The sequence below is a fragment of the Acomys russatus genome, chromosome 3 (assembly GCF_903995435.1).
Source record: "Acomys russatus chromosome 3, mAcoRus1.1, whole genome shotgun sequence".
Classification (NCBI taxonomy): Eukaryota; Metazoa; Chordata; class Mammalia; order Rodentia; family Muridae; genus Acomys; species Acomys russatus.
Genome location: NC_067139.1, coordinates 36434113 through 36505389, shown reverse-complemented (window position 1 = coordinate 36505389; position 71277 = coordinate 36434113). Strand labels below are relative to the sequence as shown.

The 71277-nt window shown below is 47.9% G+C and overlaps 1 protein-coding gene across 4 annotated transcripts; it reads right to left on the bottom strand.

Moving 5' to 3' along the window:
• Positions 1–18461: 18461 nt before the first annotated feature.
• Positions 18462–54438, bottom strand: Hrh2 (histamine receptor H2). 4 transcript variants are annotated; one of them, XR_007833440.1, is made up of 3 exons: positions 37366–38894; positions 29060–29204; positions 18794–18937 (listed from the first exon to the last, which is right to left on the bottom strand). XR_007833440.1 is itself a non-coding variant. In XM_051171476.1 (2 exons), the coding sequence occupies exons 1-2, from the start codon at positions 38433–38435 to the stop codon at positions 18745–18747; spliced, it is 1263 nt and encodes a 420-aa protein (XP_051027433.1). In that variant the 5' UTR covers positions 38436–38894; the 3' UTR covers positions 18462–18744. The 4 variants fall into 4 exon arrangements, 2 of the variants coding, with proteins under 2 accessions (XP_051027433.1, XP_051027444.1); XM_051171476.1 differs by lacking the exon at positions 29060–29204 and having other exon boundaries at positions 18462–18937; XR_007833442.1 differs by lacking the exons at positions 29060–29204; positions 37366–38894 and adding an exon at positions 54279–54438 and having other exon boundaries at positions 18792–18937.
• Between the last annotated feature and the right edge of the window lie 16839 nt (positions 54439–71277).

The following is a 71277-nucleotide window of genomic DNA, read 5'->3' as shown; positions in this document are numbered from 1 at the left end:
TTAGAAGTTCAAAGAAGATGTGTTCTGATGTCAGAAAAAAAAAATATCATCATCATCATCATCATCAGCAGCAGCAGCAGCAGCAGCAGCAGCAGAACAGATGAACTCATCCAACAAGACATCAAGACATTAAAAAAAAAAACAAAAACCTCACATTTAAAGTGGGTCTTCCCAGTTCAATAATTTCAATGGACCCAGTCAAGCACCCCTCACAAGTGAGGGGCAGTTGGAGGCCAGAGTGAAGAGCAGGGTCCTTTTTAGCTGGGTCTGAGGATGGTCATGGAAGACACTTTGTTCTATCAAAAGCAAAGCAGAGACGAGGTACCCCCAGTGACATACCAGAATAAGAACAAGCTCAGAGCCAGGTGCGGTGGTGCACGCCTGTAATCCCAGCACTTGGGGAGGAAGAGGCAGGTGAATCTCTATGAGTTTGAGACCAGCCTGGTCTACAAAATAAGTCCAGGACAGCCAGGGCTACACAGAGAAACCCTGACTCCAAAAATGAAAACCCAAAAACCAAACCAAACCAGAAAGAACCACCTCAGAGAGACTGTTGTTGTTACAGATACCCAGGAGGCACAGTCTTAAGGATAAAGGGATAATTTTGATTCTTGGTTTTCAGGCTGAAGTCAGCTAGAGCCATTGCGTCAGGGCAGGTGTCAGGGAAGAGAATCCTGGTAGTTATCATGGCAGTGAAATGAATAGGGGTGGGGTGGGGGATGCTGCCACAAGGAGGGGGGCCTTCCCAGTGTGAGTTCTAATGACACACTTCCTCCAGGAGGCCCCACCTCCCAATGATGCTACCATATTATAAATACACAAAGGGTTAATCTATTGATTAATTCAGCATCTTCCTGATTCAGTCATCTCTGGGGACCAACTCATAGATATTTGGGGAGGCCAACCTGAGATCCCAACCATATGCTTCTTGACTTCTTCTGTAGAACAGAGATCTATTCACCCAAAGTTGGGCACAAATGACAGACGAAAGCAATGATTCTACCCAAGTCCAACCTGTAGATCGATGAATCTCTTGGAGTATTGGAGTTACTTATGGAGGCATTGATGAGGGGTTACACACGAGAGCATGGGTAGTTCAAAGCCTGGAAAGCCCACATGGGCATGGGTAAGAACTCATTCAGGCTGATTTTTAAAAAACTTTCTGCCTAACTTGCAGGCAGCCACCAGCAAAGAACCGCCACCTTCCTAGCACTGTTTATTGCCTGCATCACCTTCTAGAGAAGTCTATGAACCTTTTAGCTTCCTGAACTTTCAAAGCCCTGCAAGTGACCTCAAATAATATTATTTATTATTTTATACCTGTATGTAATTTATTTCAATTATATTCACCTCTCATCTGTCCAGTTCCTCCTGGATCCCCCACATATCCTTCCTCTCAACTTTCTGTCATTTTTATTTTTATTTTTTTCTGTAACACACTGAGTCCAATTAGTGTCCATATAGCCATGGGTGTGGGACCATCCACTAGAGAAATCTACCAGGATTCACTCTCCTAGTAACAAGTGGCTCTTCTTCTAGCTACCATGAACTGTTGATAGCTACCCAAAGAGCTCTTGTGCCTCTCCACCATCGATTCTGAAATGTTAACAGGCTTGATCTTCTGTTGGCAAACCTAACTGCCTTTTTTCCCCCTCTGTGTACCCTTGGCTGTCCTGGACTTGCTTTGTAGACCAGGTTGGCCTCGAACTCTCAGCGATCCGTCTGCCTCTGACTCCCAAGTGCTGGCATTAAAGGCGTGCATCACCATGCCCGGCCCTAACTGCTCTTAAGTTTGTGAGTGCAGTGGCCTTGCCATGTTCAGAAGAGTGAGGGGGTAAAGAGGAATAGTAGGGGTGACTAAGTGGACAGAAAAATGGGAGGAGAGAGAAGAGGCCGAAGTGTGGAGAGGAATAACTAACACTGAAGATGTTTGGGGAAGCCATATGAGAGCATACTATCTTACACACACACACACACACACACACACACACACACACACACACACGTGCACACACACACGCACGCGCACACACACACACACACACACACACACACACACACACACACACACACACACACACACACACCCCTTACATGGAGAATAACACTCCTTTGTGCAGCTTCAGGTTGCCAAGTGAAAAGTCCAGTGTCAGGCATGGCATACCTCCCTCTGTTTTTCAGCTGAGGGAGGAGGTCCCAGACATTCCCCAAACAAGACAGCCTGTTGTCATTTTCTCTAGGTTGCCCATCAGAAATTGATGGTTCGATCCAATGCTGAAGACACCACATGAAGACTTGGAGAAATCAGGCTGGAAACAATGCGGAAGTGTCCTCCATGAGAGTAGCTTTCATAGTACTGCATGTGCTGTGCAGACTGCTGAAAGAGAAAAGGCAGTGGCCATACCCAGATGTGAACTCTTCAAGTTCCAATAATGACAGCCCTGGCAACATATGCTCTTGGGTGCAGTAATGGCATGGATGTTATGAGGTTAACCAGTTGTTTTCTGGTTCCACTTATAGCCCTCTCCATAGGATGAAACTCATGCCTGGTACTGTAAATCTGGTCAAGAACTCCAATTAGGGACCTGACTGGTGAACCTATTACTATGACTTTGTTAGATGGACACAGTATCAAACTGCCTTCTAAATACGAATCTCTGCCCTCATATATAAGGGCAGTTCCTCATCAAAGAACCTTCTCTGTTCAGCAGGTTGTGGTTAATATAGAGACTTGCAAAAAGTCAAAGGGCAGAGAACAACTGTCTATGAAGATCCAAAGGACACAGGTCTTGGCTTCTCTGTTAGGAGGAAAGACACACCTCCAAGGAGAACCTGTCCTCCCCTCCAGAATTTTCATTTTCAATAGACCATCAACATTTCATTGGTTCAGTATGGGATTTCAGCGGAGAGGGGACAATTAACACAGGGCCTATTAAAAGTTCACCAGATGGTGAGCAGAACTGGGCAGGCTGGAAACTATGGCTGTCCTTAGAGACCCATGCCTGGTGATGGCCTTGCATCACAAAGAGCCATATTGCTACCCAATCCTCTACCTTCTGCATAGAGGAGCCTCAGCTGCAGAGATTCTGAGCTCAGATGCTCAGGAGACCCAGAGGGCCAAGCAAGCACTTGATATTTGCATTTGATTTGGGCAGGAGGACTTCATAAGGCAGGAAACTGTGAGTGAGAGAGAGAGCCCACCAATTGCGCAGCCCTGACTGAAAACTGATTGCCAGGGCAGTAAACAGACAGAACAGTAGTACAATCCGCATTCTCAGCATTACCTGAACAGTTTCCTTTCCCCTAACAACAAGCTAGCTTCGTTGGTTTTAAGAATGCTGGCCTGGAGGAAGAAGGATGGATGGGCTGAATCTTGAGAAATCCAGGGTTCAATTCCTTCCACAGGGGAGGGGTTGGGGGTTGGGGTGGTGGTATGGTGGGGGTGGACAGAGGTGGTGGAGGTGGTGGAGGTGGTGGGGGTTGCGGGGATGAGGTGGTGTGATGGTGGGGCTGGATGGAGGCGATGGGGGTGGATGGAGGGGTTGGGGTGAACGGAGGGGTGGGAGTGGGTGGAGATGGAGGGGGTGGTGGAGGTGGATGGAGGTGTTGAGGGTGGTGGAGGTTGATGGAGGGGGTGGTGGGGGTGGTGAAGGTTGACAGAGGTGGTGGGGGTAGTGGGGGTGGTGGAGGTGGTGAGGATGGTGGGGGTAGTTGAGGTTGATAGAGGTGGTAGGGGTGGTGGGGGTGGTGGAGGTGCATAGAGGTGGGAGCTGGGGCTGGGGGATGGAGGTGGTGGGAGTGAGGTTGCGTTCACATTCTATTGAAATTCAGGTGAACATTGAGAGAATCTTGAGAGCAGTTGCTTCGGCTTCGCAGTTTCTTCTAATCTCCATCTCACCACTTCCTCCTGCTACTCACAGGACTTTCACCTTCCCCTCCAGATTTTCATTTTATTTTTTTCAAGAAGGAACACAAAAAATTGAGAGTTAAAAAAAAAAAGACCACAAGATTGCAAAATCAAACTCAATCAATGTGCTTATATTCAAACGTGCTCTGCGGACACCAATATTTTACCAGCTTGTAATGTGCAACTGAATTCAAAACAGAGAAAAAACCATTTTAGATGGGCTAGGAAACATTATCTCAAGCCAGCAAGTCCCTGAAGAAATGGTCCTTGACAAATGTCCAGCCCCAGCATTTGTTAGGCCTGGAAACATACTATGTTTGATAACTGTGAAACTGTTAATGGCTTTAAATGATGTTTACTAGCGAAGCTTTACCAGGTAGGCCCTGAATGCTTTTCCTATTTTATTCTTTCGTTGATCTTGGTAACACTGACTACTCCTGTTTTCCAGGTTAGGAAATTGTGGTGCATATGACTAGGTAACAGGGCTCCAGGGTTCTCCTAGAATCTAGGTTGGAGTCAGAACACTTATCTCATGGTTTTGTGGTATAGAGAGGAGTGTGATTCCCTTGGGCCATGGCTCCAATCCTGGGACTTGCATATTTTATCTTTGATTAACATGAAAATCGATTCTGTAAACCGTGATGCGAGGAGCCTGATGAAATCTGGGCCAGGGGGAGGAGGGGCCTCCTCGGCTCCTACCCAGTGGTTCTGAGGGTGATTTGGGGATGGTTCTGGTCAACAAGAAATTGGCTGCATTTTCTTCTACTACATCTTCTTCCCATGGCTGACCAAATTAGCAGCTCTAAATGATCAAAATTAAAATTAGGATTAAAAAAAAAAAAAAAAAAAAAAGGATTTTAAAGAAGGCATGGCCTTGTGGATGAGGAAACATAAAAATTTCCCCAGGGCCTCTTCCTTGCCCCTTGGAGTGACTACAGGTACTGACTTGTGAAGGAATTTCTCAGCCAAAACCCAACTAAGATGAGGACCTTTAACTTCTAAGCATGTCCTTCTGTCAGGTCCTCAGTGCCTCTTGCCACTTGGACAGTAGAGTGGGGATATGGGGTGGGTGTCTATCAGATGCCGTGGCCCTCAGGCACAGGAAACGGCCCACAGGGGGATGTCACAAATTGTGATGACATAGGGATTTAGGGGGAGGGCAGAGATTGAGTTCATTTATATCCTTAAGATTTTAGGGTATCAGGATGGGGTTGGTGGCGGACCAGGGTTTGACCACATCTTAGAGAATGGCCCTAAGTATGTGACTACTTTTATGTCCGTTTTACACTCCATAAAAATGGAGCAAAGAACATGCCTCCCCCACTGCCCTGAGAGATTCCTTATATCAGAAGTTGTGGCAGAATTGTGGATAAGTTTCTGTATTAAGCCCTTGTCTGGTATACATGAAGTGTTTGGTTCAGCCCTAAGCACCATAAAACGGAGAAGAGGTGACCACAGGAAGAGCTCATTAAGAATAATTTTAGTGGCTGGTGAGGTGGCTCAGCAGATGAAGGCGTCTGCCGCCAAGCCTGACAACATAAGTTCAGTTTCTGGGACCCACATGGTAGGAGGAGAAAACCGATGTCCACAGATTGCCTTCTGGCATCCACATGAACTCTGTGGAACCCGCCCCTACACATTGTATATAACCATGTTTGACAAGTTATGCTTTGCAGACATTAATATCTTGTATTTTGGAGAGTTTTATTTTATTTTTTATTTTTTATTTTTTTAAATTTTATTTATTTACTTATATGAATACCCTGTCTTCATGCACACCAGAAGAGGGCATTGGATCATATTGCAGAGGGTTGTGAGCCACCATGTGGTTGCTGGGAATTGAACTCAGATCCTCTGGAAGAGCAGTCAGTGCTCCTAACCACTGAGCCATCTCTCCAGCTCCCTTTTGGAGAGTTTTAAAGAGGCATCTCTTGGTATTTAAGATTTGTTTCATACTTTGGTAGCTCTGAATTTTCCCCCTAGGTCCCAAGTATTTTTGCAGACTTATGGTATCTAATGAATAAAGGTCCTGCCAGCAGGGGGCACACTATCCATCAGCTGTTCACAGAACCCAAGATTGCTGTTCAAGATCTAACCTGTGATTCCTACAAATGTAAAGTCCATAGGTGACACTTTTTACTTGTTCTGCGGGGGACAGTAGGGAGCAGGCTGGTTGGCAGGCACAGACTCTCTCGAAACACTAGAGATCCTGTTTCCTTTTGGTTTTGTTTTTTTTTTTTTTTTGTTTTTGTTTTTTTTTTTTTCTTTTTTTTTTTTTTTCCGAGACAGGGTTTCTCTGTGTAGCTTTGGCTGGGCTGGACTCACTTTGTAGACCAGGCTGGCCTCAAACTCACAGCATCCGCCTGCCTCTGCCTCTCAAGTGCTGGGATTAAAGGCGTGCGCCACCACCAGCTGGCCCCCTGTTTCCTAAGTTAGATACAAACTTACCATTGTGGCCCTGGACAAAAACCTTGTGTGCTCTCTTTCTCCCTGAACAGATAACTGTGCATCTTTACTGCACCAGCGGGAAACATTTGTAACTTATCAGTGTTTAACACAATAACATTTAACTCCAGAGTCTGGGTCTTTGTAAACAGTAAGAGGACAGCACCCTTGAGAATTAGATAATCCTGTTCACACCTGTCAGCCACTGTCCCATATGACACTCAAAGAACATGCCGCCTCCTTTGAATAAATCTTAGCAACATGAGAGGCAGGAGGAAGGGGATTTCCTAGGTCAGTTCTGGGTCTGAATTCAAACACGTGTGTGGTCTGGGCAGGTGATGGCTTGGCACTAAGGGCATCTTTGTGCCCTTACTTACTTATTTTCCTCACCCTCTCCCCTACCCCCCAGCCCCCTCTCCTGCCCCCCAGCCTGAGACAGTGATTTTTTGTGTAGCTTTGGCTGTCCTGGAAATCACTCTGTAGACAGGGGCCTCAAACTCACAGAGATCCACCTGCCTCTGGCTTCCCGAATGTTAGGATTACAGGCCTATGGTATTTTTCTTAATAAAAACTATACAGTCGGCTCTTTGAGCTAAGCAGGTCCTATGTCTGTGTATTCCAAAATATGTTTAAAATTGTGTCCTGCTGCACATACAGGCAATTTCCCTCCTCATTATCATTACCTAAACAACATTGTGTGATAATTGTTTAATATTTATGCTTAGAGATAGAAGTCTGATAAGTACGTAGATGCACAGCCAATTGCACAAAATACTACATCATCTCTGAAAGGGGCCTGAGCATCTTCAGGGGACAACTGGCAGAGGCAGGACCAATCGCCTTGGAGTGCAGAGGACAGCTGTGCAGAGAGACAAAAATCACTCACTCATTCACTTGCATGATCACAGTGGAGCCTGTAGTCTACAAATTAAAAAAAAAAGTTTCTCCCCTTAGTGGTGGCTATTATTCAGTTCTTAAGTTTTCCTTCGGGAAGTATTCAAATCAAATAACTTAGTGGAAAGCGCAGAAGGGAGCTGTAATTTAAAGAATGCTGTATTTGTGGTTGTTGGTAAGCCTAACAGCTCTCTCTCTCTCTCTCTGTCTCTCTGTCTCTGTCTGTCTGTCTGTCTGTCTGTCTGTCTGTCTCTCTCTCTCTCTCTCTCCAAATGTCCAGAGTAAGTAAAGACACAAGAGAAGGAAAACAGATTGGGGATTTGGGGGGGGGGCGGGGAAGGAGAGGGAGATGTGATCACAAATGTTTGTGGTGGCTCTGGGGTGTGTGTGATGAAAATATTTTTGAATTGCTGATGATGACACAACTTTGTGAATATATAGCATACATCGAACTGTATACACTGAAGGCTGAATTGCATGCTATAGAAATTATATATCGACTATTAAAGTTCTGCAGTGGATGTTCTGCAGGCGAGATTTTTCTTTAAATCCCTTGGTAGGGTCCTCTCTGTTTTGAGTGCAGTGTGGGATCCACACACACTTCTCCAGCTCCGAGGGAGCACGGGTATGGAGACGGAGTTGGCGAATGCACAGCTTAGGTCCACTGTTCCAGGCTCCCTCCCTACTCTGCCTAGTGGGTTCAGCCATTACTCACGCTCTATGCTTAGCCTGTCTGCAGTGGCATGTCTTGGAGGTGACAGGCTTTAAGAATAGAGCGAGTCGGCTTCATTTCCCTTCTCACCGCATAATGTGGCTCTAAGCGGGTCACAACTCATTCTAAATAACTGCTGCTGTCCACCAGGAACTTTTGTGTTTTATACTGCAGATGACTTGATTTCTTCATTCTGGTAACTTCTGTCGTTTGTTTCTCATGTTAGCAGGGGGTTCTTTGTGGTGGATGTAACCAAAGGAAGAATTTGTATCAAACTGTGATCAGCGCTACTGTTCCTTGAGTGCCCTGCGTGCAGTGACAGGTGCAATCACTCTTCAGCTGCTTAGATCACACCAGTGGGCGTGACCAGGTGTCATTTGGGAATGTGTGTAAGATAAATTCATCCTCTTAGCCCAGTGGCTCTCAGCTCTTCCTTCCCTCCTCATCCCTCCTATGTTCTACCTGCCACCTCAGACTGTACCTCAGACAGTCCTAAATCTTATTCCATTGTCATGCAGGCAATGCACTTTCTAACTAGCCCAGGCACTGCCCGGAACAGATGGGTCCTGTGGCAGTAATGGGGCTTCTTGAAGCTAGAGAGTTGGATTGTAAATAGCATGGCTAGGCTTGAGAAAACAGCTTCTAAGTCATAGCTATTTGGTGTGCAGAGTACACTGCGCTGCAGAACACTGGGATGCCTCAGAAACAGCCTCAGCAGTGAGATCTTACTGACTCAGCTGCCCCTCACACAGAGAGATGCTTTTTCCAAAGTTCCATTATCAGCCTGATGGTAGGTGCTCACAAAGGAAACAAATAGTGAAGCCTTTACCCAGAAACCTCATCAACCAGAGATTAATTTACAAGGTAGGGGATACCACAGCCAGACGTCTTACAGCCTGTCGCCTGCTCTTCTTTGAGCTAATATATATAACGTTAACGTAGAGGACAATGACATTTTCGCACGCACATGCATCTTTGTGCCCACATCCTACTTTTCCCTGTCCCCCTTCCCTCTCTCTTGCTGGTTCCTTTCCTCCCCTTCTACTTTCTTGTGAGACAACTTCCATTACCTAGGACTGTCTATCTTCATGGTGAGATAATCTTTGTCCACCATACCATCACTTCCTCTCTTCTCCCTCCTATAACGTGGGTCGCCACTCCCATCCCCAAGTACCTACCCCATTTCACATAGTTCAGAATGTTGTGAAAAGTCTTGGGTCTGGCCATGCTGTTGTCTCACATTCTGCAGTGTTCTTGTACATGTATTTAAACATGGGATTTTCTTCTGTTAATCTGCCTACTGGAAGTTTCTTTTGTCTGTTAAAGGCCTTTCTCTTCCACAAGCACGAAGAAAAGTGTCCCCAGTGTCACTCTTTCACAAATGATAAAATAAGACGTGCGAGGCCTTGTGTCTGTCTCCTGGATTGTCTCTCTGGCTTGGTCCCTAGATAGGATAAATGCTGGTTCCCTGGAAGAAGGGCATGTGGTAAACTCAGAAGGCTCCTATCCTTACATCTCTACAAAGCATCAAGTGCCCAGAGTGGTTCTGAGTTGGTTCTTACAATCTGGTCTGAACTCTGAGGATGGTAGGGAAGAGGGCTGTTCCCAAATGCAGGATTGTGGTGCTTGCAGGATTTGGGCTGGGGAAGCAGTGTGAGGTGTGTGTCTCCATGGACTGGGAAGCAGGAAGGCCCAGTCAGTGTGAAGTGTGTGTCTCCTATGCCTGGACCTTAACACATGGGGGAGCCTGGAGGATGACAGGGGGACATCAGGCAGGCCTGTGAATGCCAGTCTAAGGAGCCTGCCCCAAATCTACAGGTATTTAGACAGGAAAGCACTTAGCACTTAAGAGGAAGTGCTATAGGCTCATGGGACTGGGCCTGGGATGGAGCAGAACGTCATGGTGGGAAGGGTGCAGGCATGGAGCTGCTCACCTAAGGTTTACTCACTTGTTGCTTTATCCTCTGGCGGAGCTAGTATTCTCATGATCAAATCACTTCTCAAAACCCCACCACCTGGTGGTGGCCAAGCATTTCTATAGGAGCCCTTAGGGGACATTTTTAGATTCAAATCATAACAAATATCACCTAAACTCTTCCATTGGATTCTTCCTCTAAGCAAGCAAGACCTCATTAGATTTTTTTTCTGAGGATTCTCTGATGGACAGCAATGTAGGAGAAACTGGTTGTTCTCAGCAGTTGAGGATCTGGAGTTCAATGCCAGCCAGACACTATAACCCACTAACTCTGAGGTGTTCTGGGAGACACAGTGAGGAGAAAATAGGGCTTGGAAACTTGTTAGTTAGGAGTCTATGGAAGCCTTGGTGTAATGGTTTGAATGGGATGTCTCCCATAGTCTTGGACATTTGAATACTTGGTGCCCACTTGGTGGCTCTGTGTGGGTAAGTGTAGGAGGTGTGGCAGGCTGGAGGAGCTATGCTTCTAGAGTGGACTTTGAAGTTTCAAAGCCTTGTACCACTCCAAGTCGGTTCTCTCTACTTTATGCTTGCAGTTGGAGATGGGAACTCTCAGCTCCCAGTTTCTAGTGTCAGCCTCAGGTCGGCATCACTTCCATGTTGTCTCCACCATTATGGACCCTGACCCTCTGAAACTGTAGGCCCAAATAAACCCTTTTCTTAGACGTTGTCTCGGTTGTGGTGTTTTATCGCTTGAGAAGAAAAGTCACTAAGACAGATGACAAAGCCTAACCCCCCGCCCCTGCCATGAGGGTTGGACGAAGGGCACTTGGTCAGGAGGCTCTGTGGCACACACTTGAACTTTGTGTAGAAAGCATTCTCAGGATGGCAGCATCCGTTTTCTCTGTGTCCCCATACCTTCTCAAGTTCACCCAGGGTCTACAGGAGGTAGGAACACCCACAGTGCAGAGAAGCAAGGAAAGAGCCTCTTTGAACACCCATCCTCATTTCCTCCTAGAAAAATTCCCAAGACAACAGGGTCAGTAATGCATCTGAAGCCGAGAACCAGGAGCAGTCTGGTCAGAAATTGCTTGAGAAAAGGCTTAGTGATGTTATATAGTTTTATTTCTGAGTTGTTGATTTCTGAGATCTAATTGCTTATCATCTATCTATTATATCTATCCATCATCTCTATCTATCTATCTATCTATCTATCTATCTATCTATCTATCCATCCATCATGTATCTACCTATCTATCTGTTGTCTGTCTATCAGCTATCTATCCATCATCTATCTATCTATCTATCTATCTATCTATCTATCTATCTCTATCTTCTATGATTCTTCTTTCACCTGTTATCTAGCTTTCTCACTAGCCTTCATATGTTCCTCCTCCCCTTCCCCTTCCCTTTCTTCCTTCTTCCTTCATCCAACTGTGCATCCTTTACTATATATATGTCTGATATTATGCAGCTAGCTCTACAAATATTAACTCATTTAGTGTGGTTAATAAAAAATGCAGGTTTACATGATTCTTCTGAGGAAAAAAAAAATCTAGACCCACCATTCCACACAGCAGCCTCACTCCCCTCCTCAGCACTTTGTGCAGTGCCTCTGGCTGGAGTGACAGTGTTGCTAATGTGCTTGTAGAGGGCAAGGCAGGGCCATAGATCAATAACAGGGATATTGATCAAAAATTGTTGATGTGATCCTTCTTCTTTGTCCTATGCTGGTGAACTTGGGTGGCACCCCCACGCCTGCCAGGGATGTGTCTGAAATGTCCTTGTGAAAGAGTGATGCCGAAGGATGGGAAATGATGGCCTATTTTGAGAATGGGAGCCAAGACAGTTTGAAAATAGGGGGATGATGAACAGAAAAGGTAGATTGGGAAGAAAACTGTGTAAAGGATGTGAAGAGTGGGTATGGGTCCCTGAGCAGGATGGAGGGACAGCATGAGATGAGCCAGGGCTGAGAGTCTGAAGAGAATTGCTGAATGCCACATTTGGGCAATTACAGTTGAAGTGGCAGGGGTGGTGGGTGTGGGGTCACGAATGGCCTATATGCAGAACACTGTTAAGTCCAGCTTTGAATTTAGACATCTCCCTTGTGGGGAATGGAGTGGGGTGTGAAGGAGACTGGAGATGACAGGAATGTGGCTGACTCGGGAGGCACAGAGAACTATGGGAAATTCCAGTCTTCTCCATTCCTAAGGCCCTTTCTTTGCAGAGTTCTGGAGTTGGAAGATTTCAGTTCATGTTGAGCTGCTGCCTCTGGCGAACTAGATATTCATCCATTGTGGTGGATGGTTGCTCATTGCACCATCTCAGTTGCACACGGATTTACTTGCTTCACCTGTGGACTGGCCATGGGCTTGCTTTCATTACAAATGTATTTGCCCAGAACTTTGAAATGAGCACCTGACTCTGGAGTTGTTCATTTGTGCCCTGCATTTGCATGAGAGCATGCTCAGATGGACCCAAAGGTCCTAGAAGAGTTTGAGAGACATGTGGAGGGAAATTGGGCCATCCCATAAAAGTCTCTTCTTGGTTAGTCAAGCCTACACACTCAGGAGCTGTCACATGCTGTGAGTTTGAGGATGTTTGCTACACAGCATCGCTGGGCACCATTAGCTGCTATAGCCTGCCATGGCTGTGTGTCTCTGATGGGGCCAGCTTTCTTAAAAGAGATCTAGGAGGAAGGCAGGACTTAGAGATCATGAGAAGCCCAGGATAAGTCCAAGAAGATCTGTGAGTACTTCTTCTCCATAAATTTTTTCTACTGTCCTGGTAATTGACTTGCTCTAACTTCTAAGGGATAAGAGAAGTTGGGGTGGAGGGATGGTTTCACTTAAACACAGGTGTGCTGGGGAGCTGTGGGGGATAGGGCCTCCCTGTTGGTGCTGGTGCAACTGGGAATGAACCACGCCTCTTTGGAGGTACCTTGACAACAGGTGACCTCCATACTCAGAATCCACTTGTATGTACAGATGCTGCTTGACTTGTGTTGGGATTATTTCCTGGTAAGTCAGCAAAGTTTAAATGCAACCAAGGGCTGCTACACTGACTCCTTCTAACCCAGTGGTACCCTCATCCAACAAGCTTGCATACTGTAGAGTGCTGGCTGCTCACCTTGGTGATCCCATGGCTGAGTAGGAGCTGCAGCCAGCTGCCACTCAGTGTCACCAGATGGGATCCCCCTGCATCTGTCTAACCTGGGGGAAGATGGCGGGTCTTTCTACACCACTCTCACATGTGTCATTCTCACATTACCACAAAGAAAGGATTCTAAGTAGAGTCATTGTAAGTCTGGGTCTGTCTGTGTCTTGTGGCAAGCGTGCACTGAAGGCCCAACAAAAACAAAACACCATCTGACTACCAGTATCCCATTGCTTAAACGTAAGAAGTGGTTCCAGTGACTCAATGTTTGTGGCTAGGAAGGCAGACCTGTAAACAAGGGGACAAGCTCCCTTGGCTAAAAATAATGAGAGAGACTTTCATGTTGCCATTACATTTGAAACTTGAAGACATAGTGTTGAATTCATTCCCTTACAGACATAGCAACTTTAATGATAATAATAATAGTAATAATAGTAATAATAATAATAATAATAATAATAATAGTAATAATAAAATCAGCCGAGTGTGGTGGCACACAGCTATAATGCCAGCACTCAGGGAGGCAGAGGCAGGTAGATCTCTGTGAGTTCGAGGCCAGCCTGGTCTACAAAGTAAGTCCAGCACAGCCAGGGCTACACAGAGAAACCCTGTCTCAAAAAACCAAAAAAGTAAATAATCAAATTTAAATTAAGCACTGTGCAGCAACCTGAGGCTATTGATTCATAAAAAAAAAAAAAAAAAAAAAAAAAAAAAAAAAAAAAAAAAAAAGAAAAGAAAAGAAAGAAAGAAAGAAAAAGAAAGAAAAAGAAAAAAGAAAAAAAAATCAGGGAAGAGAATAGGACGGGGGCTTGCCAAATGAACTCTAGTTTTCCATAGAACATTATAATGTTTTAGTTTATATGTCCTTTTTATTTTTTAGTGCTTTTCACTGAAGCAGAATAACATCATTTTGCCCTTTCCCTCCCTCTCTCCAACACCTTCCATGTCTCCCCCGACTCTCAAGTCAACAGCTTCCTTTTCTTGACTATTATTTTTGCCTACATATACAAATCTATGCAAACACATACAAGTACAACCCGCTAGTCTGCTTTTGTTGGGGGTGTATATACAGCTTCAAGGCTGATCACTTTACATTGCAAAACCAGTGGGGGTCAAGATGAGCTCATCTTTGGGAGAGGCTAATTCTCCTCCTCCCAGAAGCCATTGGTTTCCTGTCATTCTTGGTCTAGGAGGAGGACTCTATGGAAGTTGGCTAAGGGTTGGGTTTCGTGAAACTTTTTCTCCCTTCCCACACTGACATGCTCACAGGTGTTCCTGTTACTCCCATCTTGTTTATTTATTTATTTCCCTTTTTAAGAGACTAGCTCTGGAGTCACTTATGAGCTTAAGAGTAAAAGTCAAATTACAAGTCAGAAAAGACACAGGCTGTTGAGCTGTGTCCTCAGCGGTGCCGTTAACTGGGGCTGTTCATTGATTTGGGCCATATTTCTTGCTTCTGGCCCCAGTTTGTGGGAGGCTGACTGATCACCTCCTCACGGAGATGGCTGCTGGAAAAATAAGCCTGGGGGAAAAGGGCTTGAAGATGCCAATTGAAAATAATGGTTAGGGGGCTAGAGAGATGGCTCAGAGGTTAAGAGCACTGTCTGTTCTTCCAAACGTCCTAAGTTCAATTCCCAGCAACCAGATGGTGGCTCACACCCATTTACAATGAGATCTAATGCTCTCTTCTGGGGGGCAGGAGTACATGCAGGCAAAATACTGTATATGAAATAAATAAATCTTAAAAAAAAAAAGAAAGAAAAGAAAATAATGGTTAGGTTTGTCTGGGAGCCACATAACCCAGAAGGCATGTCCCTTGGGGCCGTGTTTCTCTGGGACTCAGGCCAGGCTTATGGCACACATGAGAGTTTTAGCAGAGCCCCGGGGAGTGAGCCCCAGCTTCCAAGGGCAGTAGCATGACAAGGTGTGAGAAACCCATCATGTTTCATGACCTTGAGCAGGGAGATTGGGAACAAGGTGCTGACATCAGCAATGACCTCCAAATAATGAGTTACAAGTCCCTTAAGGCTGTTAATGGGTGAAGGGAGCTCTTTTCAGCCATCTGGTAAGTGACCTGTGAGGGCTGATAAATTCTTACCAGAACACTTGCAATTCTGACGGGAGACGCGTGCCTATGGCTATCATTTCTTACTTGAGTGACCTAGAGGGAACCACTCAAGCATGTTAGGCTCCTTCCGTACCTTATCTGTATGCTGATTAGCTGTCTCATAAACATTGGTCTGGAGGACCCACTGCCAATTGGGTGAGTGAAAATGGGCTTCCTGGTACCCTTTAAGGTCTACATTGCTTCCTACCAGCTCAGCTGAGGTGAGATTCTAAACTAGAATCTTCTGGAAGAGCAGTCAGTGCTCTTAAGAGCTGAACCGTCTCTCCAGCCTCTGCATCAGGGGTTCTCACTGAACCTGAAGTTCATTTTTGACACTGCTGGCCAGTAAGCCTTCAGGATCTTCCTGTCTCTTCTCTGTGGTGCTAGAATTATAGTTATGTACTCTGGTGCTTGTATCTTTAAGATGAGTGCGAGAGACTTGAACTCGGATCATCATATAAAGAGGGTAAGTTTTCTTCTACCTCCTTAGCCCTAACAACTTTTAAAGGCAACTTTCAGTCCTGTTTTTGTTTTTTGTTTTTGTTTGTTTGCTTTTGTTTTTTGAGACAGGGTTTCTCTGTGTAATCTTGGTTGTCCTGGGCTCGCTTTGTACACCAGGCTGGTTTCGAACTTACAGAGATCCTTTCAATCCTTTATCCCTGCCTCCCCGCCCCGCCCAGAGTCTTCTCATGACTTTTCCTTCTAAATCAAGACACCATATGATTAAAGTTTGGGAGTATTTCCTTGTCAGGGAGGGAAGAGGAGAGAGAGAGAGAGAGAGAGAGAGAGAGAGAGAGAGAGAGAGAGAGAGAGAGAGAGAGAGAGAGAGAGAGACCAAGGTAGCATCTGCTTTGATAGCTTTATTGGAACATGGTAACACAGAGCATGGATTTGAAGTTCCACCTCAGCTGTTCCTCCCGCTGGCATCACGCACCCCATTTATGCTGCCATGAAAGGCCCCAGAAAGCTCACATTTGCAGGTGTCCTCTGAAGTGGCAGGCTGTTCCTGGGCACTGTGGTCTTGAGCCCTGATTGGGTGCCTCTCTGATCAGACAGGTCCATTTGCACCAGAGGTCTTGTGCTTCCAGTTAGTTGGCTGTGACTTAAAAGACTCACCTGCCATAGACCCCTGAGAAGATGTCTAAATGCTTTTCTGGGGCTTTCAGAGGGAATTTGACAGAGACTCACTGGTCATCTCTTGGGGGTCATCACACTAAATGTTGCCTTGAAGTTTATTTGCAGGCTAGCTCCTAAATTATTAGTGTGGAACATTCTTTGCACACTCGCCTGACATTTTTTCACTAAGTTTCTGCTATGTGTGAACACTCTTCCGGGGGGTGCAGCAGGCAAAGGTCAGCAGAAGGAACTCATGTGTAGGGGAAGCAGATGGTGTCCAACAAACTACAGCCCAAAACTCCCATGGTGTGTGGCAAGGGCCTGGTTTAGGATGGGTCATAAGGGACAAGGAAAAAAAAATCAAGGAAATGGCATTTTAGCTGAGACTTCATAGTTTCAACTTGTCCAGAAGACAAAAGGTCATGAAAATAGCACTCTGAGTGCCTTGGTTGCTAGAAATAGTAGATCTAAATAAACCGATAAGACAAACAAGGGTGGAATTAGGAGAAAGCAGGGGTGGGGTGGGGCAGGGCAGGGTGATGCTGTAGGGACTTGGAAGCTGACAAGGTCGGGCCAATTAAAGAATGGCCTATCCTGTTTATGACACAATAGTACATGCATTTTCATGAGAGCTGACTGGAGGAAGCAGGGAGGGGTGCTGGGGGGTGGGGGAGGGTAGAAAAGAGAGCTATGCAGATTTCCCAGTTGTTTTGCTAGAGACTACAGCAGCAGGGTCAGCTGAAACAGGGAGGATGAAGATGACAGTTGGATGGAGGATATGCGTGTGTGTTGAGGTGGGGGGGGGGGGCTAAGACTCTAGAGTCTCACCATGAGGAGCAAGGTAAAAGGAGGGGTTGAGGCTGACCTCGGCTTTTGAAGTCCAGGACGTGTCCTTTGCCTGAGGAGGAGGTCATTGGAGAAACAGGCAAGGGTGATGTTAAGAGAGTGTAGTTGTGGACTTGTTAAAGATAAGGTACCTTTGAAATATCCAGGTGGAGGTGAGCCGTGCCCTGAAGCCTTGCCTACAGCTTTAAATCAGTAAATCTCTTCTTAGGTCTTGAATGCAGATGAGGTCCCAAAGGGACACCCAGAATGAGAAGTCTCAGCACCGAGCCCCAGGAAGCGGTCACATCTAATGGTTTGCGGAGGGCGAGTCACGAGGTTAAAGAGTGGACATGGTAGGGGGCAGGGGAGGGTCTTGAAAAACAAGGAAGGAAGAATATCAAGGAGAGGTTGAGGTTAAGGAAAGGCAATGCCTTTGAGAAGCCCTAGGGGGACAAGGCCATGGACACTGTCATCTCTCTGGAGCTCTCACTAACTCCACCTCCCTGAGTCTCTTCAGTAGTTCTCTAACTATAAGAAAGGGAGCTTAGCCATCTGTACAGAGGAGTAAAGAGCTGCCCAGAGGGGCCAGGCAATGTGCCCAGGTCACGTAACCAGATGAGAGTGTCATTGGGTCAACCCACACATTTGTAACCTCTGCATCTTCCCCAGCGTCCACTTGTCCTTTCCTGGGGCTCAATAGACACCCTTTGCCAGCGTGGAGGGCCCAGACTTGCTAGAGGATGATTACTTGAGTTGAGGAACTATCTTGATGTCTCTTCTGAGTGGCAGTATAGTGTAGTTTAGAAAGCATGGGCAGAAGCCTAGATTTTTATCCATCCATTATTGATCCATGACCCATCTATAACCCATTCATTCATCCATGCATCCATCCATCTAACCATCCATCCATCATCCATCCATCTAACCATTCATCCATCCATCCATCTAACCATCCATCTAACCATCCATCCATTCATCCATCCATGCATCCATCCATCCATCATCCATCCATCTAACCATTCATCCATCCATCCATCCATCCATCATCCATCCATCTAACCATTCATCCATCCATCCATCCATCCATCATCCATTCATCCATCCATCCATCCATCCATCCATCCATCCATCCATCTTCTTACATATCCACCCTCTCAGTACCTCTACCCCAGGCACACTTTCTAGCTGAGTGGCCTGAGGTACATTACTGGCTCCCAGTTTCTATCTCTGAAAAGTCTTGACAGTGATGTTTATCCTAAGCATTTGCATATAACTATGAACGCCCATGTATGGAAAATACCTGGAACCTAATTTGGTGTCCACGAAAGGCAATTTCTCTCCTTTCCCCTTTCTCCCACTCCCTTCTCTTCTTTTATCCCACATTAGACCCCACAATCTATGCACACCTGTGTATACATTTCTGTCCTTCTGTCTCTGCTCATGACTCCCAGAGCCATCATCAATGCGATCTTTGAGCCCAAGGAATTCAGCCTAAATGAGCCTAAGCACCTGTCTGGAATCTGCTCATAGGGCGGCTGGACTGTGTGCTCTGTGAGCCCAAGGCTTAGTCTGAAGTTTGTCCTCAGTGGTTCAGGGGGCTTGGTCCACAGGGACTCCAGAAAGGCGATCCAATGATAAGACCCGTATCTTGGTGTCCTGGGCAAGAACTATACAGCCTCACAGGGCCACACCCCCATTGCTTCCTGTGATGGTATCCTTTCTGTCTCCTCAGACAGTGGCTCCCCCGATTCCTCCTCTGAGGTGCTCTTTGGGTGTTTCTGGAGGAAAGGAAGTCCCCACAGATTCTTGCAGCAGCTTAGGAAGTTATTGGAGCATGTGGTGCAGGACAGCGCCGTTTTCCTGTGGAGACACAAGCACAGGTCAGAGCTGGGGTGGTGTCATGGCTGATCGTGGTTGTCAGCTTGGCATACATGGAAAGAGAGACCCTCAGCTGAGAACCTGCCTGTTAGATCGCCTTATCTGTGGGAAAGTTTCCTTCATTGCTAACTGATGTAAGAGGATCCAGCCCACTATGGGTGGTAACATCTCTAGGAAGGAAGGTGTGGGCAAGCCAGTAACCAGCTGTCCTTTTTGTTGGTTTCTGCTGCAAACTCCACCATGACAGACTGTAACCTATAAACTAAAATGAACCCTTTTCCCCCCTTTTGGTTATGGAGGTTTTTGTTGTTGTTTGTTTTCTCACAACAACAGGAAGCAGGCTAGAGCTAGTGGTCACCGAGACAAGCCCACGGGGCCAGGGATGAGCCTTTCTGCTGTGCTCCACTAAGCCTGGGCCTCGAGAGGGTGAAGTGAGATGGCTTGTGAGATTTTATTCCCTGCCTGGAGCAATTCATGGGCAGCAGCAGGGAAGAGCCATCCACCACCCTACATGGAGGGTCATCTGGAAGCCTTGCCTTCAAATCCCGCCTCTGCTTCTGCTTAAGCTGTGTTGACACAATCAGCTTGGGTCCTCTGAATCTCCTACGGAGCTACTCACAGCTACATTCTCCAATGCTGGTAAGGACCCAAGGTTATAAAATACACCTGAATGAATGCCTCAGACAGCAAGGGGTCCAGGTAATGTATGCTATGCTTGTATTGTTTTTTCAATTCTTGGAGAGGGAGCGCAGTGGCCTGTGGATCCCTGACCCTGTAAGGCTCCGTGAACAAAAACTCAGCTGATTCTCAGCCTCCTTCTGTGTGTGGCACACTCTGGCTGAGTCACTGCGGAAACTCCCAGGTGGCCCTGGCCCTCTCTCCTAGCACACTGTACCTTCATCTGGACTCCAAGGTCACGCCTGTAGCATTTTAGAGGTGCTGGCTCCCACGTGAGCAGTATACATATTTGGCCAAGCTACCAGGGAGGTGTCTGCCCTTGGACAAACATTCTCCAGTGGGTCTGAGAAAGCACGGCTTGCTGAAATTACTCCAGAGAAGCTACTCCAAGCTGAGGCTAACTAGCTTTTGCCCTCTAAGGAGCCTAGCAATTCATTACCTGAGCAGCTTGAGAAACATTACATGTTCACAGTAAAATGTCAGAACACAGAAACAACAAAAAGACAAACAACTCAAATAACTCCCTACTCCAGCAAGTCTCCCTGGCACCACCGTCCAGTTATTAAGCATTTTTGAATAAGATACATGAATCAACCAAACAGATTCTATTTAAAGCACGTATACACGATTTAAAGAAACAATTTAAGTTAGGAAATCGAACTTCATTAGTTCCTGATTGGCTTTAGCAAATACTTCTACTTTGTTCTGCCTACATTTTTTTTTTTTTTATGTAGATGGTATCCTGCTTCATGGCTGTTCTCTGAGGATGACTTTTTATTCCTGCCATGTTACCCTGAGACAGGTCTCTTTGAACTTGATATACAACCTTTTGGATAGGCGGGCAGGCAGGCAAGCTTTGGAGATCTACTTGTCTCCACCCCTCAGTGCTGGGGTTATAAGCACATGTGACCATGCCTGGCTTTTTAACGTGGCTTCTGGGGATTTGAACTCAGGTCCTCAGGCTTGTGCATCAAGTGCTCTTACCCACTGAGCCAACCCTTCAGGCCAAGTTTTCCTTGTTAGCTACATTTATCTATTTTCTTTTCCTAGTTTATGAAAATCCTTTTACATCCCAGTTGTCAAAGTATCTTTGTTCTTCTACAAGTTTATGTGTTGTCCTTGATATTGGAATTGGCTTTTTTGTGTCATATGATGTCCAATATTACTTCCCCACTTTCCTTCCTAAACCCTCCCATTCGCATTTTTAACATGCAAATGATTTTCCCACCTTCCTGTGTGTGGTGCTGGCTGAGCCTCTCTACCAGAACTTTGTTTCTCTTCTGGTGGACACGGAAGTGATTCCAGTGTAATTATCAGGCTTAATTTCAGCAAAGCCTATGAAAATGTCCTTCTTCCTTCTTCATGTCATTTACTTGATTATTTTGACAACTTTTGCCAGAATTTTCCAAAGAATGTGAGTTTGTTGCTCTTCTTTTGATCAAGCCTTTGTCTTTTGCTTCACTAATGTCTACTCTATTGCTGTTGTTGTTTTCTCTACTGTGTATGAGTGCACTGTGTTGGCTTTTAAATGGCTAAATTGAACTTTCAGTTCTTCAATTTCAACTTTGTTTTTTATGTTCTAAGCATTTACATCTGCACTTCCCTTTGAGGTTGCTTTGAGGAACACTGTGTGTTTAGAGGCCACGTTTCCATTGTTAGGTATTCAAATATATTTCTAACAGCTTAAAGTTTTTTTTTTTTCTTCATCCCATGGTCTATTAAGGATGTGTTTGCAAGTTAGTAAAGGTTTCTTTTGTTATTTAATTGTGCCATAGTTAGAGGACTGGGCTATCAACAGGGTTCTAGTATCTAATCAACTCTTTTTGCTTGTTGGTTTGAGACAGGATCTCGATATGTAGCCCTGGCTAGCCTAGATCATGCTATGTAGCCCTGGCTGGGCTTGAACTCACAACGATCCACCTAACCTCTGCCTTTGGGAATAAAGGCATGTGCCCCAACACTCAGTCCTAGTCAGCTCTTATGTGTTTCTCCTTAGTTTGAGAAGAATGTGTTCTGTCTTCATTGGGAAGAAGCATTTATCAGTTCAGTACACTTTTTTATTGTGTTTACAAAGTATTATATTCTTATATTGATATGCATATACCTGATTTCCAAATATTGGTAATATACTATATATTTTATATTATAATGAGTTGTTATTTTTTTCTTTGTATTTCTGTCAACTTTTCATGTTTTTGAAGCTAGGTCATTCAGTACCTATAAATTAAAATGATCTTTCTGAAAAATTAATTTTTTTTTTAGATTAATTCTTTTTTTTTTAATTTAATTTTTTTTTATTAATTTATTCTTGTTACATCTCAGTGTTTATCCCATCCCTTGTATCCTCCCATTCCTCCCCCCCCCCTTTTAGATTAATTCTTAAAGGAGAGATAAACTTATTTTTTAGGATCCCAAGTGTGGGATCGGAATGGTCTTGTGAGAGAACAGGTGATGTTAATCCACTAGAAGACCAACCACCTCATGTGGGAGCTTGATTGTTGCCAGCTGAAAAGATCCCATTACCAGACTCTGGGAGGAGATATATAAATGAGCCCAGGACTGGAGGCAGGGCTTTCGGAGACTTTGGGTAGTTTTGGCTGTTCATCGCTGCACTTCGAGATGCTCCTAGAGAGAACTGCTTGAGGGAAGGCTTCGGAGCTCTGGCTCCTGCTGAGGTTCCAGGTTCTGGTTACTCCAGGTTCCAGCAGAAGAAATCTTGCTGATTATGCCAGGAGAATCACTTCTCGGAACTGATATCCTTACAGTTTTGTGTTATTTAATCCTCTTTTACCATTGTTTTGGTTAGTCAGGTTATAAGTGACATACGCTGGGTTAATGAGTTGTAATAAAATATATTGGTTAAGAAAACTGAGCCTGCCAACTCTCATCAAAATATGAAGGCCATCTTTATCTTTAATAATACCTTTTATTCAAAGTTTATTTTGTATGATATTCATAGAGCCAGCTAGATCTCTTTTTGGTAGTATTAGTGTATGGTATCTAATATGTGTTCTACCTTAGACTGTGAATATTTTTGTTTTGTATCTGTTAAATCTGTTTATTATAAAAATTTGTTTTTAACTGGCTGGGCATGGTGGCGCATGGCTTTAATCACACCACTCGGGAGGCAGAGGCAGGTGGATCCCTGTGAATTCAAGGCCAATCTGGTTTACAAAGTGAGTCCAGGACAGCCAAGGCTAGCACAGAGAGATCCTGTCGAAAAACAAAAAAAAAAAAAAAAAAGTTTAAAAAAAATCAATCTGATAATCCTTCCCCCTCCTCCCTTCTCTTTTCTTCTTTTAAAAACTTCCTTATTATTACTGCTATTATTGGATGTGTATGTGATGCATGGGGTTTGTAAATGCCATGGCATGCCTGCAGTGGCCAGAGGACAGCTCCGTGCAGTCAGTTCGCTCCTGCCACCTCTGCTTGACTTCTGAGGTTCTCACAGCAAGCTCAGTTGAGCCACCCCACACGTACCTTCTTTTGAGACAGTGTCTCACCCTGTAGCCCAGGCAGGCTTCGAAGCCATGCTCCTCTGACTCAGGTCCCCAGTGCTGGGACTGCGGGTGTGTGCTGCCATGCTTGCCTCTTCATATTTTTTAATTGGTCAATTTATTACTTTGGCCAATTAAAAAAAAGTACTGACATTTTCATTTGTTTCTCTCATCTTGCTTTACATTTGTATGTTCGTCCATATTCCCTTGCTTCCTTCTAAATTTCCCTTTTCTTCATTCCCTTACGACTGTATCATATGGATTTCTACCTTCCATTTTAAAGTTAGGCTAGCCAAAGCATTTGACACGCATATGCAGCTGTGAGAAGCCCAGTGGCCTAGGCCACTGTGACAGGATTCCCACAGTGGGCAGACTCCACCCTATGTTTGCAAAGACACTGGAAGGCTTTGTGTTCATCAGCCCCTTATAGCCCTGTAACTCATTTCTGCCTTGATCCCTAACACTTGGAGCAAAAAGATGTTAACTGGGTTCCAGGAGGGAACAGGGAAGGGTGTGTGTCATCACAGCTTGCCACTGCCACTTCTTCATTGTTCCTTCCTGGAGCCACACTGTAACTTTCCCTTGATCTCCCCACTCTTGACCATGTGGCAGGGGGGAAGCTGACTTCTTCCCCTGTGCTTTGGTTTCTTCCTTGGGTTTGTGGCAATTGGTTTCCATGTATAAGAACCAAGACCTAATTGAAACTTAATCCCTTTTTGCTGGCACCCTAGGGTGGGAGCCACTTTTCTAACGGATCTGAAAAGACAGTAGGAGAGGAGGTTGGGCTTGCTGCAGGTCAGGTGGGGAGGAGGTGAGAAGGAAGCTTGCTGACAGTGAGAAGCTGAGAGCTGACAAAGGCTCGCTCCTGATGCCCTTCAGCATTGGCTCTAGCCTCGCTCAAGCTACCCTCGACTTCACAGCTCTGTGAGCCAGTTACTGCCACCCTCCCCCTTCACTGAATTTCTGCTACTGGTACTTACCAGGGTCCAGACTAAAACTATTCCCAGATGCACGTTATTTGAACTTTTAACCCTGGGCGTTAGAACATATTCAGCTACCAGGGATCAGAACCCAGCATCTATGTGATGCTTTCTCATGAGATGCTTCCCTCAGATTCTCTCCAGACCCCAGGCTTCCCTCTGTGATAATAGTAACAGCAACATCCAGGACGTGAGCACCTGGGCCCTCTCCCGTTGTCCTCTGTTGCCTGCAGGTCCCATGGGCAGACAGAGCCACCATCTGCTCTTCTTGTGTCTGTGACCCTACACAAGTTGTTCTAACACACGACCCACTCTTCATGTCTTCTCTTTCCTTTCTTCATTTCCTCATGGTGTTGGGGCTGGAACCCAGGGCCCACACATGCTGGGTAAGAGAGCTATGTTCCCTGCCTTTCGTTCCTTCTTTGATGACAGTTTCTAATCTTGTTTCAAGGCTGTTTAACTCCCTCAAGTTTCTGTACTTATTTCTCTGAGCTGGCCACTACTGGATTGCTTCTCTGTTTCCCAGACGAAGCAGAGGATATTCTGTGGAAGAGTGGGAGGAAGGATTGAAGGAGCCAAGCGGGTCTGGGACACCAAGAGAAGACCCACAGAGTAAACTAACCTGGGCCTATGAGGGTTCACAGAGACTAAACTACCAACCAAAAAGCATGCATGGCTGGACCTAGGCACCTACATACATGTAGCAGATGTGCAGCTTGGTTATCATGTGGGTCCCCTAACAATGGGAGTAGGAGCTGTCTCTGACTTTGTTGCCTTCCACTGGATCCCTTCCCTCCAGCTGGGCTGCCTTGTCTGGTCTCAGTGGGAGAGGATGCGCTTAATCCTGCTGTGAGTTGAGGGTCCAGGGTGGGTTGGTACACATGGGGGGCCTCCCCTTTTCAGAGAAGGGGACAGGGGAATAAGGTGAGGGGAATATGAGGGTGGGGCTGGGAGGAGAGGGAGGAGAGGGCTGCAATCAGGCTGTAAAGTGATTAAATAAATAGATTAATAGAAGAAAAAGGAAATGAAAAAAAAAAAAAAAGAGTATCATAATAGCAGGTGCCAAATTTCTCTTTCCACATTTGAAAAAAAAAAAATCACAATGTGTTTATCTGTGAGTGTATGTGTTGCATTTGCCGTACTTCCAATGTGAACATCAGGGGTCAACTTGTAACAGCTGATGGGCTCCTTCCACAGTGTGGGACCCAAGGATTGAACTCAAGTTGAGCTCAGTGTGATTGACTCCGGCCGTCCTCACCCGTTTGCTGGCTTGCTGTCTACTCTGCCTCTTACAGCTAGCCCCCAAGATCCTCTTGAACAGGAATCCCAGCACACAGTGGTGGGCAAAGGGTGTGCATGTGAGTGCCCATGTGTGCTCTAATGTGCACATACATTTGTGTGTGTGGTGGTGGTGCCATTTTAGCAGATATCTGAGCAATAACTCTGTCCTTGGGTGAAAATGGGAGAATCAGTGCCTGAGTTTGAACCCTGGTACCCACATGGTGGAAGGAGAAACCCAGTTCCCATAGGTTGTCCTTTAACCTCCCATGCATACCATGGTGCACAGTGCACGGTGCACATGCAACACACGCGTGCACACTAAAGATAATGTGATTTTTTGTTTGTTTGTTTGTTTTTGAGACAGGGTTTCTCTGTGTAGCCTTGCCTGCCCTGGACTCACTTTGTAGACCAGGCTGGCCTCGAACTCACAGAGATCCTCCTGCTTCTGCCTCCCAAGTGCTGGGATTAAAGGCCTGCGCTACCACGCCCAGCGACAATGTGGTTTTTAAAACCCCACAGAAAATGGTTGGCAAGAAGCAGCACCACCCGAATCTGTAACTGGTCGCCACGCCCTTTTCCACCTTCACTATTGCAGCAGCACTAGAAAGGCAAGTGTCAAGTTTTCACAGACCACAATACTGAGGCTCCAGGTAGGTGGAGATGCCCCAAGTCCTCTCTTATCAGAGGCCAGTTTGAGCCTGAGCCATGTGCCTCCAAAGCATATTATTTGTTTCCTATGACAAGGTGTTGCTCCCTGGGAGGCCGACTGCATGTATGTGATAGAATGGTGACCGATGCTGAGGTACAGATGGATGAGGACTTCCAGTGAGCAGGAAGCAAGATGGCATGAGCTTTAAGAATGTGCACTCATGTGTGGCTGGGTATGCATGCACGCAAACGTGCAGGCCCAGTGTGCCTGAGAATACATATCTAATGTTGTGCCTGTGAGTGAGAACCAGGTGTGCTGTGTGGAGCAGAAGCCATTTCTTGCTCTGAGGTGGTATTTGTGTTTTGCTTGGTGCATTGGATGGGAATGTAGTGGCAGCACCCCAAATATTTGGGCATATGAGGCAGAGGGAATGGCATGAATCGGGGTTTATGTTCTGAGGATGGGGGAGGAGAAGATGCAGAGGACTCAGGCATCATTCTGTCACAGCAGGATGGTCCTGCTGTGTGTGCTCTACAGGCACGGGGGAGCTCCTGGAGCACAGGGTTCAGGGACTGTCTAACATTCCTGGCAAGTTCCCTGTGTCCCAGACTGGTCCTTCCCCAGGGCTCTACATGGGGACCGTGAGTGTCTCAGAGGATGAGGGAAGTGAGCTTGCCCCTCTGTTGTTGTCTGCATCTTGACTGTTCCCCAAAGGTCCATGTGCTAAAGCCTTGGTGGTCAGCCTGGTGTACTAGTGGATTGCATGTGTCAGGGTGGGGTGGGGTGTGACTTGAAAAGGAGGCGGGCCTAGTGGAGAGAAGTTGCGCTATTGGCTGTGTGATCTCCAAGGGACCATTCAGCCCTGCTGTCCCCCACCTCCAGCCATGATGAGGTGATCCATTTTTGCTTCCCAACCTTTCAATGCCCAACTCAGCCCCGAAGCAGCACAGCCAATGGCCACACACCAAGACTGTTCAACCCAGGAAGAGCCTCCCCTTTGAAGTTGTTACCTCAGCTGTGATGGAATGCTGACTGATACATCCCCTGGTTAGGAAATAGCCCCCACCACTGGGAGGGGGCAGGGAAGGGGGCTTAGGCAGCTGTCACAGGTGTCTTCTCTAAAGGTAAAGTGTGTGACCCTTCACTCATACTGAGCCTGGGCTGAGTGTCTGGCCCGGGATGTCCCAGCAACTTGCTGGGTAGGTACCAGCTCAGGCATCCAGAGATGCAGGTCTAGCCAAGGCCATGGAGCTGTTGAGGACAAGCATGGGAACATCACACGCCTGCTAGACGTAAAGCCTGAGCACTGAGCAGATGGAACCACAGAAAAGCCACGGTTTACTGAGCAATTATGTAAACCAGGCTTGACCTGAGGCATTTTCAAGTACTCAGTCAGTTAATTCCCATGCCAATGCCTGGAGATGGATCTCTGCAGCTTTCTTATAGTGGGGTTACAAAGGTCAGACAAACTGGGAGACTTGCCTAAGGTGATGCAGCCAGCAGGTTGGTCCTGGGTATGTTGTGAGCATGTTGCTTGAAGGAGAAATGAAGGTGTGGGGAGGTGTACTTCCTGTTTACCTCCTCTCGGTCTCTTTGTCACCCACTGGGGTTGGACTGCTAAGCCAGAACCTGTGAGAATCCCCAGCACTTACTTCCCTTTACACCTCCATGTGAGGAAGAACATGAGCTGCTCACACTGTCTTAGATGAGACCTGGAAGCCAGGAAGTGCGGTCACTTTCTTTTCCATGGACTCAAAGACAATTAAGGCAGCAGCCTCTGGGAAGCCCAGCTGCACCCCGCTTCCTGCCACACTTTCTTCAGGATTCATGAAGCAGAACTGGGCCAGGAGCCACGTGGTTCCGTTCTCTCTGGAATGTGGGTCCTATTCAAATCGCCCTAGTTCTAGCCGGTTGTTCGCCCAGACTAGTTGTTCAAACTAATAATCTCTTGGAACTTGATTTTTAAATTAGCTAGCGCAAGAATGGCGAGCGTGCGTGCTGGCTGGCCTGCGTGCATGCGTGTGTGTATGTGTGTGTGTGTGTGTGTGTGTGTGTGTGTGTGTGTGTGTGTGCACGTGCGCGCCTGTAAGTGCATGCATACACACCATGATGGTGCACACCTGTAGAGATCAGAGGACAACTTGCAAGAATCAGGTCTCTGTATGGGGATTAAGCTCAGGCCATCACCCTCGCTGGGACATACCTTTGCTCACTGAGCTAAGCCACCAGGCCCAGGGCTATCTAAGATAAAGGAGATCCTGACCCTCCTCCAAACTCATGCCAGCGGCTGCTTATGAAAAAGGCCTCAGGGTACCTGATGCAATTCTAGGGAGTTTGCTCCCCTTACTCATTGGACCTCACCCTGCTGAGGCAGGCAAAGTGGCACACCCGGTCCATCAACAGTGAAGCTTGGTGAAGCCCGCCATTGGACCCAGCTCTGGGCCTCCATAGTCTGGGCCCATGTCCTGTGTGTCCAGGCTAGTTTCTTTGTTCTGAGACCTAATTCTCTCCATGGCTTCAGCCTTGAAGTTAGGACAGGGATTTTCCTCTGTATGGCTACCTACCTATCAGCTCCCTCAGACACGCTCCCTCCTGCCCCTATTCCTATCACCATCTTTATGAGCCAGGTCTTTCTTCCTGTTTTCTCTTTATCCTCTGCTCTGGTCAGCTGGTCACATGACTTGGAGGAAGTGGTACCTTCAGGTGTAGCTAACAATAGGGAGGCCCATAGAGCCTATCCCTCCCTCTGGCCCGGAACTGTTTCTAGAAACTCGGTTTCTATGAAAAGTCTGAAAGGAATCTGGGCATTCTTTGTTCAAGGCTGTTCATTATGGAGTTGCTTACAGTAGCACACAAGAGGCAACACCAACCAGCGCCTGTAGATGTGACTGATTGCTGATAGTGCCCAGAGAAGCTTAGCAGCTGGCCAGATGTGACCCAGGCCAGACATCGCAATTGTGCTGTCACAGAAATGCCACAGGACAGGTCTAGAGGGGCCCAGACAGCCTGAGGAACTTACCCCAGAGGCTGGAGGTGGGGCGAGTCCTGTGGTGACTGCCTTCAGCATCCAGAGTCACTGGGGTCACAGATGGAAGTGACAAAGTTGCCTGACACTGGAAACTTAGGGTTTTGCTTCATCTGTGAAATCGTGGTCTGTCTGCTTCCTGTGCAGAACGAGAGGAAGACTCTTACCCAGGACACCCAGGCATGTGCTGACAGTCCTTTCCCTACGCCTGTGCCAAGAGGGAGGTGCTGACATGGTAGGCCCACTTCTCAGAAGGAGGCAGTTTTAGAGACAGGAAGTAGTGCCCAGGTCAGCTGGCTGCCCCTTGGGATGGCCAGCTTCATAGGGATTGGGAGTGAGCTGGCAAGCATCAGCTGCCATGGAGGGGGGTGATGGGGGGGGGAGGGAGAGGGAGGGAGGGGATAAGGGGAAGGGAGGAAAGGGAGAGAGAGTTAGAGAGACAGAGAGAGAGAGAGGGAAGGAGGGAGGGAGGGAGGGGGGAGGGAGAGAAACAGGACTGTCGTCATGTGTGGACGTGGACATGGATGGGTGGAGTCATGGCAGTAATAAAAAGTAACGTTCCCTCAAAGCAGGGAAGGGGGGAGGAAGGGAGGCTCAGAAGGTCCTAAAGCTTACAGGGAACTCATTTCACTCCTGTGGTGCTTATACAAAAGTAAACAATCGCTTTGGAGAAGGAAACCCCTGGGTTGTGCAGCCACTTGCTAGTTGTGCATGAACCTGCCAGTGGTATGGTGTTGCTCAAGAGCTGTCACTCAAGCTGGGGTAGGACTTTCAGGGATGCAGCTGTCTGAATTGCACGTGCTCATGTGACCCTCAGCTTACCTCGCTGGCCCTGGTTGGGCTTGTCTCTCTGGCCTGTTTTTGCCCTTTGTATCTGGGATGAACTGAAAGCAATAGGTGGACTTCTGTGCCACCTATCTTGAGTGCTGGCCAATGTGTGCTGACGCCATGTGGGGTCATCCTCCAACAAAGGGCTGTGATGCAGTTTGCTCTATGCCCAGCAGCTTTGGCATGGGCCACATACAGGGCAAGACGACCTGTTGATGGTCATGTGGCAATACTCGCCAGCCACTTTCCAGCACTTGGTACAGTCCCCCAGTCACTTCTTGTTTCCGGGCAGATAGAACATGGTACTCCCAGTCAGGGGATTCTCAGATGTAGATACCCTGCAATGCTGGCTCCCACCACTCTGCTGCCAGCAGCATCTGGTCTGCGTTACATAAATACCAGTATCACCCAAAGCAAAGACCCCTGGGGCTCACTGCTCTTTCTGCGGGGGTGGCGGTGAGACCAGCTCCTTTAGAGGTGAGGAAACTGGGTCTCAGGGAGCGATGTGACCTTCTCGGGTTCACGGCCAGCAGACACCCCTATAGAAAAGGCAGAGGCACCAGGAAGGAAGCCAGGCTACCTGCCCCTGAGGCTGCATATCTCGCCAGCTTTGTGTGCAGCCAATGCCCTTATGTGGCCCTGCTCTGGCACTTGTAGCTAATCATGACAAGAACGAATTTTGTTGCACTTGCCTCTACACGTTAAGTGATTCATTACTATGAGGACCACGATCTTCATGGCCATTGCCAGGGATTCTTGACATATCGCAGCTGGGGCTGTGGGCATAATTTCACTCCCTTGTCAAGCATTTGTGTGCAGTTATTGTTGGAAAGGTCCCCTGTGATTAACCCAAGCTCCCAGTTTTCAGATGAGGGACATGAGGCTCAGGCTCAGGAGCCAACTTGAGTAACTCAGTAGCGCCCCGAGAAATCCAAAGATGCCCCAAACTTTTCAGTGTCTCCTATGGGGAATAAAATCCATTGTGTCCCAGGTGTGTGCACAGCTGTGTCAGGCACTGTGCTAAATCTCATCCTGAACTTTTCAGGGAGGAGTTTTAAAACCTCACATTTTTTTTTTCTCAGATGGGCAAACTGGGGCTCAGAGAGGACCAGCATATACCTAAAGTCACAGAGTGTGTGGCTGGGAATTGGTGTTCATGGCTCTCTCCGACACCAGCAATTGCTAAATTATAGTCTGTGGATTCAATCTTACCTACTGCCTGTTCTAATAAAAAAAGGCTATAAAAATGTAAAGTAGCACTTTGTGACCCATGAAAAAGTTATGCAACTGACATTTTAGTATCCGTAAACGATACTTTAGCGGGACACAGCCACCTTCATACATTTATGCGTTGTTCATGGTTGCCTGTGAGCTATGATGGCAGACTGAGCACAGCTATCTATTATTTAGCCATTGGCATAACCTGAGAATTGCATCGGTAGGGGATAGGCCATCGTGCAGGTGTCACAGTGTGTGCTTGCACACTCTGAGTTGCCTGGGCCTTGCACACACACAGCTGTATGGCATAGACTGTCATTCCTAGGCCAAGAACCTGTGCAGGGTGACACTGCTGAACAGTGCCGGCAATTCCAGCACGGTGCTAAGTATGTGTGCATTTTAACACACTGTGCTACAAAGGCACGGGCAGTAAGAGCTTTTCCTTCTCTGTTATACATTTAGATGTGGAGCCGTCTGTTTCCTGCTGGGGCATCTCCTGTGGGGCCTGGAAGGTGTGCAACCCTTCCCCAACAAGACACACTGGTAGGTCTCTGCCCAGAGCGTCAGGTCCAGGGTTGGAGGGCCCTCTCTGTGCTACCACACTGCACACTGCCCTGGAAGCTGTGTCCCAGAGGGAAAGGGTCTTTTGGCATTTTTCCTTGTTTTCTCAGCTGGGTGAAGTCTTTTTTTTTTTTTTAAAGTGAAAAGGTAGAAATGCAGTGGCCCTTTCCTCCCCTTCTAGGTCCTGAGAGGGCAGTACCTGCTGGCCTGCCCTGGAGAGAAACCAGGGGAGGGGCACAGTCTAGGAAGAAGTGAAGTGAGGGTTCAACTCCCACCTGGCACCGTCCCCAGATGCGCTGTTTGCAGTGAGTGAGCTTTCTGGGGCCACGATGGAGTCCCCCCCACCCCCACCCTCGGCCTTTCTATTCTCCTTCCTTTGACTTCCTGTGAGAACAGGAGGGGCTCTCATAGCCCACACTCTCTGCAGAGAAAGAAGATGAAGCTGCGGCTGTCTGTGGCTGTGGCTGTCTGCTCATGGAGCCCATCTGGGAGGGAGGGAGAAGAGGGTAGGGTCTGAGCCAGCTAGGTGGTCCCAGACACTGCCTTACACTGCCTCTCTTCAGGTACGCCTGATGAAGACTATTTGTGTCGAAAGCCCATAGTGATTCCCTGTGTCCACTCTGCACTCACCTGTCCCTGGTGAAGAAGAAATGGGCCTCAGAAGGAAGGAAGGAAGGGTAGAGAAACAAAGACAGAAAGAATGGATAAAGGAAGATCAGAGACATTTAAAATGCATTTTTGAAAGCATCCTGTTAAATGAAGCCAAGCACAAAATGTCCTGGAAGAGCGACTCTACAGAGACACGGGAAATTCCCTTGAGTTAGAGGCTGCAGGAATGAGTTGTGGGAATTGGGAGGTGACAACAAAAGGAAATAGGGCTCTCTTGGGAGAGTATAAGTGCTCCAAAATTAACTATGATAATAGGCACACATTTCTGTGAAAGTTCTAGAAACCACTGGTGTGTGTACTTTAAGTGGGTGCATTGATAGTATCTGAACTGACTGGGAGAAAATGAAAAAGAAGATGAAATATAGATAGGAAGAGGAAGAGATGGATGGCAAAGTAAAGAAACATGTTTGTTCATGTGCCTGCCGTGAGCCGGGGATGCTAAGGGCCTGCACCTTTAGTCTCGAACACAGTCAGGGTTGTCACTGACCAGTAAGCAGAAGCACCATGACTCACACTTGGTCTATCCAACCTCCAGGCAGTGGGCATCTGGACAGAGAGGGAGACTAGTTCTATACAAAGCAGCCAGCAGGACCCTGGAGTGGGGATGTAGGGCAGGAGAGGGGTAGGGAGGGGCAGGGAGGGGCAGGGAGGGCAGCCACTGGTCCTTTGGTATTTGAGAAGGAGCTGCTAAATACTGAAACCGATGTGCAAAAATGTCTAGGCTGTGTCAGAGGGCCGGATGATGGAAATAAACACACACTGCCTCTTGAACCAGCCAACGAGTTTAGGCTCATGAAGAAAACGTCCCTTTCTAGTAACAGCTCCTCTGGGGGAAGTGTGTCTGTTATAAGTGAAGCTCTGGGGGCTGGAGAGATGGCTCAGAGAGATGGCCCTGACTGCTCTTCCAAAGGTCATGGGTTCAATTCCCAGCAACCACATGGTAGCTCACAACCATCTATAATGAAATCTGTATACATAATAAAAATACACAAATCTTAAAAAAAAAAAAAGTGAAGCTCTGGCATGGTCGTGGATATTAAAGCCTCATCTCCAGAGAATGAACTGGAAACAGTAAACAAAGCACCCTCCCCTCTGTCCCCTCCCCCACATCTTCCTCCCCATCCTACCTCCTCCCAAATGCATACCCCACCCTCAGCATAGCAAGGTGATACTGTAGTGAAAGGTCCATGGATGACACATTCCTGCCTGGGGACACTTTTTATGCTATTGTCACATGCTTTCGCTCTTCCAGGCCCATTTGGTCAGGTGGGAGCATAGGGGAAGACTTCCCACCTGGGCTCTGTGACTCAGAGACGACCCTGGGTGCTACTGGGAGAGCCCCAGGCACCAAGGCTGGGAGGAAAGCTCGCTCTGACTCAAAGTATAAGAAAAGGGAACAAGAGCTCTCTGTGCTTTTCTCTAGGCTCCCAAACTTCCCTCTTTGAGGTTTGGTTTCCGGTGTTTCCAGTGGGGGTAACGGTTAATCGCGTCTCAGCATTCTCAGAGACCTAAGACAAGGAATTCATTTGGACATTCCCCCAGCATGCCTGGCACAGTGCTGGCTGTGGGGGACCCAGCAGTGAACAACATGGGCAGGGCCTGCTCCCCGGGAGCTTATGGTGTGAAGGTGGGGCAACATGTTATAGCCTGGGAATTGCCAACTGTGCACATGGGAGGAGATTAGTACAATTGAAGGTTCCAGGTATTTCGAGCCTTGGCATCTGGATAGACTGACAATCAAGTCACTTTTAGAAAGGGCCTGCCTCTGTGGCATTAGAGGGAAGGAAGGCAGGCTCAGGGGCTAGAGGCAACTCTGGCTCCTTGGTGAGAAGGGGGTTGGAAGATGAAGGAGAATCCTGACTGGGGCTCTGGCACTTGGCCAAGCCAAGGACAGAAACCAAGGCACTCTGCAAGAATGAGGAAGTGTATACTCAGGGATGCTGATAGGCTAGGTGCCTATCTTATCTCCCCAGAGATTATGGAAGCAAATGATTTGAGGGATAAGACCCAAAGGGTCCAGCCTTTCAGCCTGCTCTGCACTACAGATGGGCCAAAGTCTTCTAATCCCTCAACTTCCCTATGCAGTATCTGTAGAAGTGAGGCTGAGGTGTCTGTCCAAAGCAGAGCCAAAGTTATTTGCTGGTGGCCAATGGCCAGGCTTGGAGGACAGACAGGCGTGGATTGGAAACTTAGTTCTACCACTTCTGAAACAGCAGTGGCCTGATGCCAGCCAGTTTGTCTCTGGGCAGCTGCTGGCTTGTGGCCACCCTTTAAGAAGCACTACTTGAGAGCCAGACCTGCTCTGCTCACTGCTATGTGCAAAGAGCACAGGCATCTAACAAGGTTTCGGCCCACACTTGGTAAAAAACTCACTTCTAGTGGTGGATTCAGGGGATGGGGCAGGGGAGGTGTCCCCAACCATGGGGCTGAGGACAGACAGTCAGAGCTTCAAGCTATAGAGAGGTAGGGCCAGCTGGCTTGGATAATCTCTCTCTCCCTAGGTCTTTACCTTATCTGGCTGTGCCCTGCCCCTCTCTATTCAGGATAGTCTGGGCCCAGTCGCCTTTAGGATTCTTGGCCTCTTGGCCCAGTTAAAGGCTTTGGGTGAGTTCTGTTCTTGCCCTCAGACAGAGCAGGAAGCACAAGCTGTCAGTCAGCGAGGAAGCAGGAAGCTGACCTTACATAGCGATGCACAAGGTCACATTGTCCAAGAAGCTCAGAGAGAAAACCAATTACTGGCTGGTCTTAGTCATCTGCAATTCTAAAGAAGTGTGCGTGTGGGTTCCCCTGACCCACCCTTCTCTGCCAAGCACATTTTGCCCACTGTTCCCAGAAGCTGAAGACAGCACAGTTAGCTCTCTAGGATCTGAGCTCTGGCTGTGTGCTGCAGTGCTTTGAGTGAGTTGGGTGAGCACCACTTTCTTAGCTGACCTTGGCTTCCCCAGCTGGTACCGAGGGTGACTCTGAGGACCAGAAAAAAAATGTGGACATTGAGACCCTGCCAGGTGCCCAGTACCCAAAGAATACTTCATAATGGAGCTTCTAGGAATGTCCTACATTGTGCTATTTGGGGAAATTTTGAGCCTTGGTGGCCTGTCTATGAAGAGGAAGCTAGGAGCTAGAGAGCTGTTTAGAGAACGAACTGCTTTTGCAGAAAACCTAGTTTGATTTCCAACACCCATGTCAGATGGCTTACAACTGTCTATAACTTTAGTTCCAGGGGCTCTGATGGCCTCTTTTGGCCTCTGCAGATGGCAAATGAAGGAAGGCCGGTATAACCTAGCCATTTCTGCCACATATGTACTGAGTGAGTGTTTTTAAAGGACTACAGTTAACAGGCTGCTAAGGAGCTCGCAGGTGTGATCTCTATGCAGCAAACACACCGCTGACCAAGCAGCGCCTGTCTTCTGTCTAGCCCATAATCTCATGTCTTTATTTTTTCTACGTAATGAACTCAATCAGCTTTGTGGCCCCGCGAGTGAAAGAGGTGGAATGACAGGATGAGGAGAGCATTTCACCCATCAGGCTGGGACAAGGAGGTCTCCAGATGCAGGGATACACTGGGCTGGCTCGGAGGATGGACTTGAGGGGGGGGGAAGAGAGAGAGAGAGAGGGAGGGAAAGAGAGAGAGGGAGAGAGAGAGAGAGAGAGAGAGAGAGAGAGAGAGAGAGAGAGAGAGAGAGAGAGAGAGATGGAGATGACACTGTAGCAAGAGTTCAGGAACAATAAGGTTTTCTCCAGAGGAGGAGAGGAGAGGGAAGGTATGGCGTCTATGGGAGGACCCTACAGACATAGGAGGGATGAAGGGAGGAAGCCTGGGAATCTAATGAGGCCTTCTGCCCTCACGGCTGCCTACCACAACAGCTTGCAAATTTGCAAATGAGCGAATGAGCAAATGATGGAGTGGGTTCATTCACTGACAGGCACTGTGGGGGCTAAGGCATGGCCCGTGGGAAGAGAGAGACAAGCCACATTAATTGAGCAACTCCTTTGTTAGGTGCTTTCCAAGCCCCTGTTTATGTCTCAAGCAGGAGCTGGTGCTGCACACAGCGAGCTTCCACAGCGTCTGGCAGGACAGTGCCGTGGGTCCCCCCAACAATCTGCAGTGACTCTTCCCCCGTGAGTTTATTTGAAATCTTGTTGTGGTTCTGTTTCTCTTCCTAGCTTGGCCACCTCTCAGAGGTGGAATCTTGATGTCACTGTCATTGTGCCTTCCCCTACCCCCACCCTCATCCCCAATTATAGCACTCTGCTTACCCAGTGTACTGCAGCCTTGTTTGTTTTCAGTAGCCTACAAGATTCTGCTTTTCTGTTTTCCCCACCCATAGATTACTGCAACTCCCTTCTTAGCCATCTACAGGTTCACTCTGCTGGCCCACATCACAAGGGTCCTCATAGCTTCCTGTCCACAGCCCAGATCTGCTAACCACAGCCTCCTTCCCAAAGCTCAGATATATGAAGGCCATTTGGCCCTAGCCCTTGTGTCTCTGTCTTTCACATAAGGTTCACACTTTTGGCTGTACCTTCCGGCCTCTGCCATTTTCACTCCCTACTAACTTGAACGCTCCTCAAGGAAGAACTGATTTGCACATGGCTTTTGAGTGCTCCCCCAAGGGTGTAACTGACCACTTGTAACCCCTAAGTAGCAGAGTTGTGTCTTATAATTAGGCCACCTCAATGGAAAGGTAATTTGGTTAGAAAGAAGGGCCTCTGGGCTTGAGAGTGAATAGCATTGGTCCAGATACCAGCTCAGTGTACTTTGATAAGATTTTTTTGTTTGTTTTTGTTTTTTGGTTTCTCTGTGTAGCCTTGGCTGTCTTGGGCTCTCTTTGTAGACCAGGCTGGCCTCGAACTCACAGCAAAGATCTGTTACCTTTAATGTGGCCTTTTAAAAATGAAGGTAAATGTTCTACGTAAGAGAGCCCCTGGGAGGACAAGAAATGATTTCTGTAAAATGCTCATGGAATCATCTCAGCACTGCCCACACAGAGGGTAGATGTTTCCCAGCCCACACAGATGGTTACCTGTCTGGGGTTCCCTGCGGGTGTGTGATTTCTGTCCCACTCCACACCTGGAGCTTCAGGGGCTTCTCCTGCCACCTGCCTTCTCGGCTTTGGCTCCTGGACAGCAGAGAACTGCTCAACTTCAGGGACATTTTGTGGGAGTCATGTCTGGCAAGCTTGCAGTGGAAGAGCTGTTGGTATGCCTTGCGGAAGTCTCTGTTGAGGGCTGCATACAGGATGGGGTTCAGGGCTGAATTAGCGTAGCCCAACCACAGAACAATGCCTTCGACCACCTCATTGATGGCGTCGTCCCCTCTCAGCCCACGATAAACAAATGTAGTGAAGTAGGGAAACCAGCAGATGATGAAAGCTCCCATGACCGCAGCTAGTGTCACTGTGGCTTTGTGCTCTCGGATGGTGGCTACCTTCCATGAGCTGATGTGATTGATCCTTTTGGCTTGTTCCCTGGCAATCCTAAAGATTCTGTAGTAGGTGACACACATGATGAGAAGGGGAAGATAGAAGGTCACCAGCCCATCCACCAGCCCGTATACCTCGTTGACTTGCACTTTGCACTTGGAGGTGTCATTGCCCCCTTTGGTCTCATTTCTGCTGTTCCACCCCAGGTGAATGGACAGGAAGGATAAGGTGATGGAAATGACCCAAATGAAGACCAAAGAAATGGCAACACGAACTGGGGTGACCAGCACAGGGTACCGCAGTGGGTCCGTGACAGCACAGTAGCGGTCCAGGCTGATCATGAAGAGGTTGAGGATAGAAGCTGTGCAGAGCATCACATCCAAGCTGGTGTAGATGTTGCAGAAGACCTGGCCAAAGCTCCACTTAAAAGACAGCTGGTAAATGGCAGAGAAGGGCAGCACCAGGAGGCCAAGGAGCAAGTCAGTGGCTGCCAAGGACACAATAAAGCAATTGGTCAGACTGCGAAGCCTACGGTTCAAGCTGACAGCCAGGCAGACGACCACATTGCCGGCAACGGTGATGAGGATGAGGGTGGTGAGGATCACACTGATGGTGACTTTCAGTACAGTAGAATCAAAGCAACAGGAGTGAATCGTGCCATTGGGCTCCATTCTGGGGCCCTGTAGCTTCTACACTCACCCCTTGGCCTTGGCTATTGCTCTTCCAGCTCCAACCACTGGGCTTCTGTGTCCCAACCAAGCCAAAGGAAAGCGGGGGAGGGTCTAGGGAATGGCCCAATGCTGTTCTAGGAATAGATCAAGCTGTTCTTGTAAAGTGCAATACTTGAGTAAGAGTGAAGTGAGACAGGGCCTTAAAAGCTCACACTCCAGTCCTCAGCTGGTCTTCCAAGCCAGACTCCTCCCAGGTCTGTAGTATGTATCTACCTTCTGGGTTTCTCATGGAGATCGAGGCACTGGTGGATGCAGCTTGAGGTGGCTTTGGTTTTGTATACAAGGGATCATACACACAGGGTATCACGTCCTTCTCCATGGCTGGTGCCTGCTCCCATTGATGGCTTAAGGTTGAGGACTATTGGCTGGCCTCTCTGGGGTCACAGAAGCTGAAAATTCAAACATTGAGTGTTTATTAATTGTGAATTAGACCAACAGAATGGCCTGTTCAAAGGTCTTTCTAGACTTCCATCATCTTATGAGAAACCAAGAGGCATGGGGACTCTTCTAGGGATCCTTCCTTAGGAAAGACCAAGATGGTTAGGGCACACGATGGATGGCAAAGAGTACCAGGATGTAGGATTATATTATCCTGAGGGAAAAGGTGTATGGAAGAGTGGATCTAGGACAAGACTGCTTTCATTTGCTCCCTTCTGGTTGCTGGTGCCTGACCCCACTGGTAGGCATTTGTCATCTGCTGATTAAATGCTGCATTTAATGAGTGGATAAAGAAATGCATTAAATTTACTCCTACTAAGTGTAGAGAACACTGTAAACCGAGGGCTGACAACTTTTTCAGAGAAAGAACCAGGCAGCCTATATATTCTTTTCTTTTCAGCCTGGATGGGTGTCTGCTGAACTGACAACTCTGCCACTGTAGCATACAAGCAGCCACCTAGAACCATGTGCAGAAGAATGCATGGACTGTGCTCCAGCCAAGCTTTGTAATGGGCATGGAACCGTACATTTCATATTGCTTACCTCTGCCACGAAATCATCTTGACTCCTCCCCCCGCCAATAACCCACCCAATGATTTCAGAGCATTCCCATCTCCCGTATAAAAAGCAGGCAGAGGGCTAGGCTTAGTTTGCATTTTGTTACCTGCTGTGTCCATGATCTGTCAACCCCACCCTTGTTCAGTGTCCCCCAACCATGTCTAAGTCTCACTGGTTTGCATTTAGCAGCGTAAACAGTTCTACTTCCAAGACAGCTGGGTACATAGCTCACTCAGTTCTCATGACTGTATAAACAGCCCGTGATGTTGCTGGAAGTGCTTTCTCTACCATTCTATCACCTTCTCAGGCATTTCAGCAATTCTCCCTCCCTCCAGCCCCCCCCCTTTATTTTTATCCCTCCCTCCCTCCCCCTTCTTTTCCTCTTACAAATACCACTCAATCACTAGCTGTACATACAATACCTGGGCCAGAGCACCTCCACAAGTCCCTTCCAGTGGTGACAGCTTATGTTTCTAGTTGGTGAGGAACGAGGTCAGTCCTTCTTTCATGGCTAGCCCCTTTTCCTCAAGCCCCTCCTGGTTTTTCTGAGAGCAGCCAGCAGGCTCTCCCGAGGACTGAGACTGTGCAAATCTAAATGACAGCGGAACCCTCTCAGAAGCAAGCGGCCTACCCAGGGACATCAATCCTGCCTCTCTTGTGCTCTTGCTGGGAGCTGCTCTGCAATCTGAATACAGATGCACTTCTGATTATAATGACCGTGCTGGAGCAGGGACCAGGGTTGCTGGCACCCTCTGCCGCTTATCCCTGTGAGCTGAGCCCTTTGGCATTATTTCTGGAGGAGTTCCTCATTACACGAAGAGTCCGAGCAGCTCGGGTCTTACCACCACACTTAATTAACTTTGGAGGGGTAGCAATAAGGACAGACTTTTTTTTCTGAGACACCCCCCCCCCTTATTTCTGATAATAATTTTCTCCACATTTCCTTGACAGCTGGCTGTAGGCATTTTGGCATCAGGCTGGTATTCAAGTTAATGTTTGGGAGAGTCTTCAGATCTGAATGAAACAGCGCTCAGTATAATTAGGAAACTCCTCCCTCCTTCCCTCCAACAATTATTTCTCTGGGTGTGCTGGAGACCTCTGGGTGCCAGGGATGCAAAGATGACACACTATGATTTTTCGTCTCTGCAAGTCTTCCCAGGACCCACTTCATAGTCTTTCTGTTTGGCACCAGGTTTCCCAGAGTTTTCTGTGAGCATTCTGAAGGCAGGGGGAGTCTGTGCAGTGCTAATTCCATCCCTCCTCATGCCCACAAGAAGACTCATCACCCTAAAGGACCAGATCACCTACTTGTGGGCAAAGTTCCAGCAGGTCCTTTCACCCATAAGAACCCTCATTATCGTCACAGTGGCTAAGGGAAAAGGCACTCCACCAGCAAGGTGACCTGGGGCTTAGAGGGTTGTGGCTGAAGTGGTGCCAGCCTTCCCAGCATGCTCTCTGTCCTCCTAGGGCTGTCGGGAAATACCAACATGGAGGTCTACCTTGAGCTGGGACTTAGGACTCAGCTTCATGCAGAAGTCCCAGGCAAGGGCCAGGGACACAAATGAAAATGGCACAGCAGCTCCCAGGTCTCCAGGAACACAGCGCAGGCAAGGCATGGGCAGTAAGGGGGCCAAGGACAGTAAGCAGACTCAGAGGAGCCAGCCCTGAGGCGAAGGCAGCTCTGAGTGAGTGAGCGAGCAAGTGAGCGAGCGAGTGAGCGAGTGAGTGTGTGTGTGTGTGCGTGTATTCAAGAGAGTGCATATCTGAGACTGTAAGTGCATGTGAATGTGTATGTGTGAGAGTGTGTGTGTAGCAGAGTGATAGTATGCATGTGAGAGTTTGCAGGTGTGAGAAAGCGTACATATGTGAGTGAGAGTGTGAGTATTGCATGTGTGTGTTGAGCATATATGTGAATTGCTGTGTGAGTCGGTGTGTATGAGGGTATGAGTAAGCATGTAAATGTGTGTATACATGTGTTTATGTGTGTGTGTTTTATATATGCATGTAGAGCACATGCTTTGTGAAAGGCAGCATTTTCTTGAGTCTAGAAACACCCCTTATCCTTATCATCAATCATCATCATAACAATTATTTACTCATTTGTTTTCAGACAAGACTCTCCCTCTGTGGTCCAGGATGTCTCTGAATTGATGGCTCAAGCATCCTCCAGCTCCAGCAGCTTAGTGGCTGGGATCACTGCTAGTGAGAGTCACGTTAACCGCCTGCAGTCTACCGACCCAGCAGTTGTGCTGGGGTTTCCCTAACACCGCATGGGTTAGCGGAGTCTAGAAAGAACACACAAGTGCATGCAAGTGAGGGAGTCATCAAGACTAGCCCAGAGCACATGGGCTGATGTGAGGAAGCTTCCAAGTCACAGAGAAGGGTACCACATTAGGGGTGGAAGACTTTTGAGGACTTTCCCAGATTTCTCATCTTGCATATCATCCCCTCAAAACCCCAGTAGCCACATGATTTGTCACATGGAAAAGGGAAGGGGCTGGGCAATGCCGGGCAGAAGGCACAGTGTGCTGGAAAGGAAGTAAGTGACCAGGTCACATTAAGGGGGAAGGAGGCAGAGTAGGAATGCGTTCTAGGAAGAGAGTGCTTTATAGGAAGCCCACCACCTCTGTGGCTCTCTGGCTCTCCTTCCTTCCCTGAGGTTCAGGCAGATGGTCATGTCTGTGTTTCCAGCACTCTCCCAGAGGCTCCCTCCTCTTAGAAATGACACTGCCTGCCTTGCGTGCAGGGCCCAGTGCCTGCCAACCTTCCCAGTGGATTGTCAGGAGGAAACTGCAACTGCAAATAGGGCCTCAGACATTCAGACTCACTTCTGAAGGCAACAGGGTGCCACTGACAGTGAACAAGTTTAAGCCCATCGGGGAACAGATAACAGACACAACACAACAGCTATCCCTAAGCAGTCAGCGGCAGTGGCCCTGGGGCCCTCAGGAAGTAGCTTAACTGAGAGTGTCTGCTTCATGATTGTCCTGGGGCAGGGCACTGTTTAATCTTCACACAGTTTTGTCAGGTAAGGGGCTTTTTACTTTCCCCACTTTACGAAGGCAGAAATCAAAGCTTAAAACTCTTGTGGTGCTTGCCCAGAGTCTCAAAACCAGGAAGGGGGAAAGCCAGTATTTGAGTCCAGATCTATCTGCCTCCACAATCCTATTCTTAGCTGCTCTGCATTTAGCTTTTCAGCAGACAAAGGCCACTTGGCCTGACACCCTGTGTTTGCAGCTCTGGCTTCTTCCTCCTGAGCATCATAGGCGGCTGGCTGCTGGAGCCTTTCAGTTTCACTGTGTATGATGAGGCTGCTTCCTCATGCACGGTGGGTGGGGACAGTTGGTCACAGCCTTCGCGGCAGGACATCTGTGAAGGCCCAGCTTCAAAAAGGCTTTCACTCCACCCTTTTGTTTCTTCTGGTCACAGGGGCCTAAAGCCAGAGATGGCTTTTGCTTGTCCTCATGTCACCTTGCTCCAAGCATTGCTGCACCCCTGCTCTCCTCTCCTACCCCACCCCACCCCCACACACAACAAGCTGAAAGGTGAGCATATCTGAATGTCACCTGGAATCTGGGGCAAAGTTCTGTAGCTGTTGCTTTGGCCCAGGCAGACAGGAGCTTTGCTGCCTCTTAGCCAGGTTCCCATCAGCCCAGAAGTGGGGGATGGATACAATGTGGTCTCTCTGGTATGACAGATGGATCATAGAGAGAGAAGATGACTGACAGTGACCATTCTCATGTGCCAATCACAGGCCAGGCCCATACAGGTAGGAACACGTCTGCACCAGGGATGAATGCTATTGCCACATGACAGTTAGTGAAGCCGAGGCTCAGAGAGAGCAAGTCACTTGTCTGAAGTCACACAGCTGGTGAAGAGACTGGAAGGGCTTTGGACAAGGTCTAGGTCAGAGTCAATGGGTATCTGTGGCCTTCTCATGTCATCCAGAATCTGAGCAGCTCAGCTGTCACATCTCCTCTTCAGTGACATCTGCTTTGTATCTGACAGCAGGAGCATGGTAGTGGCCAAGCCACACCTGGGGACAAGGTCCCTCAGTTTTTGTTGTTGTTTGTCTGAGAAAGCGGTTGTTTCTGTTTCACCTTGAATTCTTGATCCTCCTGCCTCAGCCTCCTGCCTACACCTGCCACTCCCTTTTGGAGTGTGAGCCGTGTCAAGTGTAAGATCTAAGAGAACCTTTATTTTGCTCCCTGACACGCAATAGGAGATCAACGACTGTTAGCTGGAATGGCCAAACACATGTTGAAGGAGCAACCTCACAAGGCAATGCCCTGTTTCTCAGGCACTTGGGAATGCCAGGCCATATTCTAGGTCTTTTTGTACGTGCTATCACATTTCATCTCCACTGAAGCTGTGTCCTATTGCGCATATCTATTTTATAGATTAGGAAGTGAAGTGTTTGGTCAAAGTATGCCATGGTCACTGGTTAGCATGTCCTTTGTCAGGAAGGTCTGGTGAAAGAGAGTATCCCCAGGGCCCAGAGGGGGTGGAGCCAAGGCAAGCTTCTGTCTTGGTTTTCAAGGAAGCAAAGCTGAGGGCTCCCTACTTTGGCAGAGAAGCCCAAATCCCTACCACCTTAGGGACAAAAGGTTTAGAGCAGGAGCTGAGGTGAGGAGAGCAACCTACTACATGTCTGGCTCAAGTTTCATGCTCTTGGTGTCTTTGGCAGAGAAATGAGGAATCAGGATTAGAACATCTTGAATTTTTCCCAACTACATATGCATGAAAAGAAGGAAAGAAGGAAGGAAGGAAGGAAGGAAGCCAAGCAAGTAAGTAAGCAATTGTGTGTCTTCCAGATAACAAAATAAGAGAGATCTGAGTAGAATCCAAACACAGTCATCCCTTAGCATTCATGAGGTGTATTTTTAACACCCCCAAGAGACAGCCATCTTGGGTGTCCTTATATACATCCACAGATGGAGAGCTTTCTTATAAACCTTTTTCCCAACCAGTCATTTAGAGACATGTCCAAGGCCTTGCACACTTTCTATCAGAAGCCATATTCCCTGGGAAGGGGAAGGCGCATTGCAATTTATGTACATACCATAGAAGGGACAGCTAATACTATGCTTGTGGTTGTCTGGTGACAAGATACCATTTGAAGGCAGACCAGTCGCCCTTTGGGCTGGCCTCAGAGGCTTCACTAACAAAGGCCGCGCTTTGCTTTTATTGTTAGGGTGACCTACTTGTGGCAAGCGATCCTGCCCATACATATAATGATCAGACAACTCCTTGAAGTAGAACCTACAGCTCCTTTTGCAAAACATTCAACCAACTCAAGGGGAAAATATCAGATTAAAAAAAAAAAAAAACAATAGACACGATATTTTGTAAATTTGGCAAAAAATCATGAGGGGGTGGAGGAGTGACTGGGGCTCGGGAAGTGTGTTGTGGGGAACGTGAGGCGCAATATAAGGAACTGAATTACAAGACAGCTGCCTCTTGACAGCCCATAACCAGCTATGTGGCCTCCACCAAGGCACCTGATTTCTCTGTGTCATGTGGCAAAATGGGGTGATGCTGGCTCTCCTTGCCCACAGTAAACAGTTCTCCTACAGGCCTCTAGTTGAGGTAATGGGTGTGGGGAGGCTGGGGGAAGGGATGGCAAAGCACAGAGGATCGCCTAAGGTAAGCAGCAGTGTGAATGTTCTTGGCAAGGCTTAGCTGTTTGCCTCTGATACCTATAAAGTGACCCAGTCAACTACAAGGCTTTCTCCTGTACAGCTAATCTGTACCCTGCTGGAAGGACAAAGCCTTCAAGGAATGATCTTGGGGCAAAGAGCATGGCAGAAGGAGAGACCCGGTCCCTGGGCATATGGTGGCGGAGGTGACGGCGGTAATGATTATCGTGGCAGTGATGGCTGAGATGATGAAGGTGATGAGTGATGTATGTATCACATACATGCTGTATGTATGTCATGGGTACCCAAATCTATCTCGGGTGAGCTCCCAAGGGCTGCCTGCTCCGCACCGGAGGAATCATCTCACCCTCCCCAGGGCGCCAACACCAGGTAAAAGCCTGACCTGTGTCAGACACTGGCTTAGCAACATCTCCACTGTGTGGCTGGGAAAGCAGCTGGCCTCTCAGAGGCTGGGTTCCCATGTGTAGGTGGTATGTCACAACACGCTGCTGAGAAAAAGAAAGTGGAAGTCAGGGCCACGGCCAAGTAAGGAACACGGAGGCTCCTCCACAGATGGCATGCCTCATGGTTGCTGTCTGGTTCTCTCTTACAGAAGCTTAGTTGAAGTCCCACCTTGTCTCAGAGTGAAGGCAGCCAAGGTCACCAGATGGAGAGAGTCTAAAACAGTCTGTGGGCTGGGAACGGGGCCAGGGCAGGCAGGATGGGCCCGGGTTTCAGTTGGAAGGTAGAGACTGGCTGGGAAGGGGAGCGCAGATAGGAAGGGAAGCCCAGGCTTGAAGGGTTAACTTTGGTACCCAGTTCATTTGATGATAGCCCCCTAAGGGTGGCAATAATAGAGAGGGGTGAGGCCAAGTGGGAGGGGGCAGATCATTACAGAGCTAGACCCTATCTTAGGGGCAGGGTATAGTCAGTCGCATAATACATTAGGAGAAGGTGCCTGAGACACCGGGCCAGGGTTGAGTTATAAGATTTAACTCTGCTAAGGAAACCAAACCCACACAGGGCTCATAAGCCTGATCAGCCCTTGGCAGTTTTCTGATAATGATTCCAAGTTCTCATAGGCTTCTGGCCACACCAGCTTTCAGTCCCGTGAGATCAGAAGCATGTGACTTGCAAAGCCAGCCTGGATTGGAGTTTTGTAGTGTTGATGTGGCTAGACTTTGGCCAGTGGCACACTGGGATGGACTTCCATTGTGAACAGTGGTGACTCTCAGAGGGCCCTTGTGTGCTCACGGAAGACATGGGGTGAGGGGGAAAGGGATGGAAAAGGTAAGGGTAGGCCTTCTGGGATCTGTGACTCATCCAGTAATCACACAGTGTGCAGGAATCTCTGTCCAGTGTTCCATATAATGGCCAGGCTGCCTTTCCTTGATTTCCTCCAAAGACAGGGCCATTGTCCCCTTTCAGTAACATGTATTTCCAATTTACTAATTTTTGTGTGCAAAAGGTAAGCCAGTGGCTGCATGTATTTTGGTCTACTGAAGGGTGTTATTGGGATTAACCAGTCTTTATAAGTTTTTAAATGCTCACTTTGATCAACAGGAGAAATGGTGGAAAAAAATCAGATTTCTAGTTAGAGTTGGTTTCTGACTTGCTGTGGCTTGACTTAGTAATATTTTTTTTTACTTTACAAGTAGCAAAACCACATGCTTCTAGAATAGAACAAGAAATCCCATGAGGCGGACCACACTTGACAAAACAGGCCTTGTGAGGGGTTGATGTCTGCCCAGCTAGAGGATGACATAAGTGTTCTGAGTATGTCTACAGGAGACTGGGCTCTCCTGGGATGTTCTTTAGGCTGGAAGTACTAATTGCATTTTCAGTATCTTCTGTGTGCTGGCTGTGACATAAGCTCTGCCGTCAGAGAGCTGGTGCTTATAAGAAACAGTCCCAGGCCACCTCCCCACTGGGCAGCTTTGGATGTGTCCTTATGCTAGGGGTCACTTGTAGCAGATCTACCAGGAAGGGATGTCAGCTTCCTGGTCTTTGAGAGACTGGGATTTACCATTTTGAGTTGCAGTTCCAGTCATTTGTGAAAATTAGGCTACTTAGGAACTTCCACTCATCCTGAATCATCTAGGTTCTGTAGTGCAGGCCAAGAGCAGAGTAGTTTGATTCCCTCTGGTGGAGTGCTAGTGTTTTCTGGAAATGCTAAAAGGGTCCTGTCAGGGATACATACATAGGTCTTGTTTGAACACAGTCATGGCCCTGAAGTATGGGATTCAATCAGGAGAACTTGAAGTCAATCAATAATCTAGAATTATTATATTAATAACAACGAATTCCTTCTGTGACTCTATTGGTTGTAGCAATGGAAAGGTAACATGTGCTCATCCAACAGAAATGAAGCCTGAATTCATTCGTAGGAGATTGTTCTGATTACAACAGTGCCAAGGATGGAGCCCAAGCCCTCAGGTATACTTGACTCTCCACACTGGTCCCTGATGCCACAGATTTGTTTTTAAATACTTAAATGAACAAGTGAGGTGCATGGCTTGGATGTCATGAGGATGAAGGACATTGGTGAAGGAAGCACTGCAGCCTGAGAAGGGATGACAGGGCTATCTCTGTCTCTGTGCTACTGTGAGTCTTTCCAGGATGTGTAACAAGAACGCAGACATGGTGCAGCCTCCCCAGAGACATCTGCACAGACAGCCCTGGGGGAGGGAGGCTCATATCATCTCCTTTGTTCCCCCAGCTCCTCTGTGATATAGAGGCCCATGGCCTCGTTGCCCTTCTTCCTAGCCCAGCCTGGACACATTGCATCGGGGCCTGAGGCTGAGATGAGTATGAGGTAAAAAAGTAGGAAGAAGGCTGCTGTCCATGCCAGTGTAAGGCCAGGGCAGCAAGGTCAAGCTGTACATGTGCCAGCATTTACATATATAATATAAACGTAAGGAATGTATAAGTAAAATGCAGTGAATGCTTTTATTTATAGTGTTTTCTCCTTTGTGATTATCCACTGTCTGCCGTATTAATGAGAAAGTCGAGAAATAATAAATAAATAGACAAATAAATAATTCAAGCTTTTAGTTGCTTGCCAATTCAGGTATAATGGCATACACCTATAATCCTGGTATTTGGTAGCCTCTGGCAGGAGAACTACAAGTTAGAGGCCACATTGGATTAGATAGCCTGTTTCAAAAACAACAGAAACACGATGCACTGTTCTGAGTGCACAATGAAACCTCGTAAGTCCTGCTCAAGAGCAACTTTAATCCTTTTGTCTCTAGAGTCCACATAGGCTGCACATGGGCTGTGTACCTTAACACCCACCGTGTGTGCTGGGGGATGACAGTGTGATGTCCGTAATGGTGGCCACTATACAGCTATGGTCACTCTGGGCCCAGAGCCACCTCATTACATGTTTCCAAGAGAAGCTAGAAAGCTGATGCGAATTCAGATCTTTTGGCTTTAAGACAAGATGTCTTAATTTCCAGTGAATTCCCTTTAAAAATGTTGGCTCCCACAGGCCTTGATTGCAGGACATTGAGAAATCAAGCTGGAATTAGGCTAGGAGCTCTCTCCCTGCTGTGTTAGCCTCCAGTGATGGAAGGTGCTGCGCGCAGGCCACAAGGGGAGAATTGTCATCAACAGTCTTTCAGCTGTGGACCCTGAGCACAACAATATAACTTGCCAGGAACAATGAGCTCACTGGTTCACTAGTGGCGAGACTGTTGTGAGGGAAAGCAATGGACTTGATTAAATTAGATGCTTACTCCGTGGGAGACCATTCAGTTCTATTACTACAAACTCTCCGAAAGCTGACTGGTGAAGGCATAGGCCCTAGTGAAGAAGGAGCTGCTTTAACTTACTAAATGGGCATGATGTGGTCATCAAGGTGCTTCTAAACGGCTGTGTTCATGCCCACAGGCTAGTGCTACTGTCAGCTTCCGTTGAAGCAGTTTCTTTTTGTAGGTGCTGACAGTGACTGCAGAGACAAGAGTCAAAATTCTGAGAATAAGTGAGTGATAAATGTCCAATCGTAAAAGAGACATTTATACCAACCCAAGGCTCAGGGCAGACCTTGGAAGAAAAGGCAGAAAGAATGTGAGAGCCCAAGGAATTGGGCGGGAGGAGTGTGAGGGGTGTGGGGCATTGAGCTAGGCATGCGCAGTCAACTCACTCCTGCACTCACAGCAGATGCACTTAGCTGTACAAGACTGAAGGAGCTCATAGGGCCCCACCTCTCCCAGAACCTACACAGGTAATGTTACTTGATAGGGAGGAGCAGTTTCTCCAGGGGTATAGCACACATTACCCATGCTTCTATAAACAGGCCTAGGGAAACTCACTGAGACGTGTGTGCGTGTCTCACCACACACACACACACACACACACACACACACACACACACACACACACACACACACACGCCCACAACTCTGAAAGCAGAAGGTCTAATTGGAGAGAGGAAGGGAATTAGTGAGTGAGAAAGGGACAAGACAGAGGGTGGTGGGTGTGTGACTGTAACTGAAATACAGTATGCACATGCATGGGAAAAGTCATAATGACACCATTGTTATGCATAATTAATATCTGATAGTAAAACATAGAATTTGACTCATCCAAACAAACATTTTGTGGGCTGTGTGAGAGTCCTCTGGATGTGTGATCTCTGTGTGTCCTCCTGTGTCTTGTAGATTCCGGAAGGCTCCCTGGCTGACACCTCCCTTTCCTAAAGGCCTTTTCAGAAGTCACTGTTGCTTGAGAGTTTTGCTTTGGCTTGTCATCAAATTCATTGGCAGTAGTTTGGGGGAGACTGTGTCCTCCCCTGCTGGAGTCTCAGGGTGACTTATGCTCCCCCCTGGGCATGTGTGGGGAGCTGAGGTGAGAGATGCCTGACTCCAGCCATGGGCTTTCTCCTGGGTAATGAGTGTTTTTGCTTCCAGAAACAACCCATAGTCGTTGTGCAGCTGAGAGTCCTGCTCTCAGTTGTAATGTGGCCTCAGTTTCCCTCCCACCTTCTCACCACACTGTCTGTACTTCAGGTTTCCGGAGGGCTGCAATCATCCTTTGTTCTCTGCATTTGTCTGTTTCTTTTCCATCCATATCCCTGGGTCTGAACCTCTCTCTCTATCCTCTATCCTCCGTCTCCAGCTAGCTGGACTTTTGTGTTCAGATGCCACCTCCCACCAGCCTGGCGCCTCCTCTGTGGCAGCAGAGACCCCAGGAGGCTGACATTAGCTGTTCCTGTAGCTCCCACTTAGCCTCTATGCTGACTTAACCTCCCAAGCAGCTTCTGAATCCACTCCCTTCCCTGGACATGGTGTTCTGGCCCACATCCCTGTCAGGGTACAAGTGGAGGACCAGGGCATCCTCAGTGGGCATGAGGTCTGTGGCCTGCTCCAGCCCACCTTCCTTTCCTCTCTGTTGCCTGGAGGAATGACATTTTGGAAAATGCACACTTGGTTACGACCCCCCTCCCACCCCACCCCTATAGACATCGGATGAACCTAACTGTTCTAAGCACCCCCGAGAATGTCTGGAAGTTCTGCAGCCCTGTGCCCTCTGGACTTTTTCCTGTCTCCTCCTGGAGTACCAAACCGCTCTTTGTGCTCCCATCACCTCCAACGCAGTTTTGGGAATCTTGGCGGGGGGCGGGGGGGTGTGATTTCCTCTGGACAGGGAGAGCTTGACTCTCCAAGTGTGCGCTCTGCACGTGGCTGAAGGGGTGCGCTGTCCCTTGTCGGCAGCATTGCTGTCTTTCCCCCCTACACAGACATCCTTGAATACTTGCACATTCACTCATCTCTGTCTTCTGTGAGCTGCTCTGGTTGGTCACATGGCGGCCTTGGAGAGTGTTCCCTGAACACCACAGTGAGTGAGTGGATAGCTCTGATGCTTAGAGCGGGGTTGGATGTTTGGAGGCTATTCTCTCAGGAGAAGTGGGTAATTTTAGAATTGACAGTGACCACGACATTCATTTTTTTTTCCTGGATCTAAAAGTATTTATGGTCATCCCCTGCTGTTTTCCGAGGCTGGAAACCAGGCCAAAGCTTCCTTATACTCCAGGAGAATGCTTTCATTAGGCTGGTAGCAACTGGACATTCTGCCTGCTCCCAATCCATGACCAACAAGGGCCTAGCCAGGCTTCTCTCACGGTGGCTAGACCCCAGCATAGAGCTATCACTCTGTGGTCACTCGGGGGCCATTTTATAGCCTGTGTAGGCCAAGGCATCGCTTCTCACAGGCCTGTGGGATGGCTACTTAGGGGTTCGAGAGCACACAGAGGGTGGCAGATACTGTTAACATTAGTAAACTGTGCTTTCTTCTTCTCCTACAGTGTTGCCAAGTCTCCATTCAGTGTACATGTGTGGTTCTGTAACAAGAACACATACTAGCTTTGTGCAGGGACTTGACAAGAAAAGTCAGGAGAAGTAGGCTTCCTAGACTTTAGGGGTCTCTGGGAAGGTACATATCTGTAAGTAAGAAGTACAGAAGAGCCATGCATGCCAGTCTAAGGACCCAGCCTCCTTTTTGAGTAGGAGATTGCCACTTTCAGATCTATATTAGCCAACTCTCAGTGACAAAAAGGGTATATAAAACCTGAGCAGGTGGGGGTTGGGGAGAAATTAGGAAACAAGATGGTGACAAATTCAATCTGGCAAATGCTGCTTTTGAAGACACTGTCTACCAAGGACCTGTCAACCCCAGAGGTAGCATGCCTCTTCACAGAACCACACCAGAAACACCTCTTTCATTTGCTCCCTCCCTTCCTTCAGCAAGACCACAGGCCTGGAAGGCACAGAGGTCTGCTTACCTAAGTATGTGTTCCTTGCATGAAATCAGGAAAGCCCAAGGAACAACCCCACCCTCAATCCTGCCCCAGTGATGCTGGACAAACATTGTTAACCTTCTTTTGATCTCTTCCCTCCTTTTTAAAAATAAGCTTTAGTCACAAATCTGGGGCCACACCATATCTGCAAGGGATAAAGGTGTTCCCATCCATACAAAGCTCTGTTTTAGTAAAGTCGGCCCCTATTGTTGGACATTTAGACCCTCCGTTTTTGTTGTTTGTTTGTTTGTTTGTTTGTTTGTTTTGTTTTGATGACTATCTTGGGGATTGAAACAATCTTTGTTCTCATCCCGTCATTTCATGTGGATGTACTCTTGTTTTAAAACATTTTTTGGCAAAGAAACTTTTTGGCCTGCCAAGACCCTTACCCTCCCCACTCCCACCCCCGCCCCATTATCTTTCTTTCTCAAGGATGAGTTAAATCCTTCAGATTGCTGTTTAATCCTGTTTGTACTTCTTTGGGGCGTTGGTGGAGTGGGACCACAGCTGGGTTTGTTTTCCCCATGGACATGACAGCTGGGAGGGCCTCCGGATATTCTGTCGATAGTGTCTCTAAAAGTACTGTTTGCCAGATTGAATCTGTCACCAGATTTTGGTCTTCCGTCTTGTTCCCCCTCCCCCCAACTCTGATGCATCCATCATCTCGTTGTAGATGGATAATACAGATGTGAGCCAGTGGGGGGATTGTGCAAATTAGCCATTAGTCCAGGACCGAAGGAATGTGCCTGCTTCAGAACCCAGGGGAACCATGGAGGCTGAGACAAAATGGGGAGGGGGGGTGTAGCGGGTCAGCCTGGTATCAGCTTTCTGTGGGACCCTAAGCAATGAATGACCTGCCTGACTCTTAGAGGCAATGCTTGGAAAGGGGACCCTACTCTCACTGACAGCCACCAGTCACCTCCAGTAAGTGTGTGGCTACCCTTCTCACTCCACATGGGACGAGGAAGGAAACATAACTGACCGGGAGAGGACAGGCTGGATGCCAGGCCCTGTGCCATGCATCTCATGAGCATATATATGGCCAGAGCCAGCATGCTACAAGCAGTATCACCCGGCAGTCAGGAAGCTAGAGAGGCCAAATTTCGCAGCAGGTACTCCTGGAAACCACTTGCTGCTGCGAAGAACCTCGGTTTCTCCATCTGAAATTGGAGCCTAAGGATACTGGCTTCCTGAAGTACTGTGATGTCTTTAGCCTGGGCTATACACCTAATGTGCCAAGTGCCAGGGCTGCCCAGAAATAATTTCCTCTTATTGTTTCCAGCTCTCCTCATATCCTGCGCAGAGACCCGTAGTCCCGGATAACCTTCTAGGGAAGCAAACATGTTCGTAGAAATCCATAATTCTCTCTAATTAAGAAAGATGAGGCTTGGCTGAGACTCATCTGAGAGACGCTTCCTAGACAAGCTATCTTGCCATGTGCTGAGGTGAGGGGTGGGGCTCCTGGGACTCCCGCTACTTTCTCTTCTGTCCCTGGGCCCTGCTTCATGATCACACGTATGACCTCCAGACAAACAGTGCCAAGGCTCTGCAGGAACCAAAGTTAGTGTGTGACAGTAACTGCCGTAGGTGCCTCAGTTCACGGAGCTTTACTACTCCTCGAGGGTCAGAGGGGGAAACTGAGGTTTCCAGGCTCAAGGTCACTGTGTGTTGCTCAAGAAGCCAAGGCCAGAGTCCTGGCCACTTCCCTACTTCCTCGATCAGAGGAGAACAGCAACCAGATGTCCCAGGTGTCTGGGACATCTACCAGAACAGCAACGAGAGTCCCTCCTAGCTCAGTCTAGCATAGGGAACTCCTCGCTCCCCAGCATGGGGCAGCAACTCAGGAGGATGTTCTTGAGAAACTGGACAACCTCCTTTCACTCGGCCTCAGACTCTCCACTGGAGCTTAATGAGTCTCTCTCCAAGCTCCCACAGATTCATCAGGCGAGCAATGTCACCGCCACCGCCCAGATAGAGGGGACAAAGCAAACCTTTAGGCGCAGGTAGATTTTTAATCCACCCTGGAGGGCACGGGGGGGGGGGGCGTGTGACACCCCTCACATCCTCCGGATGAGGCTGCAAACCTAACGCATAACGCCTTCGGTGTGGGTATGACCGTTGAGGGAGGAAACCGAGGTAGAGGCATCAGACCAAGGTCAGGTGCTTCCAGTGTGCAGCGCAGTCTGCGGTCGAACTGGGGACGGGGGTCACAATACACCCTGAGGATTCTGGAGCAGCCGGGCAAGGCGGCCAAGCCACAGCCTGGTCTCCGTGCCACCCCACCCCTATCCCCATTCTGAGGCGACGTCTCCCGGGAGGCGGCGGCAGCTGTCGGCCACCTTATCTTACCTGGTGCTGCTGCTGTGCACCGCCGGCTGCACCGAGTCGCTTAGGTCCGCGCGCGCTAGCACCGCACCGGCTGGGGCAAGGATGGAGCTGGTGGCGTGCGCCTAGCACCCACTTCCTCGTCCCCGCCCCCAGCTTGCTCCTCCTCATTCTGAAAGCCTCTCCTTCCCTCAGCGTTTTCTCCCAAATTCATTCCCCTCTCTCCCCCTTTCTCCTCCCTTCTCTCTTTCCCTCCCTCCCTTTCTCTCCTTTCTCCTTCTCTTGCTTTTTCTTCCTCCCCTCCCTCCTCCCTTCTGTCCCTGTCCCTTTCTTTCTCTGCGTACTTTCTCCCTTCCCCCTTTCCTTTTCCTTCCTTTCACCTGTCACCTCCCCCCAACCCCCACCCTCACACAATGGCTTCCTTCTGCCCTAAACCTGAAGCTCCCTGGCCTGAGACCCTGCCTACCTATGTGTACATAAAATGGTGTGAGAAAGATGCCTAGTTATGGCCCACTCTAGCTTGAGAACACTAGGCCAGAACTCAGATGAACCCTTTACCTGAGTTCCCACGACCTGAACCACTCTAAGCTTGCTAAGTGTGAGAGAAAAACCAGTTTGGGGAGAAAATCCTGCAAGATCCTGGGATCTGGAAAGGCAAAGATCTAAGAACTGAGAATGGGTAGAACTCAGTCAGGCCTGGGGTTCTGGTGGAAAGAACAGGCAGTGGGTGGGGCTTTGGGGTAGGACAAATAAAGGTTGTCCAGATTGAAAGTCCTGTCTCCTGGATGTGGAGTCAATGCGGCCTCAGGTGGAGTGCCACGAGGCAGGAGGATGTGTCCTGCCAAACTCCTGCAGTAAACTCCCTCCACATAGCAGACAGCCCCCTCCCCCAGTACACTGAGGCAGCTCATCTGATCACCTGCCTCCCTATGCTAGGCTGCTGCCCCAGTGCCTGGCACAGCACTGAGGCCATCCTGCCTGTCCACATCCCCTCTACTGAGGTCCTTATGGTAAGCACTGGACAAGTGTCTTCTCACGCAAGCCCATTTCCTCTTCAGTGACCCTAAGGATCCCGTTCACCTTAGGGAGGCTTGGGCAACAAAGGATAAAGCCTTGGCTAGGGCAGTGAAGAGGATGCAGGGTAAACTTTGTGTTTGCTCTACTCAGTAGGGATGCATTTGCCAAGTCCCTTTGTAGCAAACCAGTCAGTCTCCAAGGTAGCATTCTGTGCTCTCCTCTTGCCCGTTCACAAAGCCGCCCAGGTCATCTCTAAAAAGCGCACTTTGGATCAAACATTTCTGCTCCTGGGCTTCTAGCTCCTCCCCCGACATCCCCGTACTCTGCTGCACTCATACTCAAATGCAGGCTCTTCCTGTCCTGTCCACACACCCAAGCCCCCATCTTCCCCCCTCCCTCCCGCCCCGTGGTCTGTAGATGTGCCTCTCTATGATGAGTGAGGTCTCAGTGCCTCTCTCAGCAAGACCATGATGGTCTGTAACTTGTAAGGCTACTAATGTGTTGGTGGAAATGGCTTTGGTGAGAACCTGCCCAGTGTCTCCTCCATCTGCTATAGGATGCCCATTAGGGGAATGTTCTGGAAGAGGCTGTTCCATTACCTGAGTCCCCAGGGGACAAGCACTATTAACAAGAGTTCTGCTTGTTGACGGCCTTTACAATTTCTGAGGTCATCTGATTGCCTTTTTAAAAAAGGTATTATTCTTTATTTTTATGTGTACGAATGTCTTACCTGCAGTACCTGTTTGCATCGTGAGTGTGCCTGGTGTCCATGCAGACCAGAAGAGGGTACTGGATAGCTTGGAACTGTAGTTACAGAGGCTTGTGAGCCACTGTGTGGGTGGTAGGAATCAAACCCGGGCCTTTCAGGGAGAGCAGGTCTTAACAGCTGAGCCAATTCTTTAGACACCCAGGCCATCAGATCTTGCCAGATGGTCACGGTCCCTTCAGTACTTTACTGAGTCACAGGCACAGTCAGGCTGGTTCTTGCACTTGGTGACTAGGATGGATGGATGTTTCAAGATGACCATGGCTGTTTGGCCCAGGCGCCTGTGCAAAGGGAGGTGGCATGTATACCCTGCTCTAGGAATCCAGATCAAGGAGCTTTGCAGTTTGAGTGCTCCCTCCACAACCCCTGTGTGGCCCAGCCATCACGCTCTGCAGATGCCCGAGATGACAGAGTGATGCTCACCTGGCCTGAGCTGTCAGGTGGTCGGGAAGACACATGAGTATGCTTAGGCAAGAGGGGCATGTCCACCCTCAGGAAAGGGCAGCTCCTTGTTTTAGGCAACTGGGCTGGCCTGGCCTGGTCTTTGCCACACAGGAGGAACAACTAGACAGGTGGCAGCAGGGGAATACTTCCTGTCTCTGAGGCCCTTTTGGTGCTTGTGAAAGCGGCATCATAGTCATGTCTGCTACAGAGAGCTTGGGTGAGGCTTCAACTAAGAGAAGAAAGGGAAGAGAAAATCAGGTGTGGTATGCAGACCTGTAATCCCAGTGCTCGGGAGGCCTGGAGATCAGAAGTTCAAGGTTGTCCTTGGCTCTGTAGTAAATTCAAGGCCACCCTGAATGACACCCTGTCTCAAAAAAATAAATAAAAAGAGAGTATTAAGTTTACTTATTTACTTAACAAATGTGCACTGAAGCCTGTTGGGCACAAATTCCATACCAGGATACAGCAATGTACAAAATAGAAAAGGGTCTACTATACCACACGGAGACAGCGACACCAGGTAGTTCCACTAAAAGGAATCAAAGCAGGTAATAGGACTCTGAATATCTGGGTCAACTGTGTTTACTGCCCCTGATGTGTGTGGCATTAGACCTGAGCTGGGCTCAGTAAGAGAGAGTAGACTAGTATCAAGTGCCTGGAGGTAGGGACTAGTGTGGTCTTGAGTGGCTGAGGGATGGGTGCTGGTGGGAGGTGGGGTTAATAAGTTGGGTGAGTGGAGTCAGTCTACAATGTGGCAGTCACTGGAAGGTGTTGGATTGGTCAAATTGCCTGCACTGGGAAGTTTGCTGCAACCCTCAATCTGGCACCGAACTGCAACTTTTTCCACCTCTGATGATCCAATCCGCACCTCCATGCCAACGGGGAGACCTTTGGAAGCTGCTAAGCCCTATCAGTATAGGCGTCCTTGCTAACTAGACACATGTCCCCACTTTACTGGGTTTGTGGGAGCTGCCAGACTCAGGCCCCACTGCTCTGAGTGTGTAAACAGCATCTTCTTCCTGCAAAGGGCACCCGGAAAAAAAAAAAAAAAAAACTCCCATTCTAAAGAAACCCAAACCACTGTTGACAAAAATAGAAAGGAAAAACAAGGTTTTTTCTCCCCCTTTGGAATGAGTAATCTCTGCTGAATCTGATTGCTAGAAATTGAGGGGGTGGGGGAGGGAGGGAAGAAGGGAGGAAAAAGCCCAAACATGGCAGTTAAAAATTTGAATGACAAGGTATGGTCATTTAATGGAGTAGCCTGTGGAAAACTCCACAGAGAACCTGCTGGGCTCATCACTGCTTCTTTCCATGGCGGCTTGGAGTTTGTGCAGGGCTCCTAAGAGCGTAGTTGGAAGTAAGAGTCTCTGCTCTGGACATCCTGGAGGAGTGCAGCCAGCTCCTAACCCTGCAAGGCTGTTGTGGGGCCCAGACCTGGCCTTTTCCCAGCATCTCAAAGTCTGCACAGTACCCAGTTCCAGTTCAGGAGACAGGAAGGAGTGCTGTGTGTAAAGTATTTGCCATTTTCTGCATATTGTGCTGAGTTCTTTATACACAGCGTTTTAACTTATTCTCTTCAGAGCCGTGAAAGGTGTTATTATTCCCTCCAGGCCTACAAATGGAGGCTACAAAGGCAATAGCATCTTCCTACTTCTCATTTCTGTAACTAGGGACTCATCCAAACACACCCCTACTTCTAGGCCATGTGCTGCCCTAGCCTGCTCTCTCTCTCAGGAATTAGACTGCTCTGTGAGCGATTCAGCCTAGCATGGAGAGGATTTTTAAGAGCAGGTCTGCTCATTGACTGGGTGGGAGGGACATTCCAAGGAGCAGCTCAGAGAAGTTGCTACGGTTCCAGTGCTGTTTGTCCTCCAAGCTTGATCCCCACTGTGGTGATGTGAGAGATGGTGGGAACTTTAACAGCCTCAGGCCAGTCAAGAATGGCCCTCTGAAGAGATTCTCGGGTCTCCATCTCACCTTGCGTCCTGTTGGTAACGCCATCTCTGTCTCTGGCTTATGCCCGTGCCTCATCTGCCTTGAGGTCTTCCCCGAAGCCAGGAACATGAAGAACTGTGACCCAAGGCTTTTGTCTTTAATGGCCTGTGGTGTGGACCCTGAGCTCAAACCTTAGCATGCAAGGTGTATGTGTGTGTGTGTGTGTGTGTGTGTGTGTGTGTGTGTGTGAGAGAGAGAGAGAGAGAGAGAGAGAGAGAGAGAGAGAGAGAGAGAGAGAGAGAGAGAGAAATACACATACAGAGAGAGAAGGGGGAGGGAGGGAGAGAGAGAAAGATTAACAGACATACAGGGAGAGAGGGGGAAGGAGGGAGACAGAGATATATACATAGTCATATAGGGAGGGGAGAGATACAAAGACATATAGGGGAGGGGAGAGATATATAGACATACAGGGAGGGAGGGGGAGGGAGGGATGTGGCGTGCAGCAGGCATAGTGGGATTGCCGAGGGAGGCTGAGGAGGCACGTTGGTCTAACACCAAAAGAGTGCTTGAACATTATGCTAGGAGCCTGCACTCAGTCCTGGTGGCAAAGAGAAGACACCTTTGAGAGATGACGAATGGGAGAAGGAAGAGACTAAAGGGTCTTCTGATCTCAAGGAACAAAAATGCCCCCAGTGGTTCAAGAATGTGGGGTCAACATGGAAATAAGGCTATCATGGGGGCGAGAGACTCGTGGATCTTGGGGGCAGCCTCTGCACCTCACTTCTGCATCTCCCAGCCGCACTGTTTTCCCCCTTCAAAAAACACATTGCTCCAGTTCCTGGTCCTCCAGAATTTTCACTTTTATGGCATCTCTGCTTGGGTTTCAAAGCCACAGAGCTTTAATGCTAGTCTCTCAACTATTCAAATCCAGGACCCAACCTTCTGAGGAAAGAGGCTCTTGACACCTCAAGACCAAGGGAAGGAAGTGGTGCTGCGGACTGCAGACAGCCTGCCAGGAAGGCACCTGCGATGTGGTGGCCACATGACTCCAAGGGTGGCACAGAGAGGGTGTGGCCAGCTCAGGTTCAAAATAAGGAACCGGCAGACTGTGCAGGTTGGTCACAGGGCCAAGATGTTTGTGCAAACATTTCTTTGGATGTTTCTGTGAGGGCTTTGTGGGGGGTGAGATCTGCAGTAAGTTATTGGACTTTGAGGAAAGCATGCTTCCTAGTGTTGGTGTGTCTAGCTAATCAGTTGAAAACCTGAGTGAGATGAGAAGGGCCCATCTCTACGCAAGAAGGAGTCCTACTAGGCAAAGGTGGAGTTGAGCCACAGCATGAACCTACCTGGGGTCTCAGCCCACGACCTTAGATTTCAGCGTTGCCAGCCTTCGCAATTTGTGGGAACTGACTCCTCCAAGCAAACCTCCAGGGGCTGAAGAGATGGCTCAGTGGTTAGGAGCATTTGCTGATCCTCCAGAGCACCCGAGTTTGTTTCCTAGGTTGCTCACAACTCTCTGTAACTCCAGTCCTGTCCCAAGGGATCTGATGTCCTCTTCTGGTCATTGCGGGCACACCTATACATATGGTATACACCCCCACAGACACAAACACAAACACATAAATAAAAGTTAAATGACAATAATGATGATGAGAAATCTGTTTTTGACTACTACTACTGCTACACACACACACACACACACACACACACACACACACACACACACCTACACACACACACATTTAGTGTAAGGTAGAGGAGTGGCAACTGCCACAGGCTGTCCAGACCTGTAGACTCATTCGAAATAGCTCAGAATAAGGCCAGATGTGGGAATTATCCTGGCCTCTGGGAGCCTGACTGGATTATTAAGTCCAGTGAGGCAAAGCTCTCTGGGATACAGTCAGGAGATGAGGATTGTGTCTGGTCTGCGTGCTGAGAGCAATGGCATCTACCACACTAACCTCTAACCCCTCTTTGCTTTGTCCTCTATTCTCCTAAATTTCTGGAAAATCTGATATTAGTTTTTCCCAGCCTACACTGTGGCTAGGTACTGTCGTGTGACCCACTCTGTTGGTGAGACAAAGGGCTGGGAATCTCCTTCTCAGAATAGGAAAACCAGACAGAAGGAATACCTTCTTCCTTTCCCTGGGCTGTCCATCCCAGTCCCCTGTGATGTCATCATTGAGGCAGCCGCATTGTGACCAGAGGGAAAGAACCTAAGAACTGAGGAGAAATGGACACAGAACCCAGAAAACAAGCATGTTTTAATTTGGGTTTTATTGCTGTGAAGAAACACCATGAGCACGGGGCAGCTCTTATAAAAGATAACACTCAATTGGGGCTGGCTTACGGTTTCAGAAGGTTAGTTCATTATCATCATGGGCGGAGGCCGCATGGCAACGTGCAGGCAGACATGGTGCTGGGGAAGGGGCTGAGAGCTCTACACCTTGATCTGCAGGCAGCAGAAGGAGACTGTGTGCCACACTGGGAGGAGCTACAGCATAGGAGACCTCAAAGCCCGCCCCCACAGTGACACACTTCCTCCAACAAGGCCATATCTCCTAATAGTGGCCCTCCCTATGGGCCTCAAACACATGAGCCTACGGGGGAGATACCTATTCAGACCACCACAGGAAGTCTGTCCTTCTGTGAGAAATAACCATCTGCCATCATGTTGCTGTGCGGTCACCTGCCGAACACCTCCGTTAGTCAGCAGCCAGAGCAATAAAGCAAGCAGAAATGAGGACACGAAGTGGGGTGGGTGGGTCTGTGTGATGGTAATGGTGTGGTTAAGGGTCCTTCATAGAAGTGGGGACAGAGGGCTGGAGAGATGGCTCAGAGGTTAAAAGCACTGCCTGCTCTTCCTAGAGGTCCTGAGTTCAATTCCCAGCAACCACATGTGGCTCACAAGCATCTGTAAGGTGATCTGATACCCTCTTCTGGCATGCAGATGTACATGCAGGCAGAGTGCTGTATACATAATAATAAATAAATAAATAAATAAAAAAACCTAATAAGCATAGTTACATACTGAAAAAAAAAAAGAAGTGGGGACAGACTGCCACGAGAGACAGCAGTCCTGCCTGCCCCGCCCAGCTGCACAGGTCTAGTGCACAGTGGAGGTGGAGAGCTGGCCAAAGCAGGGACTCTACAGTGGCTCAGCAGCCACTCACATTTGGGGAGAGGACTTCCTGTTGGGACAGGAGCTCCTTATTCAGCCATGGTCCTGTAAGTACCATCAGTAAGCCCAGTGCTTCACCAAGCTGGGCTAGAACGTGGATTCTTTTTATTTATTTACCTACTGGTCTGTTGCCCAATCTGAGATTTCTTTTTTACATGTTCCAAGGAAAAGTCAGCCCCACTTGGGAGTTGCTACTTTCCAACTTTTTGCTTGTAGACTAATAAAATGACTCCTGGGTAAGTCACTGAGAATCCCCTTACAACTGAACACATCCCAGCTCCAGAAAACAAATGACTACGAAAAAGCATGGCCCTCACTCAAGTAAACCATTCTTCCAAAGTCTGGTGACTCAGTTTTCCTGTTACGATTTGCTTTTATTACATCCTCTATCCGATCTCCTACCAGGTTTAAATATTGCCTTTCTTGAAAGTCAAGGTCAGAGTTGCAGGCTAGATCGCATGCTTTTCCTCTGAGCTCCCTTAGCGGTGGACATTTGCTTTTAAGGCACATGCCACATGATTTTGTTAGGGTAACTTACCCACATGATGTATGTTCTGAGCGGTCAGGCAGGAAGGAGGAGGGCAGGATTCAGGCCTATTTGTCCCTCCAGTGCACTTCCATTGTGTGTCAGGGCCCAGGTCTAACACATGGCTTCCCCTAACTTGAATGAAGGCTTGCAAAGTGATGATTCACCTTGCCAGGGGTGGAAATGTTCTTTTTAACACAAAAGTTGTAATATTTTGAGTTATCTGATTAAAAAGTTTTTTTTAATGCACGCACTCGTGTGTGTATGTGTGTACATAGGTAGAGGTGAAAGGACAACATTCAGGAGTCAATCTCTCCCACTATGTGGATATCAGGGATTGAATTTGGGTCATCAGGCTTAGTGATAATGCCTTTGTCTTTTGATTGAGCTATCTTGCCAGTCCTGACTTCTTAGATTAAATAAAAATATCCACTTACTCATTTGTATGTCTATGTAAGTATGCACATAAGTCTGTGTGAATGTATGCACATTTGTCTGTGTGTGTCCAAGTGTCTGTGTGAAGGTATGCACATGTGTCTGTGTGAGTGTGCCCAAGTGTCTGTGTGAGTGTATGCACATGTGTCTGTGTGGGTGTGTACATGTGTCTGTGTGAGTGTATGTATATGTGTCTTTGTGGGTATGTGTACACATGTGTCTGTGTGAGTGTGCACATGTGTCTGTATGAGTGTATGCACATGTGTCTGTGTGAGTGTATGCACATGTCTGTGTGCAGATGTGCACATGTGTCTGTGTGCATATGTGTATGCCTGTACCTGTGTTCAGGGGCCTAAAGAGGGTGTCAGATGTCCTATTTTGTCACAGCAACTGTAGTAGATTTTATGTGACAAGTTCCATAGACTGAGGCATTAACTTTAAAGGAAGGAGGTCTTTTGGAACTGGTTGTAGAACTCTTGGTTGGAGAAAAATATTGAGGTGCAATTTTCATGACAATTTATTTTATGTTATTTTTCTTATCTATGAGATGCTTTTGATAGCCTAGGCTGAGATTTTTAGCGAGAAATTGGTTAAGAGACCATCCGTTTAGATGGAGTCACTAGTCATGACCTTATCTCTGGGAGAACCAGCGCTGGACCCAGGCTTCCATCTTCTCAGACTGGGAGTCAGCAAGGCCTGGCAATCTCACCTCTGGTCTCCTCACAGCTGCGCTCACAGAAGTGCATGGCATGACTGTCTGCTTACATGTGTGCTAGGGTCTGGACTAGTCTATATGGCTGTCCAGCAAATCTTTTAACCATTGAGCTATCTCTCCAGCCCCAAACCTTTTGACTTTTCATTTTTAAAAGCTATGATATTACTTTTTAAGTAGAAGCACTTTAAAGAAAGACAATAAAATTTGTCAACATTTAAAGCATGTGTGCTACAACGTGAATCTTCTGAGTGCTTCCCTTATGAATTATTGATCAAATTCCTGAATTTTATCTTATACATTAAAATTTTTAGTCATTTTATTGTAATAAATGGAGTCACGTTACATATTCCTCATTCTGCTTTTAGGTAAAAATTGCGTCTTCTGATATTTTATACAAATAGACATAACTTTGCTTAAAGTAGTAGAATGGTTTTTGTATTAGTTAGCTATTGCTGTGTAACAAATTGCCACAGTTAATGGCCTTTTATTTATTATCTTACAATTTCTGTAGGCCGGGAATCTTCACATAACTTAGCTGGGGCCTCCTTTTCTGGTTCTCTCACTTGGCTGTCATTAAGATATCTGGAAGGTTTGAGCCCTTGAGAGTCCCATGGGGCCAGATCTCCTTCCTAATAAAATCCAGGTACTTTGGGGTTACTCTCCCCGACGGCTTGAGCTCTTCAGTGGCTGTTGAGCAGAGGAATTGGCCTCAGTACTTTTCTAATGTGGCCCTTTCCAACACGACAGCTTTGCTTTTCCAAAGCTAGCAGTGCTGCTAATCTGCCTGATAGAAGGAAGTTATAGCCGTTTGTGATCAAATCACACAAATGACATCCACTTGTTTGAGGTGTCCTATTGGTTAGAAGCAAGTCATGGGTCCCGTTCGCTCTCGAAGTGATGGTTTGACAGGACGTGTAAGCACTGGGAGACAGGTACTGTGGGGACCACCAGCTGCTGCAGTGTCTGTCACAGGGTCCCACTTGCTCATGCTGTTGCTGAGGACCACTCAGGCTGTTGATAGCTTTTGAATCAGTGTAAACAATGCCATCATTCCCATGATTTTCACCTTCAGGAACTGGCTCAAGAAAAACACCTGAAAGTGAATTTCTCATTCTAAGGCAAATAGATTCATGACCAAGCGCTAGATCAAAGGTAGATCAGATGTGCGAGCTCAACAGCGCTATAAGCGTGAACCCCTCCCCCCACTCCTAACACTGAGCATTTACTCATCCATCCAAAATATTTTTTGGTGTGATTGTATCTCAGTAAAGCTGAATACATTTTTTTTTAATCAGCTCCTTATCTTTGTTAGGGTGCTTTGGTTAGCAAGAATAAAAATCTTTTTGAGCAAGCATATGTTTTAAAATAAAAACCCCTACTTTTCCAAAGAGAAGATGGAGCAACTCCCTGAAACAATAGTTGCTTTTCCTCGTGGGATTAGAAATGCTGTTTATTCCAGCACTTGAAAGTTTTCCCACTTTATTATTGTTCATGCTCTGGGGACTTAGGAGACCTCATTTCTCTACAATTCTTTTGATCTGTTTTCTCTTCCTTATTGCTGGTCCTTCCTGTTACTCAGAGTAAGAACCCTCGTAGCTTCCTTTTGGATTCTAGCAATGTTTCTGTCACAAAACAGATGTCTATGAAGTCACGATGCATCTCTTCCCCGGCCCTTCCTTCAGGTACACTGACGATTAAAACATTGATGTGCATCTTTTAGGTTTTTAAAAACTTTCCCATTATGTGCCAGGATGAAGCTGAGATAAAAGAATAAGATGCCAAGATAAAGATGATGGTGCCACGGCTGATGGTAGCAATGGTGACAACGAGGGTGGCAGCTACAGTTAGTGAACATCCGCTGAACTGTTGCATTGCTTTGATAGCATAGCACATTTTCGTACCACTTAAAATGTTGATTAAGAAAGGCTTATTGTTTATCACTACTGAGCCTCTAAATACCCTGAGAAAAGCCTTTCTCAGCTCAAATGATACGATTTTGTACTGGAGATGGCCCAGTAGCTGATAGCTCTCCGAACTCTTGAAGAGGACCCAGCCAGGTTCGATTTCCAGTTCCAGAGGATATGATGCCCTCTTCTGGCCTCTATGAGCATTGCACACACATGGAACACATACATTTATGCAAATATGCACATAAAATAAAATCCTAAAGCCCTTTTAACTTTTTTATTTTCCCTTATGACTTTTATGGTGATATTGGAATGTATCAAGTCAACTATTTCCACGACATCTGCTTGAGTGTGCCATTCTTTTTCCATTGATCTGAGGAGCTTACAAGTCTCACTGTCTCTTTGTAGTCACCAGCAGTGACACTGAAGTTGGACAGACTTAGCTTTTCACCTTCACTTCCTGGCCACATGGCCTTAAGATGCTTAAGTAATGTTTTTTGGGGGGGGGGGGGCTTATGTTCTGATTTTCAGAGTGGTGATCTCAGGGTTTGGAGTCTGGAATGCTGGGAGACAAAAGCTGTTACAAATGCAAACCACTCAGGTGCCCATGGCTACTGTTTCCCAAGATGAATTTTTCCTGTGTCCTGGAGGCACAGCAGTTAAGCCCACTGCACATTGCAGAAGAGGGCAACTTAAGTATCTACCAAAAGAAAGAACGGGCAATGTGAGCACCACTTCTTATTTCTTTCTTGGACATTTTCTTTTGAACTTTTTTTTTCCCCCACTCAATTTAATTTTAATTGCTTTATCAAGATCTTCTTCTAAGTGCTAATGAGGTTTTTATTGGCATTGCAGCAAATTAATGGCATAGTTTCAGAAGAATTAGCCACCAAGAGTATGGTCATTTGCCCAGTACATCTTTCCTGGGCACTGGGGTGTCTGCTGCTGCTTTTGCTCCTTAGAAAGAAACATCAGGCCATTGCAGAGATGGGGCTCTTAGGGTCTCAGCCACGTTCTCTCATGCTACACTCAGCAGATGGAAACACTTGGCTTTGGAACCCAGCAGATCCTGGCATGAATCCACTTAATATGGGTGTGACCTTGAGAAATTGCCTTGTCACTCTGAGTCTTGGTCTCTGGTGTACCTGTGTGCTGCGCAGCCTTCCTAACTGTGATGTTAGCTGTAATGATTTTCCAGGGCTGCCTGGTATGATAGAATTGCACAGCAATGTCTTGCCTTAGGCTTACTTCCTGATACTACAGCCATACATTCTTTATAACTATAGGCGTGCACTACCATGTGACTCTCCACCCTCTACCTCCATCCTTTGGTGGCTAGGAGACTACAGCACCTGTGCTGTGTCCCCAGGCTAACAGCAGTCTATGATTCTTGAAGGTGATGCTGACACTGATGGTGGAGAAGAAAGTTATTGTCCTGCCCGAGGTTGCATGGAGGCAGGGGGAGAGCAGGCCATCTTGGAAGATGTGAATGTGGATAAAAAGGGAGGAGGTGTTCTTAGAAAGAGAGCAGAGAAAGGCAGTGACGTGGAAGAGAAAAGAACCCCAAGTGTGATAAATATTTGGAAGGGAAATGCCCCACCCCTCCAAACTACTGCTTACCATTCTCTGCCTCTCCCTCCTTCCCTCTCCCTTCCCCCTCTCTCTTCTATAAGCAGGAAGATTCTGAGACCCTCCCCCCTAATCCCAGAAGGCCTTTGATCCTTAAGACAGGGTAGCTGGTCTGGCCTCTCATTGGCTGCTGCCTGGGCCTCATTCAACCCTGGGTGCTGCAGATCCCTTGCAGGGTCCCAGGGCCTCAGGTCTCCCCAGGGCCACAGCCTATCAAGCATGATGTCCCTGCCTTGCATTCTCAGTGCAAGCAGGTAGTGAGGGTGGAGACATCCCTCAGTGTTATGCCTGGTCTAGCCCCAGGGAACCCTCCCTGGAGGAGTTAAGAAAAGCTGCAGGGCTTGTGGAAAGAGGCCAGATCCTGGCTCCCCGCCCTGCCCCTGCTCCCTTATGGCTTCTCTGGCAGCTTTAGCTTTTCCCTGATGTTGGGGGCTTCCTTGGGACAGAAGGGCTAGATGACTTTTCTGAAACAGTGCCAGTTTCAGTTCTGCATACTCACTGCTCACTCCCACCACTCCTCATGAAAGTATTGCCTCACCATGGACTCCCCGCATGACATGACATACATTAGAAACTGTCCCTGCTGGAAAGAGTTGACATACTCCAATAAGCTGGCTTGCAGGGTAGTAGGACAGGTGCTTTTTACAAAAGGACCAATGGGCTTATGGATGCCATGAAAGCCAGTGCTGAAGCCTTAGTCACCGCTGGGCATTGGTCCCCCAGGACTGAAAGGGGGGGGGGGGACAATGTGAGTTCCAGACAGTGAGAAATGGATAGAACATGCCTGGGGACAGCTGCCCCTTTCTGTAGAGGAGGCAGTCATTTCCCAGTGTAAAAGGCAAGATGAAGGCAAGATGAAACACAACCTCACCTCCCTCTCCCCATCCCGGCAGAGCTCCCCATGGCACAAGTGGGAAGCCAGGAGACAAAGGAGCCTTTGGGGGTGTAGAGAGTGTCTGGAGGTTATTGGCCACCACAGGTAAGCCACACCCCACGTTCCAGAAGAGAAATAGTGCACATTGCCCTGAAGCCAGCTCTGTTGGATCGACCTTTTATTAACTTTTCAGTCCTCCTCACAACTTTTTGAGGGCTGTGGCATCATCAGTAACATCTCTATTCCATCAGGGAGGTCAGATTGCCTCAGGTGCCACATTGCTGGGATCTGGCCCCAGACTGGTTCACACAAAGTCGGAAGGCAGAGGCACTCATTGCACACCCATCTGCTCCTGTGTTTCTTGTCGGAGGTGGGGGGGGGGGGGTCCTCTTCCCCTAGAGTTCTGCACTGTCAAGTGTGCCGAGGCTGGTAGGTCTTGGGGACAGGATCACTCTCAAGCACAGGGTCAAGCCAAAACACATCAAAAGGAACTGCTGGGCCACCTGTGTCAGCTAACGGCCAAGGGGCCACTATAAACATTGAAACCAACTTATCAAAGCTGGTGCCACCAGGGGCCCATCCTGGCTCTTGTGACTTAGAGAGGGGCAGGCAATGGACTCTATGAGTGTAAAGCTCCACCACTCTCTCAGGTGTGACCTCAAAGGGTTATCTCACTGGTCTTACTTGAGAACAAGATGTGTGTTACACAAGCCATGGGCTACTGGGAGGCTTGAGAGAGTAAGTGTAAATCTGACCACATCTGAATAGGCGTTTCAGCTCCAACGTCGTGTGGGACAGTGGGCCTATAAGAAAACAAGGCTGGGAAAGTCTTGGACCTAGTGGCCCTGCAGCCTTCACAGAGCACCCAGTCAGTCCTCCTGTGTTTGTGATGCTGCTGATGCTAGCGGTCCCCTGGGCTGCCGAGGGTACAGAGCACGGCATTGGGGTTACAGGCAGGATGTGACACTGGTCGTGAGAATTCACCACTGTTGTCCTTTTTTCCAACACAGGTCTTCTCTGTGTAGCCCTGGCTGTCCTAGAACTCACTCTGAAGACTGGCCTGGCCTCAAGCGCAGAGATCCACCTGCCTCTGTCTCCAGAGTGCTGGGATTAAAGGTGTGCCCTACCAAGCTCAGTTCACCACTGTTGTCTTAATTGGCTTTTCTATTGCTCTGATAAAGACAAGGTCCGAAAACAAGTTGGGGAGGAAAGGGTTTTTTTTTTTTTTTTTTTTTTTTTTTTTTTTAATCTTATCCTTCTGTATCACAAGGAAACCCAGAGCAGGAACTCAAGGCAGCAACCTGGAGGCAGGAATTAAAGCAGAGGCCGTGGAGAGACAGTTTGCTGCTGTATTCCCCAAGGCTTGCTCAGCTTGCTTCCTTATAGCACTCAGGCCACCAGTGTAGGGGTGGCACTGCCCACAGGGAGCTGGGCCCTCTGACATCAATGCTTAACTAAGAAACCGCACCATAGACTTGCCTAGAGCGAATGCTGATGGAGACATTTTTCTTGATTGAAGTTCCTTCTTCCTATATGACCCTGACTTATATCAAACTGACTGAAAATCTAGCCAGTACAGTACAACTGTGTCAGTGGCCCGGATGTTTATGGCGTTATACTTTATTACCACCAAGAACACGCTTCCACTGACTCATTTCCTCTCAAGCCTTACGCTGTGTTTTTCTTGCCTTGTGCTGTTCTTCTTTTGGTGACATCTAGAGGCCACGTGGAAGTGACCGACCTCTTGGAGAGAGCAGGAGCTAGAGGCCTGGTTGGTCCTTTGAAGGCCAGTACTGAGACCAAGGGCATGTTTCTCCTGGGAAAGGTCAGAGGACTCCTTTTGCAGGTCAGAAAGGATATCCACCAACATTCCACAGACAGGAAGCCCAAGGCAGGAGCCTGTCTGCCGGCTGCCTCAGATAGGGCCTGCCGCACGGCAGGGCTTCGTAAATATTAGCTTAAGAGAGAGGGAGTTGTTCAGGCATGTGCCCTCTAAAGGGCTGAACGTATAACTCAGGATTCCTGTGCATTCTGTAGGCATTGTTTCCCTGTGTAACAAAATAGCACAAATCAGGTGGTTTACACAACAGAAATCCACAATTCTGGAGACCGGAAGTGCGGGAGATCAGAACCTTTGGCTCCTTGCCCCTCTGCAGGCTTCAGTTGCCTCTGCCCATGGGTAGTGTTCTTTTCCTGTCTAACTAAAGCCTTCCCTCCAGTCATAGTTTTGTAGGCCCAATATTTCCTGCTGCTCATCAGGACTCTCAGTGATCAGGTCTCTTCCCAGATGAGCTCATCTTTATTGTCTGCCAAGACTTTGCTATGACTTGGACACAGTTTGAATACCATCTCTTAATGTATCAGTGGTAGCTTGGCCCTTGGTGTGGTGAGGCCTGTGTGGAAGGTGGTTAGGCTACTGGGGCATTGCCCTCAGAAGTGAGCAATGCCGGCTTTGTGGAGTGAGCTCTCAGGGGTGGCAGTTAGCATGTGCCTCATCTCTTTAGCACTGCTTCCTCTCCTCCTCATGTGTCATGTTATGATAGAGTGAGAGAGACCTTGGCCAGAGATGCCAGTACAACGCCCCTAGAATTCTGAGCCAAATAAACTTTTTTCTACAAATGGCTCAGGCTCAGGTCTTTTGTTTATAGAAACACAAAACTGACTTATGACAAGCTTTTTTCCTAATGAGTTTAGTACTAGTGTTGACTTCAGCGCCTTTCCGGTGACACAGTTCGTATGACCTTGCTCACCCGAGAGCTTAGATCTTTAATCCTTTCTTTTATACCTCTGCTCAGTGTGTAATTCATACCCTACCCTAGAAGTTGCAGGTTAGACATGAACAAAGACACTGAAAACTGGTGCCCTGGAGTCACAGAGCTCACAGGCCCAGAATAGCAAGGCCATAAATAGGTATTAGGAAAGCGCTGAAGGGAAGACGGAAGCGGAGTGGCGATGGGGCGGCAGCTGCTGAGAACACTCTAGGCCAGGGGTTCTCAACCTTCCTAATGCTGTGACCCTTTAATACAGTTCACGCTGTGGTGGCCCCCTAACCATAAAATTATTTTCATTACTACTTCATAGCTGTAAATTTGCTACTGTTATGCGCTTTCCAGCGGTCTTAGGCAACCCCAGACCACGGGTAGAGAATTACTTCTCTAGACTGTTCTGTGTCCTGTATGAGAAGCCTTCAGCAAATCTATTCTCGTTTATGTCCGAGTTCACTGGCTTCTGTGCCCCAGGCATTTGGAAGGTGGTTCCTTTCTTCGGTGTAAGAAACGCAATAGAAGCTGGGCATGGTGGCGCACGCCTTTAATCCCAGCACTCGGGAGGCAGAGGCAGGCAGATCCCTGTGAGTTTGAGGCCAGCCTGGTCTACAAAGTGAGTCCAGGATGGCCAAGGCTACACAGAGAAACCCTGTCTCGAAAAACAAAAACAAAACAAAAACAAAAACAAAAACAAAACAAAAAGAAACGCAATAGACTTCCAAACGTGTGCCAAGTGGATCCATCTGAAGAAGTCTTTGCAACAACTTTCTCAGAACCTGAACTTCCCGCACTGGTGTCTTAAAAAACTCTTGCCTCAAACACTGAT

Bases quoted from the DNA above. Each gene is read 5' to 3' on its own strand.
- Hrh2 (XM_051171476.1), bottom strand. From the start codon at position 38,435: ATGGAGCCCAATGGCACGATTCACTCCTGTTGCTTTGATTCTACTGTA. The intron at 18,938-37,365 runs GTAACCATCTGT...GTGTCTCCACAG, and splicing joins CCGCAGGGAACCCCAGACAG to GAAAACGGCGCTGTCCTGCA.